At 33.1% G+C, this 72,089-nt stretch overlaps 1 protein-coding gene, 1 long non-coding RNA gene, 2 other non-coding genes and 1 pseudogene across 4 annotated transcripts; 1 reads left to right on the top strand and 4 right to left on the bottom strand.

Moving 5' to 3' along the window:
• LOC18601820 (6-phosphogluconate dehydrogenase, decarboxylating 2-like) overlaps positions 1–1,902 on the bottom strand; it is a 21,097-nt pseudogene extending 19,195 nt beyond the window's left edge.
• A 10,562-nt stretch (positions 1,903–12,464) lies between these two features.
• Positions 12,465–12,571, top strand: LOC148763225 (small nucleolar RNA R71). The gene has a single exon (XR_016026117.1). It is a non-coding gene; the product is annotated as a small nucleolar RNA R71 (small nucleolar RNA).
• Positions 12,572–30,260: 17,689 nt separating this feature from the next.
• LOC148763224 (small nucleolar RNA snoR8a) lies at positions 30,261–30,353 on the bottom strand. Its single transcript, XR_016026083.1, has one exon. It is a non-coding gene; the product is annotated as a small nucleolar RNA snoR8a (small nucleolar RNA).
• A 1,975-nt stretch (positions 30,354–32,328) lies between these two features.
• LOC18601816 (6-phosphogluconate dehydrogenase, decarboxylating 1) lies at positions 32,329–35,425 on the bottom strand. Its single transcript, XM_007032886.3, has 2 exons — positions 35,288–35,425; positions 32,329–34,115 (listed from the first exon to the last, which is right to left on the bottom strand). Exon 2 carries the CDS (start codon positions 34,105–34,107, stop codon positions 32,650–32,652), a length of 1,458 nt encoding a protein of 485 aa, XP_007032948.1. The 5' UTR covers positions 34,108–34,115; positions 35,288–35,425; the 3' UTR covers positions 32,329–32,649.
• An 18,370-nt stretch (positions 35,426–53,795) lies between these two features.
• LOC148763223 (uncharacterized) lies at positions 53,796–57,519 on the bottom strand. The gene is made up of 3 exons (XR_016025725.1): positions 57,440–57,519; positions 56,025–56,077; positions 53,796–53,906 (listed from the first exon to the last, which is right to left on the bottom strand). It is a non-coding gene; the product is annotated as an uncharacterized LOC148763223 (long non-coding RNA).
• Positions 57,520–72,089: the final 14,570 nt, after the last annotated feature.

The following is a 72,089-nucleotide window of genomic DNA, read 5'->3' as shown; positions in this document are numbered from 1 at the left end:
CAAGTATCTAAAAGGTACATTGAACCATGAAATTCACTTCACAAGGTTTCCTAAGTTCAAACTTATAGGGTACTCAGATTGTGATTGGGCTGGCAACATTGATGACTCAAAGAGTACCTCAGGATATGTTTTCACTCTCGGTAATGGAGCTTTCTCATGGAACACTCACAAACAATCTGTTGTGGCTCAGTCATCTACTGAAGCAGAATACATATCTGCTGCTTCTGCTTCAAACCAAGCCATTTGGTTGAGAAAATTGCTTACTGATCTACAATTCCCTCAGAATCATGCTACTGATCTTTTTGTGGACAATAAATTTGCTATTGCCTTCACAAAAAATCCTGTTAATCATGGGAAAATGAAGCACATCCATGTTAAGTTTCACTCCATTAGAGATTTGTGTTCAGTACTATTCTTCTGAATCACAACTTGCTGACATCTTGACCAAGACCTTGATAAAGACCAAGTTCGAGACTCTCAGAAACAAGCTAAATGTTTGGAATGCAAGTGTTAAGGAGGAGTGTTAAGAGTAACACTTGCATGGCTTGTGACACTTGTCCTATTTTAATGTAAATTAAACCAGCTTATAGCAAGCTAAGTGTCTGGTGTACGTGTAAGGCTGCATGTATGTTAATGCTTATCTATATACACTTGGTGATTAAGTTCATACAACTGTTCTTGGTAGCCATATATAAACTCTCATCTTCATGTACTTAGATATAGCAGAATATATAAAATTCTGATAATTTTCTCCAACACTCTATGAAGTTCCTTACTTACCTCTGTTCTTGACCTTTAACAGAGGCTAACGTTCTTGCTTGATATCAATAACAGTCCACACTTTCCTCAGTCAAGACTTCACCAAATCCTCTTGATTTGAAGACTTTAGCAGCTTCAACTCTTTCCTCCTTTAATCCACTAAGGAAACTTGAATCCAAAGAAGCTGTAATTGTGGGAGCTGTAACAGACAAATCAGCTGCTTACTGTACAGTCCATTTACCGGTACCCTTCATGCCAGTTTTGTCCAAGACATTATCAACTAAATCACCATCTCCCTCATCATCCTTAATTCCAAATATATCAGCGGTGATTTCAATCAAGAAGCTCAAAAGCTCCCTTTTGTTCTATTTTGAGAAAACACTTTGTATCTGTTCATTCGATAATTTTCTAGCAGATTTCAGCACATCATAAGCTTCTGCAATCAACTGCCTATCACCATATTCAATTCCATTATGAACTATAACCCGTTGACTTATTGCTTGGTGCATAAACCCCTACCTAAAAAGCAAGATTCGAATCCCTTTTTCCAATTATAAAAAAAAAAAATTCCCTTACGAACCATCTTAACAAAATTACCTGATCCTCCTTCACCAATGTAAGTCACACAAGGGCCATTATCTGGAACTTGAGCTGCAACCTTAAGAAGAATGTCTTCAATGTATTAGTAGGCTTCAAATGACCCTCCAAGCATCAAAGAGGGACCATTTCGTTCATCTTCTTCGCCACCTGAAACTCCCATTCCAAGGTATAACAAACCCAGTTTAGCCATAGCTTTCTCCCGCCTCTCAGTGTTTCCATGCCATTTGTTGCCACCATCTATGATACAATCACCTTTCTCCATGTACTTAGAGAGAGTCTTAATGGTTTGATCAACGGGAGCCCCTTCCTTAACAAGCATGATTATCACTCGAGATTTTTGGACCAACTGAACGAAAGATTCAGGATCATGGAAACCAAATACAGGCATTTCTCTTTCCTATTTAGCTCTTTCAACAGTCTCATCAACTTAGAAGTAGTTCGGTTATAAACAGAAATGGGGAAACCTTTCTCGGCAATGTCAAGCGCAAGATTTAGGCCCATAACAACACAACCAGCAAGTCCTATTCTTGTAGGTGGAGCCATATTTCTTTTGTTCAATTTTGACATCATTAGTGAGTTACCCAACAAAAAAAGAAAAAGATTTGACAAAAAAGAAGGAAATATCTAAAGTGAGAAATAACTTTTAAGATTTGTCGTTTTTTTAATAAACCAGCAATGACTCTAGATGATGTCCTCGAAAACTTAAATATAACCATGTCTGCACAGAATCTTTGAAACCTTCAAGAAAAGGTTAACCAATACAAGGTGAGCCTCACATTGTAAAAACTCTTTTTACCCTTTTTAGCCTGAAGGTTGAGCTATAGATCAAAGGTAGAGCTCCCACTTCCCTGAAGGCAGAAATCAACAGCAGGTCCATGATAAAGCCACCAAAAACTTAAACCAACTAAGCTACTAGGACCTTCTATGAACACTTAAATATAAATTTTTACCAAGTTGGTTCACATTTTAAGATCTCGTACATACAAAGTTGACTGTTTTACAAATAACATGGATTAAACAACACGAAGAAAAATGATTGTGCCTTAGTTACCTTTAAAGTTAAAAGATTCAAAAACTAATAATAATATAATGACATAAAAGGAAAGAAGGGTTCCAGCTGTTTATGAGAGTCAAAGAAAAAACCCAAAAAGACTTCAAGAAGAAAAACAATACTTTCTTATAGCAGATTCAACCAATGTGTCAATGAAAATCAAAGGTATATCATATATAATCCATACCTTCTTTAAGATCAGCAAAATCTTTGTAATCAGAAGCAATCAAATCAAAAGAATTGAAGAAAAAAAATTGACAAAACATTTCATCCAGAATGTAGTCCCATACAGAGACTTCATAAATCATGCATGACATATCCCAAATCTAAACCACTTTTAATAGCAACTCAAACTTTGGATACATGCAAATCTAAAAGACATAGCCATCGGCAATTCTCAATTAAAAGTTAGAAAGAAAACTACTTTGCATAATTAATGACGAAAAACAAAATTTTGAAACTAAATACATACTGAGATCCAACAAACAAATAAAGAGTTTCAAACTTTATTGAAATTCAACATAAAAAACTCAAAATAACTAAACTTGAAAATAAAAAATAATTATATTATTCTTAAGAGAAAAACAAATAATTGATTGGTATTGTCTAAATTAAATAATAAGTTTAAAGTACTATTTATAATGGCCGCCTTTTAATGTTAAAGTAATTCTACTTCTAATTATCTACTACAATTAGAATATATAATAAGAAATTTAAATAAAATAAGTGTTAACTTAAAATTTTAATACGAGTAAAATAAATAAAAGGAAATTCTATTGTAAATAAAATTCCTAAGTATGAAAGTCCCTATTCCGAAGTTTCCTCAATCATCCAGCCTTGCAGCAATTCTTGTGTGCGTTTCGTGTGCACTCCTGTGTGGCCCCATGTAGCTCATGTTTTACAGTTTGGGTTATGTCACTCATCTGGGGGCGTAGCCCATAAGTGCGCTGAGCAATAGAGCTTTATTTTCCTTTTCCAAGTACACCATTTTCAATAATTTTTTTCTTTTTGTTCAACACTTCTTCTTTTTCTCTTTTTTTTTTGTTATCTCAATTCCATACCTCCAAATTTATTTCTTTTTTTATTGTAGGTAGTGGGATGAATTCTAACAATTTTTGAATTTTTTTTTAGCAACTCCACCTATCTACCTTTTTCAACATTTAACTTAATCTCTATTTTTTAAAACAATATACACGATTAGGAGTGAGGGTTGCAAATTGGAATTTTCTTTTAAGGTTAAGGTTATTATCATGTGGTTAAATAAAGAAAGGAAAAATTAGGCTCAAAAGAGTATACTAGGGATAAAAGTTTAACAAAGTTAGCTTCGAGACAGACATTGGCAGCTATTTAGTAACTAACCTAAAGCTGCAGTGGTGCCTATAGTCTGGGAGTTTTATGCAAATGCAATTGAGCATGTTGATGGTGTTGCGTTTATCCGTGGCAAACAAGTCCCCTTTCACAGTCAAGCTATCAACGCATTTTTTAGGACCCCCAATATTGAGAATGATGAATATAGGCAGTACTTAGGCATCAGGATTGCAATGAGATTATATCGACGCTTCGTGTTGAGGGAGCCCAATGGAAGACATCACATGGTGAGCCCGTGTCATTTAAACGAAATGCTTTGAAAAAAGAGCTGAAAGTTTGGTTACACTTTGAAGCGACATGATTACTCCCATCCATTCATATCAGTGATGTCATGAGGGATCGCGCGGTTCTAATTTATGCCATTGTCACACATAAATCCATTGATATTGTTAAGGTTATTTCTCATGCTATCTTACATACAGGGTCGTGCTAAAAGAGATGGTATCGGTTTTCCTTCCTTGATCATTGCATTATGTGCGAGAGTTGGTGTGCACTGGAATGATAAAGAGGAGTTGCAACAATAAAAAATTCCCATCACCATGGGTATTCTTAAGCGATTAGAGGAATCTGCACCGGGAGCTGGTAGTTCTTCGCAAGCTGGCCCCTACCTTCCCAAGTGACTCCCACACACAGTGTTGCTCAATGGATGGAGCGCATAGATTGTAGATTAGACCGACATGAATGGCAAAATCGGACAATTAAACAAATGATGAGAGCCTATGCCAAACACATCGAGATGGATATGACTACTTTTCCTTCGTTGCCTATGGATTCCAACTTTGAGGACAATTTTGGTGGTGACGATGAGGAAGACTTGTAGACTGTAGCTTCCAAGTTAGAAGAGTATTCTTGTCCTTTTTCTTTAATTTTCTTTTATCACATTAAAGATAATGTTTGTTTCAAGTTTGGGGGAGTGCTTAAGAATTTTGTTGGTTTATATTTAGCAACTCCATCTTTCTCATTTTTCAACATTTAGCTCAATCTATATTTCCTAAAACAATATATATGCTTAGAAGTGAGGGTTGCAAAATTGGAATTTTGTTTTAAGGCTAAGGTTATTATCATGTGGTTAAACAAAGAAAGCGAAAATTAGGCTCAAAGGGGTATATTAGGGATAAAAGTTTAACAAGGTTGGCTTGAAAGGATCAAACGGTCCAAATATGGCCTAAATCATGTCCCATCCTAAGTGTTATCTAGAATTTCACTTCAAGAGAGAATCAAGCAAATTATAGAATCCTTGACTTCACTATACTTTTTATCAACATAAACTTTCTCTAAATCACATGATAATTCTAAGTAAAAGAGTATAGTGCTCAAATTATTGGAAGTCACATTCTAAAATAAAGCTAACACAAGAATATCACATAAAATTAAATCATAACTATATGCTTCCCAAAAGCTAAGAATCAAAAGATAATTAAAATATCATCCTAGGATTGGGACAATCATGAATGAGGTGCAACTATCTCAAATGTTTTTTTTTAACACAAATAAAACATGCAAAACATAAATAAAACATGCAAGACATATCTTAAAATAAAGCTAACTAAACATGAAAAAAAAAATGAACCAATAAAATTCTAAAACACTCCCCCAAACTTGGAACAAACATTGTCCTCAATGTGATAAAAAGAAAATTAAAGAAAAAGGACAAGAATTCTCCGCTAACTCTGAAGCTGCAGTCTACAAGTCCTCTTCATCGTCACTATTAAAATCATCCTTAAAGTCGAAATCCGTAGGCAACGAAGGAAAAGTAGTCATATCCATCCCGATGTGTTTGGCATATGTTCTCATCATTTATTCAATTGCCTGATTTTGCCTTTCGTGTCTGTCTAATGTACAATTTATGCGCTTCATCCATTGAGCAACAGTATGTGTGGGAGTTGCCTAGGAAAGTGGGGGGTGGCTTGAGAAGAACTACCAGCTTCAGGTGCAGATTTCTTCAATCGCTTAAGAATACCCATGGTGATGGGAATTTTCGGTTGTTGCAACTCCTTTTTATTGCTCCAGTGCACACCAGTTCTTGCACATAATGCAATGATCAAGAAGGAAAATCGATACCATCTCTTTTAGTATGACTTCTATGTAAGATGGCATGAGAAATAACCTAACCAATATCAATGGATTTATGTGTGATAATGGTATAAATTAGAATCGCGTGATCCCTTGTGACATCGCTGATATGAGTGCATGGGAGTAATCGTGCCATTACAAAGTGTAACCAAACTTTCAGCTCTTTTTTCATAACACTTCATTTAAATGACACGGGGCTTACCATGTGATGTCTTCCATTGGGCTCCCTCAACACAAAGCGTTGATATAATCTCATTGCAATCCTGATGATCATTCAAATACTGCCCATATTCATCATTCTCAATATTGGGGGTCCCAAAAAATGCGTTGATAGCTTGACTGTGAAAAGGGACTTGTTTGCCACGGACAAACGCAACACCATCAACATGCTCAATTGCAATTGAATAAAACTCCCAGACTACAAACACCACTGCAACTTTAGGTTGGTTACTAAATAGCTGCCAATGTTTGTCTCGAAGCATGTCATGAATCTCCTTATAAGGAAAGATAGGGATATCTATCCCTCATTTAGGAATTGGCACTTTGTTGATTAACGATGTATGATATCTCACAGAGGCATTGACAGAGATGAACTTTGATCTATCAAAGGCACCACGAGAGGTTGGTTTGGATTGTTTGAGTGCCATTCCTACAAAAGAAATGCAATTATCAAAACAAATCTAGAGTAAAAGTATGCAAGTAGTGTTGTGTGCACAACCATGAAATATGAAAGATCCACAAGCACTAACTTAATTAATTTCTATCCTATTCAATAATTCGATTTACAATGTCACTCTGCAAGATGCAGCATAAATTCTTTATTCCTCACAACATTCATACAACATTCTCATAATCATAATATTCACCATGCAACAGTCCAAAAAATAAAATAAAATAATTCTATGACAATGAACTCATTCAAAATTTGCAGTTACTGCATGTTGTTACACCAACAATTCCAGAATGTATTCCTACTTGCCCAACCAATCAGCAAAAATGAAACAAACCCAACATTTACTCACATCAACAAACATTAACAATTATGTGTGCAACAAACAAAAAGATAACGAATCCATTCTATGGGCAACAAAAATTTAGCACTAATCATAAAAATTTCCTACACTCCAAACATACACCATGAGAGTGTAGGAAAACCCATTAATAAACCTACATAATGGATTCATTCAATGTGCAAAAATCATAAAGTTTTACAATGATCTTATTGTCACAAAACAATTTTTCTCTCACTACAAAAATCAAATATGTAGTAGAGAGAGAGAAAGAACTCACCTGGAGGGAGGATTGAATACAAGACAATGAAAACAAGTATGGAAAAGATGTAGAAATTGTAAATGAAGAAGAAAAGAAAAAAAATTCAACTAGTTTTTTTTTTTTTTTTATGTATGTGACGAAAAAGAGCGAGCAAAATATTTGAGAGAAGAGAGAAAGAAGGTGGCTGGAGAAGAAGAAGAAGAATGAAGAAGAAACAACAAAAAAAAAACTAAGGGTTTTTATAGGGTTGGGGCTGGGCCTCGATTCAGCGCCACGACTTTCATCTCCTAGCACCCAAAGCGAAACGTTTCGGGTTTTAGTGCCGTGGCGCTCACACATTCTGTTGGAAGCCTTTTTCAGTGCTTGTTCATCCTTATTTCAGGGCTCGGTGCTCAAGTTGAGGGTTGTGGCTTTGACTTCAATTTTTTATTTTTTTTAAATTTTTAATTTTTTTTGAAACCAATTACCTGCAAAAGGAAACATAAAAAAATAAATCAAAAGAATTAAATTGTAACTAAAAAAGTTAAATAAAATAAAGGCTGAAATGAGTAAGGTTTAGGAGCTTGGGTTGCCTCTTAAAAAGTGCTTCATTTATAGCCTTCAGCTAGGCTGACTTGGACTTTAGGCCATGTCAAGTAAGTGTGTTAAGGACTTTTGACGATTAATTTCAACTCCTCAATAATGCTTCAATCTTTGTCCATTGACTTTAAATTTTTGACCATCTGTCCCTCTAACTTTGATTACTCCATATGGGAATACCTCATTAACAATGAAAGGACTGGACCACCTTGATTTGAGCTTTCTTGGAAATAATTTCAAGCGAAAGTTATAGAGCAACACTGATTGTCCCAGTTCAAAGCTTCTTTCCACAATCTTCTTATCATGCCATTGCTTTGTTTTCTCTTTATAGAGTTTAGCATTCTCATAAGCTTGAAGGTGAAATTCATCAAGTTCATTTAATTGCAACAACCTTTGCTCACCTGCTACTTGTAAATCAAAATTTAACTTCTTCACGGCCTAATAAGCATTGTGTTCAAGTTCCATTGGTAAGTGACAAGCTTTGCTAAAGACCAACTTGTATGGAGACATGCCAATTGGGGTCTTGTAAATAGTCTTAGATGCCCACAATGCATCATCCAATCTTCTTGCCTCATCTTTTCTTACGGGACACACTGTTTTTTCCAAAATCCTCTTGATTTCCCTATTTGATACTTCGGCTTGGCCCCTAGTTTGAGGATGGTACGCAATTGCAACCTTGTGTGTTAACTCCATATTTTGCTAAAAGCACATCAAAATACTTGTTGGAAAAGTGACTTCCCTCATCACTAATAATTGCCCTTGGAGTGCCAAATCGAGTGAAAATATTCTTCTTAATGAAATTCATCACCACATTTGAATCATTATTAGGAAAAGCTGCCACTTCAACCTATTTGGAGACATAATCTACGACAAGCAAAATGTATTTGTTGTTGTATGAATATATGAATGGACCCATAAAGTCAATACCCCATACATAAAAAATTTATATCTCTAGGATGTTGGTGAGAGGCATCTCATGTTGCTTTGAGATAGTTCCCATTCTTTGGCACCTGTCACAATACAAAACAAAATTGTGAGCATCTTTAAATAATGTAGTCCAATACAAACCTGATTGGAGGATGTTAGCAGTAGTCTTTGTTCCTCCAAAGTGTCTTCCATAATATGAAGAATGGCAATGGTGAAGCACACTTTGAATTTCTTATTCTGGGACATATTTTCTAAAGATCTGGTCTTTACACTGCTTGAACAAGTAAGGCTCATCCTAAAAATAAAATTTAACATCATGCAAAAATTTCTTTTTCTAATGAAAATTTAAATAAGGGGAATAATATCACTTACCAGATAATTCACGAAATCAGCATACCAAAGAAGTGATTTCTTACCAGTTTGAAGGATTTGTTTATCAGGAAAAGTATCCTTGATTAAGGTTGAATCCTTACCTTGAGCTTCAATCTCTAATCTTGAGAGATGGTCTACCACTTGATTTTCTGCTCTTTTTCTATCATGAATCTCTAAATCAAACTCTTGTAGCAAGAGAATCCACCTTATCAATCTTGGTTTGGCATCCTTCTTCGAAATCAAATATTTGATAGTTGAATGGTTAGTGTACACTATCACCTTTATCCCAACGAGATAGGAGCGAAATTTGTCAAAAGCAAAAACTACAACCAAGAGCTCATTTTTTGTTATGGTATAATTTTTCTAAGCCTCATTCAAAGTCTTGCTAGCATAATAGATGGAATAAAAGATTTTATCCTTCCTTTGTCCCAAAACAGTTCCCACCACATAATCACTCGCATCACACATTAGTTCAAAAGGGGGAGTCCAATCGGGACTGATAATGATAGGTGTAGATATTAATCTTTTCTTCAATTCATCAAAAGCAACAAGACATTCATTATCAAACTTAAATGGCACATCTTTTGCTTATAAATTGCAAAGTGGCTTAAAAATTTTTGAAAAGAATTTAATAAATCTTCTATAAAAACCAGCATGACCAAGAAACTTCTAATACCTTTGACATTTATTGGAGGTGGTAATTTCTCAATTGCTTCAATTTTTGCTTTAATTACCTCAATGCCGCTACTAGAGATCTTGTGCCCAAGGACAATAACTTCTCGCACCATAAAGTGACATTTTTCCCAGTTGAGCACTAAATTTGTTTCTTCACATCTCTTGAGTACCCTAGCAAGATTTAAGAGACAATCATCAAAATTATTTCCAAAGAAAGAAAAATCATCCACAAATACCTCCAAACATTTCTCCACCATGTTTGTGAATATGGCCATCATACATCTCTGAAAGGTGGCAGGTGCATTACATAATCCAAATGACATTCTTCTAAAAGCAAAAGTGCCATAAGGACATGTAAATGTAGTCTTTTCTTGATCTTCAAGAGCAATAGCAATTTGGTTATAACTAGAATAACCATCTAGAAAAAAAATAATATTCCTTACTAGCCAGACGATCCAACTTTTGATCAATTAATAGAAGAGGGAAGTGATCTTTTCTTGTAGCGTTATTGAGCTTGCAGTAGTCCATGTACACTCTCCATCCAGTCATAGTTCTTGTTGGAATGAGCTCATTATTTTCATTAACAACCACAGTCATTCCTTCTTTCTTAGGAACACATTGAATTGGACTTACCCATGAGCTATCAAAAATAGGATAAATTATTCCAACATCCAACCACTTGATGATTTCTTTCTTGACCACTTCTTTCATGATGGGATTCAATCTTCTTTGTTGTTCAATTGTGGCCTTGTGATTTTCCTCAAGGAGAAATTTGTGCATGCAAAAGAAGGGCTAATTCCCTTAATATATGCTATGGTCCACCCTATTGCTTTCTTGAATTCTCTAAGTGTCTTCAATAACTTCTCCTCTTGCATGTTAGTAAAAGAAGCTGAAATAATAATTGGAAGAGTCGAAGATTTTCCAAGAAAAGCATACCTCAAGTGTGCAGGCAAAGGTTTGAGTTCCAAAGTAGGTGGTTCCTTAATGAAAGGCTTAGAAGCTGGCATCAAAGAAGCTGAAACATCTAAAGACTCAAATTGATGATTAGTTCTAAGTCTTGAGTGGGCATTTAACAAATTTAAATATTAAATAAATTCATCATCATCCTTATCAGAATTAACAACTAGACATGCTTAAAGAGGATCATTGGGATATTCTTCTAAGAAAATATCTCGTGTAAAGTCATTTACCACACTCACAAAAAAACAGTCTTTAGATGTCACAGGCAATTTTAAAGCTTTGAAAATATTAAATGTTACTTGTTGATCTTGAACTCTCAAAGTGAGCTCTCCTTTTTCAACATCAATCAAAGCTCTAGTAGTTGCTAATAATGGTCTCCCAAGAATGATTGGAATTTACCAAGAATGATTGGAATTTGCCTATCTTCTTCCATGTCAAGAATTATAAAATCAACTGAAAAAATAAATTTATCGACCTTGACAAGAACATCTTCAATAATTCCCCTTGGGTACACATAAAAACGATTAGCCAGTTGCAAAGTAACAGAAGTGGGTTTGCATTCCCTAAACCAAGTTTCTCAGAAATTGACCAAGGCATTAAATTGATACTTGCACCTAAATCGCTCAAAACTTTTGTAAAAAATAAATTACAAATAGTGCAAGGGATTGTGAAACTACCTGGATCTTTGAGTTTTGGTGGTAGTTTATTTTGAAGAATTGCACTACACTCTTCTATAAGGGAGACAGTTTCAAACTTACTTAGCTTTCTCTTTTTGGAGAGGATGTCCTTTAAGAACTTGACATAATTGGGAGTTTGTTCCAAAGCTTTAGCAAAAGGAATATTTATGTGTAATTTCTTGAAGACGTTGATGAATTTCTGAAATTGCTTTTCAAGCTTTTGTTTTTGGAGCCTTTGGGGAAAAAGTGGTGGAGGATGGATGACTTGAGAAGTTCTTTGATTTTCAGCCTTGTCATATTCTTTCTGTTCAATTTCACTCTCTTTCTTACACATTCTTTCCTTATCAACATGTTCATTCTCAAGTTCAATGACTTTTTCATTCACCCTTTCAATCTCTTTTCCACTCCTTAAAGTGATTGCTTGGCATTGTTCCTTACCTTTAGGATTGATTTGTGTGTCATTGGGTAAGGAACCTTGAGGTCTATTATTGATGGATTTTGCAAGCTATCCCACTTGGGTATTAAGATTTCTCAAGGAGGCTCTTTGACTTTGAATTATAACATCAGTCTTGGATATATATTGCAAAAGAAGTTCTTCCAATTGGGACTTCTTTTTAGGAATTTGTGGTCTAACCTGTTGTTGAAAACCAAAAGGCATGATGGGTTTTGGATTGGAAAGCCCTGCATTGTTGTTCCATGAAACGTTAGGGTGGTTTCTCCAATTAGGATTATAAGTATTGGAATATTGATTATTCTGCTGTCTATTGAAGTTCCCCATGAATTGGATTGATTTAGAATTGTATGGACATTGATCATTTGAATGGCCATCTCCACACATCTCACAAACTATAAATGAATTTTAAACTGCATGGACTCCTAGTATGTCAAACTTCTTAGATAGTGCAGCCACTTGTGCAGCTACTTGAGCAGTTAAGGTGCCAAGTGCATCAATTTCATAAGCTCCAACAGCTTTTCTCGAACCCAACCTTTCTGAAGGCCATTGATAATTATTTGAGGCCATATCTTCTAACAAATTATAAGCATCTGCATCATTCTTACTCATTAATGCTCCACTAATAGCAGCATCAATTGTAGTTTTGATTGACCCAACCAACCCATTGTAGAATGTCTGAACTTGTAACTAATCAAGAATCCCATGATGCAGACATCTTCTAAGTAGTTCTTTAAACTTCTCCCAAGCTTCATACAAGGACTCACCATCATATTATGTGAATGCGGTGATATCGTTCCTCATCTTTGCAATCTTGGCAGTCGAAAAAATTTTGTTAGAAACTTTTGTGCCAAGTCTTCCTATGTAGTGATAGACTCATTGGGCAGTGAATTAGGCTAGCTCTTTGCTTTATCCCTCAGAGAAAACAGAAATAGTCTCAATCTAATAGCATCATCAGTTACTCCATTATCTTTAAAGGTATCACAAATCTCCAAGAAATTTACGAAATGAGAATTAAGATTATCACTAGGTAACCCACCAAACTAGACTGAAGACTGAATCATCTGAATGTAAGCTGGTTTAATTTTGAAATTATTTGCATTGATGGAAGGTCTCTTAATGCTTTGGTGCAAACCTTGCATAAGAGAAACAACATAATCCTACAGTGCTCTATTTGCTTCTGAAATAAAATTAAAGGCATTATTGCTATTGTTATTGTTATCCTCAGCCGTTGTTTGATTTAAATCTGCAACTTGCGAATTCTCCCTTCGACATCTTCTAAAAGTTCTTTCTATCTCAGAATCAAAAAGAACAAGATTCAAGTTGTTTTTTCTTTGCATAGAATGACCAAAGATATCTACAAGTAAACAAAATCTAACATTAAAACAAGAAAAATAAAATTTGAAGTAAGATTAAATTGCTTGGTATTAGTATTAGTATAAATTCTAGAAACAAGTCCTCGGCAACGGCGCCAAAAATTTGTCAGTTAAAATTCTGCTACACAAGTATACATATTGAATAGATAGTATATAAGCAATAGAGTATTAATCTCGCAGAAAATTGATCTAAAATTTTACTAAGTACTAAAATTAAAACAATTTAATCTTATCTAAACAATCAATATCAAATAACTAAATTAACTAACTAAAAATACTTAACCAAAATTTAAACTAAGAAAAATCAAAATAATAATAACTTGAGTAAATATCAAACCTAACAAGTCTAGGATTACAATATCCCTCACACTTCATCTAATCTTACCTCTCTTCCTTAACTTATTTCAATGGGTTTAATTGTTAACCTAAAGTCTTAAATTATTTATAAAGGTCTCTCGACTCATCTTATAAAAATATCTATTTTAACTAAAACACTATATCCTTATGTGAATTGAAATTAAAACAGATTCATTAAGTTCATGCTCTAATTTGGCTGTATATGTCCTATAGGTATATCCCTATCCTGTACGCCAATCAATTAATATGATCATATACTATCCGAATTTTAGTCTACACTAAACTCCCTTTCCCAAGTTTGTTTAGGTTCCTAAATCAATTTAATTGGTGGTCAAGCAAGTAAGAGCATGAAGAACAAATTGGAATAAACAATCAAATCCCATTAAAGGTAAGTAAGAAAGAGATTTAAAATGTAGATTACATGTGAGTTCAGTTGCAATCCTAGAAAAAGAAAATTAGCTACTCATGATTGCAAAAACAAATAACATTATATAAAATTCAACCATTGAAAGTAACAAGAAAAGTAAAAGCTAAGGAAGAAAACAAAACAAATATTTGCAGCTTTGCTCTCCAAGTTTTAGCCTCAACTTCTAGCTTCCTGAATCTCCAAAAGTTGTATAACCTAATGTTCTTAAAAATATCCTATTTATACTAATAAACTTAACCTATAGTTCCCTAAGTTGACCTATGATTTAAATGGGCTTAAAAGTGTAATGAGAGACCCAAAAAATCAATTGTCAGCCTTTAAAAATTTCCATTCCTGCTATAGTACGTCCAACAATTTTCTGACATGATTTTCTCTATCTTCAAAGCAGAACTGGTAAAGTAATCTCATGAAAGTTGTAGCTCTATCTCTTAGCTTTCCAATGGTCCAAAAATCACATCATTTGGAGTTCTGTAGGGCAAGCTATGGCTAAAACATTGAAGCATATGTAAGCAGACTATCGGGTCTTTCAATACCTTACTTTCCAAAATTAAGCCCAATTCTTTTAATTCTTACGAAAAATATAAAAACTAATAAATAAATAATAACCAAATCAAAAGAAATAACATAAAATTAAAATAACTCACTTAAAAATAAACTAATTATAAAAACAACTAAAAATAAGTAAATTATAATTGAAAATTAAGGACTTAGCTAATATTTAATAACAAAATTAGACTAAAATAATTCTATAAAATAGAATTACCATTAGGTTGACTAGTCAAATGATAATGGAAAACTAGTTAGGAAGAACTAGTAAAGTTTAATTATGGAAGTAACATTTGGATTTATATTCACATGAATTAGGTTAGTTGTGATGCTAATTGTGTGTGATAGGTTCCAACGAGACTCCACTTCCACTTGGAGCACTAGTTGAAATTTGGAGTTGAAAAAAAAAAAAGAAATCAACAAAAACAAGTGAGTGAACTTGCATTTAAAATGTTTTGGACAAATGCAAATGTGTTTGAATAAAGGACTTGAATATTCTTATTTGACTCTTTTAAAATATGCATAGGAACAAGCCTTTGATGAGTGATATCCTTATGTTGTAAAATGTATAATGTGATGAATCATGTGTTCGAATTATTATATTGAATTTCTAATTGAATTGTGGTGTGTGATACATTGAGAATCTTGGGATGTTGTAAGTAGTGGTATGATGGTTAATATCGTTTTCCTTGGAAGTTGGATTGTGTAACGATGTATATGACCAAAAATAATGAACTATGTGGAAGGTATTAATATGTAAAATTCTTGTTTGCATATTGTTATGTATGCCATGCTTTAGGAGGTACTGTCAAATGGCATTTATAACCATGTATGTGCGGTGTAGGAGTGCACTTAATGGTAATGGTGGCATACAGTTTGGGTGAGCTCATGACACGACGACCGTGTGCGGTGTGGGAGTGCACATGATGATAATAGCTATGTGCGATGTGAGAGTGCACATGAACTGAGTTAAGGTCGGTGGTTGTATGCATCGAACCATGTTGACTATTTTTGAGAGTGAGCTAGATGTCTTTAATGCATGCTTGAAAATATCTATATATATATATATATATAATATGCACTCATAAATACTTATACACATGTTTGCATATACTATAGAGATGTTGGAGAAATGTAATGTGATTGCATTGAATGTTGAAGGTTGGAATTCCTAAATGTTTTCAAAATGATTTAAAGGACAACATAGCATCGAGTTTGGTTTTGAAATATAAATTGCATTATTCCTAACATAAGTGTATCGTGTTACATAAAACATTTCGTATTGTTTGCTTGTTCCCTTCTTATGTTCACGCACTAGGTTTATGTTCATTCTTTTCAACTTCATGTTTTGGTTTTCAGATTCGGAGGTAGTTGGATCCTAAGTTAAGGTGCTCCCTCATACTCATCTTTTGGTAGGTTTATCATGACACTCAATGATAATGCCCACACCTAGAGTCACTCCGTTGATAGTCAAGGGTCTTTTGCATCTGTACATGGTTGTTTTAATGTGAATTGTGAGATTTGTTGTAAACATTGTATGTTTAATTTGATTAATAATGTTGTCATTGTTGGCAAGTGATAACATTTTTTTGAGGATGGTATATGCTTGGTTGTCATGATTTATTTTAGAAGAAATTATTATTGGAAATTACGAATTATGGATCTCAAAGAAAGAAGGGTGATAGATGGACTAATGAACAAGTTTACATAGAGAGGCTTGCTTAGGCGTAATGGGCTCTGCCTATTGAGCCTATGTGCTGGTCATGGCCCAAGATTAGGATGTGACACCACTGTTGCTCACCTTCACCATCGATGGCACTAAAAACTTTCTCCTTCCTTCTCTTACTATTGAACTCCCCACTCTAAATTGGAACAACCACTTCAACAACACAAACCTTTCTCCCACATCCATGGTTTCACATTTTACTTCCCTTGCATATTTGTAATTTTTGGTTTTTGGTATTTTTTATTTTAGCTATTGTGTCGGTTGGTAGAAGCTAGGATTTTTTTGTTCTAAGGTTTTTTTTTTTAAAAAAAAAGGGACTTCTCAGGTTTTTAAAAAAATCAACTGTTGATTTTTTTTGGGTTCTTTTGAAATCTCACCTTTTATGAAATATGGCCTTCTTCAAAATCTCCGCCCACCCCAACAAATTCAAAAATTTTAAAATTTCTTAAAGAACTCGACTGTCCAAGTTTTTGGACAATCAGAAGATGAAATCATGCTCTTCTAAGCATAATTTCAAAGATGAGGGCCTCCAAATTAAAGAAAATTAACTTAAGGTGACCTCAAATTCGACTGCCCAAGGAGCACTGAATGCTCTGTGTGGGCTGTTTCCTAAAGGTTGACTATAGAGGCATGCGTTGCTCTTTCTTTTTTTTTTTAACAAATTTATTTTATTTATTACTTATTATTATTATTATTTATTTGAGAACCATGAATGTAGGTGTCTACACTTACCATAAATAATCTTAACTTAGTCTATTAGAGAAGGCTGCTGGTCTTTCTAAGGGTTCTTGGGTAAAGCAAAGGCTAGGCCGCACGGGTCAAGAGAAAACCCCCGTGATACTTGGCATTAGAGCGGTAATGAAAAACATAAGAAATGGAGTGATAAGCGAGGGTGTTGCTTCCACCTTTGATGTAAGAAAGGCATGTTCGAGTAGGGTGAAAAAGAAGTGCTTGTTGAAAGACCACTTTTCAGTGATGAAGACTAGGTTGACTCGCCAAAAGAAGGGTGTGGTAGAGTTGGCTGATCATTGCAATGCTGGTTAGGCTCGAATGGACGAGTTTGAAGAACAAGAGTTTGAGCTACGAGAAGAGCTACAGGTTGCCTTCAACTAGACCCTCGAGGCATTAACTTAGCATGATGCTATACGTGAGGCTAAGGCCAAGCAACTAAGGCACGAAATAAGCGAGTAGAGGCAAAAGTTCGAAGCATGCAAGGCACTCTTTGAGGGAGGGTTGTTGACCATGTAGTTGACTAGCAAGGTAGACATTCCCAAATCAAAAAGTTCAAGCGCCAATGGAGTGCCCAAGACATTGACAACTTTCTTTAGGGGATGGAGTAATACTTTTGGCCACCAACATTGCTGATGATCATAAAAAAATCAACATGACTTCAATGTATCTTATTGACTTGGCATGTTTGCCATGGCATAGATGGTGTGACAAGAGGCACGACGGACCTACCATCTTAACATGGGCTGATTTCGTACGGGAGCTGAGGGCCTAGTTCTACCCTGAGTATACCCAAAATAAGGCATACGGGATATTAAGGAGCTTGATGCAACGTGCAGGAGTTTGGAATATGTGAGGGAGTTCATGGAGCTCATGCTGCAAATTAGTGACCTATGCGAGTGGGAGGCTTTGTTTTGCTTCTTTAATGGGCTAAGACAGTGGGAAAAGTAAGAGCTTCAACGTCGCAGGGTCCAAGACATTATTGCTACAATGGCCGCGACAAAGTCCCTAATTAAGTTCCGTAAACCTAAGGTTGAAAAGGACATTGGCAAGGGGAAAACTTTCTACCATTTGTTGCCAATCATGTGCCGAGGAGTAGCACCAGCGGACAGTTTAGCTCGCGGGGTACTAACCAAGGTAGCAAGGCCAAGTAGGACAAAGGGAAAAAGCCTTAAAAGTGTTTTCTGTGTGACGGGGTCACACTAGGTCCGAGATTGCCCCAAGAGGAGCAAACTTTCTACCATCGCACAGAAGGATAGCGATGAACAACTGAGGGGTGAAACCTTGAGGCTGGGAACCATGTTGCTAGTAGCGCTCAAACAACATAAGTCGAGCTACACCAAAGGCTTGATGTGCGTAAACATCATGGTGGCGGGCAAGAAACCAAATGCTTTGGTCGACACTAGTGTGAGTGATCTATTTGCTTTTGTCAACACAGCCAAGATGTTGGGGCTTGACACCATGGTAAGGGCCTCACACATCAAGACTGTGAATAGCACAGAAGTCCCCACCTTGGCCACTGTGAGCAATGTGAGCATGCAGCTAGGTGAATAAGTAGGTAAGGAATTCATTGAGGTAATTCCTGTTAATGATTATGACTTTGTTATTGGCTTGGATTTCCTTGATTGCATTATTGCCTTGGTTGTCCCTTTTTCAGACTACATTGTGATACTTGACTCTTGAAGTCAACGCGTGGTGCCAATGAGGTGCGAGTAGTAACTTGCGACCAAGACACTGAGCACCATACAACTTTATGATGGTGTGTGCAGGGGTGAGGAGACCTACATAGCCACACTGTCCATGAATGAAAGCGAGACGAATCAGGTAGCACTTGTGTCGAGTGAGGTAGTAAGGTTTTTGGACGAGTACATTGATGTGATGCTAGTTAAGTTGCCAAGCTACTTGCCACGCAAGTGGGGAGTAGACCACAAGATCGAACTTGTCCCTGGTGCATAGCCACTAGCAAGGGCACTTTACCACTTGGCACCTTTTGAAGTAGTTGAACTAAGTTGACAGCTCACAAAGTTGATTAAGGTAGGCTTTATTCTGCTAAGCAAAGCACCCTATGGTGCGCCTATCCTCTTCTAATGGAAGCATGATGGCTCCCTATGCCTGTGCATTGATTACTGAGCATTGAATTAGCTAACCATTAAGAATCGCTACCTAATCCCCAACATTTCTTAGTTGTTCGATCAACTAGGTGAGGCCAAGGTTTTTTCCAAACCAATGGCAAGGGACTATAGCTTGAGAGTAAGTAAGCTGGCTTGATGGTGGATGACCAATGTGGGTTGAGACTTAAATTTTCTGCCAAGGTAGCATTGTGGCGCGCAGGCAGTACACGAGAAGCCTAAGCATGGAATTGGAGTGCAGATGGTGCATGACACACAAGAGCATATTAGAGTGCAGCTAGGGTGTGTAGAGAGGCAGCTAGCCCGTAAGTTGTGCAAGAATCACTAGCTAGCCCATAGAGTGTAGGGTAGCTATTACTTGCTGTTAGAGAGGAGCTTGGGGGCACGTTAAACTAGCCCACCTCGGTTCAGATTGCTGCCTAGCCATTAAACACTGCCTTGTAACGGCTTTAATAGGTCTTTGGCCTATATAATCCCCTTGAGCACCTTTATTGGTAACTAATGACTATTGTACTAAGTTCTTATGCAATAAAACTCTCCCCTTGTTCCCAAAGCTCACTTTATTGTTATTGTGCTTAACATAAACAATCCTAACTTAGTCTATATGAAAAGGTTGCGAATCTTTCTAAGGGTTTTTGGGTAAGGCAAAGGCTAGGCCACACGGGTCAAAAAAAAAAAAACCCCTTGTGACACTGGCAGCCACATACAAATTATGTACTTTGTCTCATTAAACTCAAGACTTGACTTTATACTAAGCGTTGAGTTAAGTCACCATGGGTGACTTTCAATTTAAGAGCTTGAGCCTCATCCCCTTTAAGGTCTTATTTACAATATCTCTGGCAAGACTTTTCGTTAAAAGATTCGCCAAGTTTTCACTCGACCTTACTATATACACCATTTTCTATCCAAACATTATATTTGTATGCTATATATATTGTCACTCACGAACCAAATTTCTTCTTAAAACATATGATGCACCCATGAAATGATGATATGATTTTTCAATTTTAAATAATTGTAAACAAAAACCTTGTATTGAAAAAATATTCATAGACCATCTCAATGCTTTTATGAAGTCTATAATTTTTTCCTCACCTAGGGAAGTTCTCGAGATAACTCGTCTCTACAAGCTTTTCAAGAAATTCCCATCATCGAGGTTCTTATACCCATTGGCAAAATAATTCAGTCACGTGTGATGCAAAATCATAAATGATGCAAAATAAATGCATTTATAAATGTAATATTTAATTTCAAACTTTATGGTTATATACTTAATGATTGACTTTAATTGAATACCATTTTTTTTGTGTTCTAACTATATATTTTTCTTTTAAATTGACCTCAACCATTAAACCACCTTTTAATTGAGTAAACAAATTGACTTAAAAAAAGTCTTTTATTTAAAATAAGTACTTGAATATATTGTTGATTACTGTATCAAATAATTAAGAAAAATACCCTTCTAACCCTAAGTTTTAATTGAAAAACCTTGTTTTGAAAAAATATTCATAGCCCATCCACCCCAAAAGTGTACACAGCGTTAACAGAGAAGGATGAAAGGATTAAAATTTGCCTTTTCTTTATTAATTTAAAAAATCATTATTTTATTTTTTTTGAAAAAAACAAAAAAGGGAAGTACTAGCTCCTTAAGAAAGGGGAACACCAATCGGGGGGAGAGAAGGAGAATGCACTAAATCTTGGTGCTCCCTTCCCTTAGGGAACATCGACGATGTTCATTTTTTTAATTAATAAAAATTATATAATAATTTTTAAAATTAATAAAGGGAAAATTTTCATTTCAATATTGTCACGTCATTATACTAATGGAAATACTAATGGTTAACTAATAACTGGGACCTATGTGCCCAGCGAAAGATTTTTTTTTGAGACGGAGTGTCTATTTTGCAAATTAATGGATCTGTTTAGAATTTCGATTAAAACTCAAGGAGCTAAGAGTATTTTACCCTAAATAATTTTATATAAAATATTTAATATTAAATTAATTCTCTTAGATTATTGTTCCCATTAAGATAATTATTTGAATTAACAAAGTGTTGGGATATAAAGTTAAGGTTTACCTTGAGGCTTCAGCAAAAACCCCAACCAAATATTGCATCTAGGAAAATTGTCTCGAAAATGTGACTCTTCGCCTTCTCAGGTGAAGTTCCATCATCTGGTTAACTCAAAATAACCGTCCTATTTTTATGTTTACCTAATGTCTTCATTTTATCATTGCCTTGTTTGGCTATACTTCATTTCAAGAAAACCCATTTCATAAAGTGCTTGATTTGTTTCATATTCTTAATATCTTATTTTTGATCCTTTATTGAGTCATTCTTTGTCATTAATGCACTTTTACTTTTGGAAATATTTTTCTTGTATTACACTTATTTGATTTGTAGTTGAAAAACATTTAGAGCATTTCAAAAATAATCATTTGCTAGCATTTGATTGAGTAGTTTTGTAAAAGATTTACACATGCATCATAACTCTCTTTGAAACTCTTTTTGCGTCCTTTGAAAACGACTCTAGTAATCAATGGTCAACTATAAAACTAGTATAGTCGACTACAAGGTTTTCAAATTGCTTTAAAACAAGTTCTTCACAAGCATAGTCTACTAGAAACTTTTTATAGTCGACTACAATAGTGTTTTCTAGTTTCTCAAGTTCAAAACATTTTTTTAAATCCAATTCGCTCCTTCTTTAATATTTTCATTGAGCTAACTTTTCTAGCAACATCTATTAATGTTTGCACTCGATACTTAAAAGCATCACAATCTTCAATTGGATCTCCAGTAGCTTCGCCATGATAATCACATCTCGTGTTTAGATTGTACGACTTCAGGTATGGAGGTCGTAAGGGTTCCAAAGGTACAACGGCAATGAGATGATCATGAATCAATTGGTGAAATAGTTCTCTGTAGGTAACTGGAATGTGGTCAAACTATTTTTTCTTATTGGATTGTTTTTTTGTGATGCCCTAACTAGAAGTAGTGGCAGTTGACGATGGTGCGCATAGCTAGGTTTGAGGAGCTTGTTGAAAAAGCAATTGAAAGGTGCTTGGGCAGGGCTACAAACATGGATGCAAACCAATGTTCATGGGTTGAAAAGTTGATCAAAAAGTGGTAGATTTAAGGTATGTGCTTGATTGCCAATCACTATTAGGAGGTTAAGCAAGACCCAAGGAACCCATCTTGGTCATGAAGCTTTTTAGTTCAATCATTTATGTATTTAACTCATCCATCCCTCTCATGACTTTTTCCAAACCTTGATTTCTACTTGGCCCACTAAGTAAAGTGTTGGACTTATCAACGACAAATAGGCTTTCATTCATGGTTGCTTGAGGAATGGTTTAGTCTGAGGTGATGGGAATTATTAAGGATGAATTCCATTGGCTTTATTGAGATGTTCAACCATTTCCATCAATTTGACAAAATGTCCCCTCATCTTTCTAAAGTTGGGTGCAAATTCTTCCTAATTGCATTCTAGTGCACTTATCCTTACTTTCAACTGATGTTCCATATCTTTCAATCCTTTTGGCCCAAACCAAAATAAATTAGGAAAGAAAATCAAGACTTTACAAAAATTTGAATTTTTTTTCAAAAAATGGATTTATTCCCTTTCCTACAAAGCTAACAACACTATAGGTTTCTTCTATATTAGAATTAACATGAGAGGATTTCATGTAGATGAAAATGATATATATATATATATATATATATATATATATATATTATGCATGAAATGCTATGGTGCCTTGATGTATGGATGATATGAAGTGAAATGGAAGACCACATTACTGAAAATCATGTATAATGAGAAGTAGAAAATTTTATTTAAAACTAAAATCCCTCTCTTTTTGTTGTTTTTGAAGAAAATGGAAGAAATAAAAAAAAATTATTTTCTCTTTTCCTGTTGCCTAAATGAAAACCCTTTTTCTTCTTTTTCTTTTTGTTTCTTTTCAAAGAAAGGAAGGGACACAAGAAACATCATTTTCTCTTTTTTCTTCCTCATTTATTTTTTATAAGAGAGAAAGTATTTCTCTCTTTTTACTCTCATTTTTATTGACAAAAGGAACTAAAGACTTTTTTTTTCTTTTTTTGAAAAGACCTCACTCGAAGAAAAGACCGTTCTTTTTTTGTTTGCCTTTCTCTATATTTTTTTTGTTTTTTTCTTTCACGAAAGAAAGAAAAGAATTATCTCTCTTTTTCATGTTTATCTTTTTTTTAGAAGAACAAAGAGAAAACTATTCTTTTGAAATTTTGAAAGTAAAAGTAAAGAGAAAAATCTTCAAAAATCTTGTTCCTCTCCCTTTTTTTAATAAGACAGAAAAAGAAAGAAAAGAAAATACATTTTTTTGTTTTGTTTCTTTTCAAAAAAGTCACTTTGACATGTGTTATTTTTTTTTTAATCAAAAAAGAGATTTCTAGGATAAAATTGTTCCTTCATTTGTCCTAAATTAAGGTGTACTCTTCATGCCAAGGTTGGTATGGCTTTACCTATGGGATGGCTCCTTATGGCTTTCTATATGCTGAGTTCAATTTCACTCAAACCTAAAGGTTCCCAAATTGTTCTTCACTGTCATCCCACTTGGACTAGCAAGGCACCTTGGTCCTCACCCATTATAGGCTTCAAACGAACTAGATTCAATCTAAGTGAGAGTGTTTCACTAACCCATGTAGTGGTGATCACCTCACGAGAGCATAACTACTTAACCCCCTCTTAATGAGGATAGAGCCCAAGTAGAAAGCTTATACATGAATGCAATGTGCCATGTGTGTGAAGGAATGGACCAACTTTTAATCACTCATCTCATGCCCTTTTATCCTAAATATCCCATATTTATTAAAACAAATAAATCAATAAATGACAACAAATAAACAACATGTAATCATAAAAAGTGAATAAAGTAATGCTATATAAGGTTAATGAAATAAAATATCATTAATTAATGAAGGTTTAGGATAACTTATGATTATTAACTGGCTCGACTTCCAAAGTTCCCAATGGACTGGCCAATCTATCACTTCGTGTGACGTGAAAATTTTAAGAGTCGTCACCAATCTTTTTTATAAGGTGAGATCAACCACTTATTAGATTTGTTCTATTCGCCAAAGTCCTAAATTGATTTTAGGTTCGTCTAAAAAACAACCTAGTGTACGATTATTTTAAAGTTAAATTTAAGAGTACAGTTATGCACGGGGAAGGATTAGCACCCCCATGACATCCATTCCACGAATGGTACCATTTAATTATACGTTATCTTAACTTTAACTTTTAATTTTATTCTTATGTTCCCTTAATCATTATTCATTATTTTGTTCTTAATTTTACATGTCTTATTTTTCCCTATCCTTCTTTTTTTTTCTAATTTATTTTCATTATTTATTTATTTCATTCATTCATTCATTCATTCATTCATTCATTCATTATTATTATTATTATTATTATTTCAGTGCGTGAATGAAATTTTCATCTTGGAGAAATTTTCTAAGACTATCCCAACTCTTTGATGAAGTTTAAGAGTTTCTTTTCACCTAGGGAATTTCTTAAGGAAGCCTATCTCTACAAGGTCCCCAAGAAGATCCCATCATCGGAGATTATTACCCACAAACCAAATTTCTTCTTAATGCATATGATGCACTCATGAAATGATGATATGATTTTCCAATTTTAAATAATGGGAAACAAAAACCTTGTATAAAAAAAAATCATTTATAGACTATCCCAACGCTTTGGTGAAGTCTAAAAATTTTTCCTTACTTAGGGAAGTTCCCGAGATAACTCGTTTCTATTGGTGAAGTCTAAAACGTTTTCCTTACTTAGGGAAGTTCCCGAGATAACTCGTTTCTACAAGCTTCTCGAAAAAATCCCATCATTGGGGTTTTTATACCCATTGGCAAAATAATCCAATCGCGTGTAATGAAAAATCATAAATGATGCAAAATAAATTTAATATTTAATTTCAAACCTTGTGGTTATATACTAAATATTTGACTTAAATTGAATACCTCCTTTTTTTTTGTTCTAACTATATATTTTCTTTTAAATTGACCTCAACCATTAAAGTGCCTTTTAATTCAGTAAACAAATTGGCAAAAAAAAAAGTCTCTTATTTAAAATAAGTACTTGAATTAATTGTTGGTTACCATATTAATTAATTTCATATAAAATATTTAATAAATTAATTCTCTTAAATTATTGTTTCCATTAAGATAATTATTTGAATTAACAAAGTATTGGAATATAAAGTTGAGGGGTTTATCTTGACGTTTCAGTGAAAACCCTAACCAAATTCTGCACCTAGAAAAATTGTCTAAAAAATGTGACTCTTCGCCTTCTCGGATGAAGTTCCATCATCGAGTCAACTCAAAATAACCATCCTATTTTTATGTTTACCTAAGCATATGCTATATAACTAAAACATTTTATTTTTGCTAATTTTTTTATGTCTACCTAAGCATATTTTATATAACTAAATATACTATTTCTTTTATTTTTGTATGTCTTCCTTTTCCCTAATTTACTATTTCCATCTTCCTAAGATCTAATATATAAAAATAACTATTTTTATCTTCTATCCTATCATATTTCATAAAGTTTATATTTCTATATTTCTAAGAAAATCATACAAAAATCCACAAAAATTTCAACAACACAAATCCATAACAACAACTCAAAAAAAAAAAAAAAAAAGCCCATACCTTGCTTGGGCCCTGATTGGCCAAAGAAAACCAAGCCGTGAGGAAACACATGAAGAGTCTTGCTTCAGTGGCCTGCAATCCCTTCAGTAGAATTGTACCATTTTGTGCATAAGAGGAGGGGGTCTCAGTGCCTCTTAGTATCGCAAGTGGTGAAACGGTGCCATTTTTGGCACTCGATTGGTACCCAAACCTCTCAACCTTAAGTATTTAAACCTCTCTTTTTCTTTCTCTTCATTTCTCTCCCTCACTTTTTCTCCCTACCCAAATGACCCTTTCTTCTTCTGTCCAAACCGAAAACCTTACTCCCTCAAGCCACGGTTGCTCTACCGCTCCAACACCGTTACATGGCCAAGCTCCTTCCTTTTCTTTCCCGTTTCTCACCCTTAAACCAATGCAAAATCCTTCGAAACCCTGGAAACTAAAAAAAATAATATTAAAATATGCACTAAGTCATTGTACTCATGCATTTTGATCAATTTAGTCCATATACTCAAAATCAAAGCAATTTTGTCCCTTGATTTTGAAATTGCTTCAATTTAGTCCCTCACCCTAACGGTATCCAACTTTACCTTTAAAAAAAATGATGTGGCACATTTTAGTCACATGGCATCGACATGTGGCGTTAACGTGATGATGTGGTAATGTCACATGGCATTGATATTGTAACACCCGACCTTAAATTATTTGTGATATATCATTCACATGCTTTGGATAGCATGTTTGTATATTGAATTGCCCCGAAAAACAAGTTAAATGACTATATTACTCCTAATGGTACGGTTTAGTCAAATAAGTCTTGAACTAGTTTAAACAGAGAATCGAGGATGAATTTGAGAAAACTAAAACCCATTGGTTGATTTAAAATGAAGATTCAGAGTTTGAGGTCCGATATGGAGTTAATCCGAACTTTAAGTATTCTAGGGGCAAAATGGTAATTTGCCACATGAGGACGAATATGAAAATTTTTAATCCCGTTTGATTAAGATTGATTATATTAAACTTATTGGAGTTTAATTTGAGGGTTTGGTAGTGAAAAAGTTTAATTCCGGTGATTTCTGGAGTGTAGGGGCAAAATCGTAATTTTTCCACCCACGGACAAAATTTGAGATTTTGAGAGAATTTAGATCAAATTTGACAAATTGGAGAATGGTATGAGTATAAGGGATGAAAAATATGTCTATGGGCAATTTTTCAGTTTTTGGGGCAAAAATGTAATTTTTGACTTTTACGGGGGTAAAAGTGTAAATTTTAAAAATTACTCCACCAAGATTTTGGATAAGTCTGAGAATTTTATCTAAGCTATGGATATGTGGGACAAGTGTATGGTGAAAATTTGGAAACAAATGGATGGCTAGAATTTAAGAAATTAATAAAACAAAAAAAAATAATATTATATTATTTTAGCCTTTAAAAAGGTCAAAATTTCCAGAATTCTCATCTTCTTCAAGCTGTCCAAACCAGGAGAAAAAAGGGGAAAAAGAAATAAGAACCCTAGCTGAAAAATTTGGAGAAAATCAAGAGAAATCAAGAAATCAAGCATTAAAAAGGTAAATTTCATTGATTTTCCTTGTGATTTTCACTACCCATGCATTTTTTTCTCATTTCCATGCAAAATTAGAAAGTGGGTATGGACACCCATGCTGGCCAAACCTCCATGGATGAGTTTTGAACTTGAGTTTTGGTTGATTTTAATTGAATTAAGTGATTTTAGTTAGGTTATATTGAAATATAGCAAAAATAAGCTAGAGAAATAATTTTCTCCCATTGAAACCCATTATGCTGAATTTTCTAGGGGAATATTGGCTGCTGATCTTGATGTTTATTTGAGGAATTATGATGAATAATGATGAATTATGAGCCTAGAAAAATAATGGGAATTTTCGAAGCAAAAATACAAATTTTTACCCACTAGGGGTATTTTCGTAATTTGCTATCGGGACTGATAATTTGCACCACACTAAGGAATATTAAGTCAATTTGGGTGCAATTGAGGTATAGAAATTGAAAAAGAATTAATTTGGAGTTTAAACGGACGCGTATATCGATTTATCGGGTAAAAGATCGAAATAGGCTAACATCTCGTTTAGGCAAAATTTAGACATTTTGCACTTCATATCATGCATTAGTAGTATAAATTAGTTTATTTTGGTTTAGTACCAAAGTAGTAAACCTCTTAATTGTACAATTTGTCAAGGTGGCGAATCCTTTGGCAAGGGCAAAGAAATCGCACTCGAGGAGTAATAGTTGGAGTGCCCGAATTTAGTTTTCAGAAATTGTGAGTAAACTTATTATCGTCTTAATTATCTAGAGTAGTTTTATACAATTGTGTGATTTTATGGAAAATGCGTTTAAATGGTAAATTGCTATATTTTAAGAGAAATTGTGATTTTATAAAATGATTTTATAAATTTTCTGGAAAATCGAATACTGGTTTTGAAAATAGAGTAATCGAAAACTGCCTGCTTGTGTTGTAAATTTATGGTTTTAAATTGAATGGCTTATGACAATAAATAAGCATGAATGGCTAAACTGATTTTGGTGTTAGAATTATTTGTACTGTGTATTTAGCCTTGAGAGGCTAGGTTGCGATAAATTGTCATGTCATGCAAAAAAAGATTTTATAAATCAGGTGGTAGATAAAAGATTAGCTATTGCAGTGGTGGGGGGTTCCGTAGGTCAGCCTATTAGAGGGGCACAGTAAACTCCTTTATATTCTCACCTCGGTTGTAGAGGCGCATAGGGTATCTCCTGAGGTGGGCTTTTTTAGTGCACTTCACGTGGACCACCGCGTGAGAGTGAGACTCAGCCAACGCCAAGGAACGGCTATCTTTCAAAATAAAAATATGATTTATGCGAAATATGAATTTTTAACAGCCTTGGCGGGCTCGGTTAGATACCCCTGGTCCAGGTGTCACCGAGTACAGGATTTGGCATGAGCCAAGTTTTGAGTAATTCACGAGCCATATTGATTAGTTGGTTGAAATGAATATCAATGATGTGAAAATTTTGTTGAAATGAATTATTTTTAATTGTCTCTCTTTACTCGCCTTTAGATAGTTTAGATGGTGTCTGTTTACTCACTGGGATTTTATAATCTCACCACCCTCAATTCCCCACATTTCAGGTTCGGGATAGTCGGTAGATAGCTGATTGCATCAAGGACTTCAGTTAGCCTTGCATTGTCAAAATTATAGATTCACAAACTCGCATCTTATTGGTTAGTTGGGGGCCCACGTGTCATTGTAAAAGTAATTTTATACTTTAGTTATCTGATTTAAAATATGTATGAACATATTTAGCTTTTACACCATATTTTTAGTGAGTTTCAGTATTATCGAAGAAAAATGACGAAAATGCCCCTGTGAGCTAGAAAATAATATTTTATAATTTTGATTTGGAAACGACTTATGATTTCTTGAAATGCAAGATTTAATAACTGTCGCTCACCGGGGAGATGTGAAAGCTGATGCTAAGCCTTGCGGGGTTCCGATCGGCATTCGGGGTAATGAGTGCCCATCGAGATGTCGCGGCGGTTGTCACGGGCCCGATGGGAGTTCCGGGTCGTGACAAATATGATAATGTTACAATGCTGATGTGGCATTGACATGCTAATGTGTCGATGCCACATGGCAGATCAAGAAAAAAATTTATCAAAAAAAATTTGTGCCATGTTATAGAGATTAAATTGAACAAAAATTTATAGTATAGAGACTAAATTGAACAAAATTGAGGTGTTAAGGAACTAAATTCAAAAAAATATTTGAAAAATATAAATTTTTAAGTAGATGATGCATATGTTTATTAATAAGTCAAATATTTGAGTGTAAAAGATGTATGATGTTAATATATATATATATATATATATATTTTTTTTTTTTTCTTACTTGATTATTTGATTCCAGAATATGTATATTAATTTATCTTCTTTGCAAAAATTAAATTTGAATTCCCCTTATATAAAAAAAACTCTAAAAGCTAAATTTAGAGGAATAACTTGCATTATGTTGGAATAAAATAATATAAAAAGGCAAAATAAATTTTTTTTCTATTTATAATAGTATAAAAATTTGAAATTTATCCTTTTTAAAAAAATTGAAATTTATATTCTAAATTTGACTTAGTTTTTAACTTGAGCTGAACTCAACTTAGCAAATATAGGTTGCTTTAGTTACAACTTTCACAATTTACAAATACTCATTCTTTCAGAATTATTCAACCCTTAACTAATTTACCTTTTATTTAAATTTACTCAAAGTATCTTATTAAATGATTTTATTTAAGTTCAAAAACCACAATATAAATTTTATTAAAATTAAATTTAAATTATTAATTTGGATCTACAAAAAAAATTTAAAAACAAAATAAAATGGTACAAAAATTTACAATTATATTTAACTTTATGAGTCATAAATGCAGTCTTTAATCTAAAAAATTTCAACCTAAAAATATAACCTGAAATATTAAACAAAATAAAAACATAAAAAAAAAATTGAAAAGGTGGAGTAGCTCAAATTCTATGGGTGTAATAAGAGGTCTGTCATATCCAAATTGACCAAGTTAGAACAAGAAATTTTTTTTATAATCATCGTTAACTCCATATCTCCCTTTTTTATTTTTTTTAAAGAAAAACAAAAAAAAAAAACGAAAATCAAGAGCAATGAGACTCAGACACATACCAATTTTCTCATTAAGGAGCTGTTTGGTCTTTAAATTAAAAGAATTTAAGAAAAAATCCAAATTAGCATCCAAAAATGTAAATTTGTCATCATTGCCCTAAGTTCGTAGCAATTAATCTATTAATTAAACAATTAATGAGAAAAACAAAGAACAAAGAGGAAGACTGAGGGGTGGCCAAGGAGAAAAGTAGCTATTGCCTTTTATAATTGCGAAAATGAAACCCTATTTCTAAGCGTTTTTAAGGTTTTTGTAAATGACGATGTTGTCCTTCTATAAGTATATATTCAAGATAAAATATTAAATTTTTTTTATAAATGGGGAATTCAAACTTAATTTTAGTAAAATAGATAAATTAATGTACCTCTTATGGAATCAAATGATCTAGTAAAAAAAATTTATATATATTTATTAACATCATAAACCTTTTATACTTAAATATTTGACTTATTAATAAGTATACGTATTATCTACTTAAAGATTTATATTTTTCAAATATTTTTTTTAATTTAATCCCTCAAAAGCTCAATGTTGTTTAATTTAGTTCCTGTAATATACATTTTTATTCAATTTAGTCCCTATTACGTAACACAAATTTTTTTTTAAATTTTTTTCTTGATTTGTCACTTCAATATTGCCACGTGGCACCGACATGTCAGCATGTTGCTACCACGTGGCACTATCACGTCATCACATTGATGCCATATGGCATTACCATGTCATCATGCTAGTACCATGTCATAAAAATATTTCACGTCAACACTGACCCCATCTTTTTTAACGGTAAAATTAAATACCGTTAAGTGGAAGAACTAAATTGAAACAATTCTCAAAATTAAAACACTAAATTGTTTCAATTTTAAGTACAATGATTAAATCAAATAAAATAAGTATAGAGACTTGATGGGTATTATGACCAAAAAATAATCTCATCCATCTTCCATAACTCTATTTGTTCTTCTTTCATTTTTTTTCTTTTTCCTTTCGTTTTTTTTTTGTTTATTTAATGATTTTTGGATATAATATTGGTTGGTCGAAAAAACTAGGTTTTTTTTTTTGTTAGGGTTTCTTAATTTTTTTTTTCTAGGGTTTCAGCTTCTCCAAAATGCCCTTTTTGTTTTGGAGATCATGGGCTTTTACACCCACGATTGGCTCTGCCTCATGGTAGAGAGGAGCGGGGTGTGGAGCCGTACAGCCACCTCACCTTGCTGATTCACCCGACCAAGCATGAGAATATCGTGCTTGGCAGGGTATCCGAGCGCACTGATAGTTGCGCAAGGCTAGCTGGACATGGCTTTGTTGCCATGCAAAGCTAGCCACTGTTCATTTGTTTTTTATTCTTCTTTTTCTCTAATTATTTGTTTCCTTTTATTTTTCCATATTGTTCTTCCGTTGAGTTTGTCTTAATCTTGTTTTAGCTGTGTTTGTGCTTTGATCCTTTTTAGTCCTAATTATCTTTGATAAACTTGTTTACGGCTTGAGCATTGGACTTTCCTTTGTTTACTGAACTATAAGGCCCAAAGTGCTCTTAAAGACTAAGCCTTAAGTTGGACCGGACACATACCAATGCCTAGATAAATACTAAAAATAAAAATGACAATAAAATATGACTAATTTATAAAATGGTGTCTGCAGCAAGTAAACTGGTATACTAAGATTAGATGAGACAAAATGCCCATTGCACCATGCGAATAGTTTAGTATGGAATGGTTTGACTGTTTCATTTACTGAAACTTTTGATTTTAAGTTTCAGAAGATATTTGATAGCTGGAGAGTTCGAGAATGAAACTATGCAATATTCTGCATAAGTAATGACCCTGTGCCTTAACCCAAGGATGCATTGATATCCGACAGTAAAATTAGACAAATCAATAAAGAAAACAGAACAAAAGTCAATCAAGAAAAACAAAAATTAACCTTCTCTTATAACTTTAGGTTCGGACATCTGATTACCAACAGTGACTCACATTGGGTGAAATATCACATTAAAGCCAAAAATGGGGCCACAGACTTGATTCATACCCACATCGAAAGACAAACTAAAAGCAGCAGCACTCTAACACAGAAAGACAGTCTAAATTCGCAGCTGGATTCGAGAAATGAGGTTTAAGATAAATTTCAAAGAAATAATCATGGTGTAGCTCTGTCTAGCATAGAGGCCAGAGCAGACGTTATTATACTTATTGGGAGTCCTGAAGAGTACAAGCTGGAGTAGACTCAATTTTTTAGCTGTTTGGCAATCTTGAACCATTCAGTGTGGAAAGAACCCTCCATATCAATCCTTTCATAAGTATGGGCACCAAAATAATCTCGTTGAGCTTGAACCATATTAGCTGGTACTCGTTCCCTCCTATAGGTGTCAAAATAAGCAAGACTGGATGACATGCCAGGAGTGCTAATACCTGAGTTTATAGCAAGGCAAACAACTCTTCTCCAAGCAGATTGTCTGTCAATGATTTCCTTTGCAAACTCTGGATCAACAAGAAGGTTTGCAAGGTCAGGGTTTCTATCATAAGCCTTCTTGATTCTGTCCAGAAAAATAGCTCGGATGATACAACCTCCCTTCCATATCCTAGCCAGTTCCCCCAATTTCAAGTCCCAACCCTTCTCAATGCTTTTTTCACGAATGAGATTCATGCCCTGAGCATAACTGCAAATCTTGGATGCATAGAGAGCTTGCCTTACATCATCAATTAATCTTGCCTTGTCCACAGTTTGCTCAGTCAAGACATCACCAAGTCCTCCTGATTTGAAGACTTTAGCAGCTTCAACTCTTTCCTCCTTCAATCCACTAAGGAACCTTGAATCCAAAGAAGCTGCAATTGTGGGAGCTGCAACAGACAAATCAGCTGCTTGCTGTACAGTCCATTTACCAGTACCCTTCATGCCAGTTTTGTCCAAAACCTTATCAACTAAATAACCATCTCCCTTGTCATCCTTAATTCCAAATATATCAGCAGTGATTTCAATCAAGAAGCTCAAAAGCTCCCCCTTATTCCATTCTGAGAAAACACAGTGTAGTTCTTTGTTCGATAATTTTCCAACAGATTTCAGCACATCATAAGCCTCTGCAATCAGCTGCATATCACCATATTCAATTCCATTATGAACCATCTTGACAAAATTACCAGATCCTCCTTTGCCAATGTAAGTCACACAGGGGCCACTATCTGGAACTTGAGCTGCAACCTTAAGAAGAATGTCTTCGATGTATTTGTAAGCTTCAAATGACCCTCCAGGCATCAAAGAGGGACCATTTCGTGCACCTTCTTCACCACCTGAAACTCCCATTCCAAGGTATAACAAACCCAGTTCAGCCATAGCTTTTGCCCGCCTCTCAGTGTTTTCATACCACTCGTTGCCACCATCTATGATACAATCACCTTTCTCCATGTACTTAGAGAGAGTCTTAATGGTTTGATCAACGGGAGCCCCTGCCTTAACAAGCATGATTATCACTCGAGGTTTTTGGATCGACTGAACAAAAGATTCAGGATCATGGAAACCAAATACAGGCAAATCTCCTTCCTGTTTAGCTCTTTCAACAGTCTCATCAACTTTAGAAGTAGTTCGGTTATAAACAGAAATGGGGAAGCCTTTCTCGGCAATGTTAAGTGCAAGATTTTGGCCCATAACAGCCAAACCAGCAAGTCCTATTCTTGTAGGTGGAGCCATATTTCTCCCTGTTCAATTTTGACATCATTAGTGAGTTAGCCCAAAAAAAAAAGGAAAAAGATTTGACAACAACGAAAGAAATATCTAAGGTGAGAAAATAACTTTTAAGATTTTTCTTTTTTTAATAAGCCAGCAATGACTCTGGATGATGTCCTCGAAAACTTAAATATAACCATATCTGCACAGAATCTTTGAAACCTTCAAGATAAGGTTAACCAATAAAACGTGAGCCTCACATTATAAAAACTCCTTTTATCTTTTTTGGTCCAAAGGTTGAGCTACAGATCAAAGGTAGACCTCCCAATTCTCATAATTCCCCATCCCTTCTTAAGGCAGAAATCAACAGCAGGTCCATGATAAAATCACCAAAAACTTAACCAACTAAGCTACTGGGATCTTCTACGAACACTTATATATAAAATTTTACCAACTTGGTTAACATTTTAAGATCTCGTACATACAAAGTTGACTGTTTTACAAATAACACGGATTAAACAACCAAAAAAAAAATGATTGTGTCATAGTTACCTCTAAAGTTAACAGATTCAAAAACTAATAATTATATTGACATAAAAGGAAAGGTAGGTTCCGGCAATTTATAAGAGTCAAAAGAAAAAGCCCAAAAAGACTTTAAGAAGAAAAACTATACTCTCTTATAGCAGATTCAACAAATGGATCAACGAAAATCTCCTTGGATAATCAAAGGTATATCATATGCTATCCCTAACTTCTCTAAGATCACCAGATTATTTGCAATTAGAAACAGTCCAACCAAAAGAATTGAAGAAAAAATTTGACAAAACATTTCATCCAGAATAGGGTTCCATTTTTTGCAAACTCAGACTACAAAATATTGAAACAGAGACTTCTTAAATCATACATGCCTATCCCAAATCTAAACCACTTTTAATAGCAACTCAAACTTTGGATTCACACAAATCTAAAGCACAAACTAATAAAAACTACAACTAATTAACAATAGAAAAAAAAATCAATCAACCAGGAAGATAGCCACCAAACCCAGATCAGCAATTCTGAAGTAAAATACAGAAAGACAACTACTTTTCATAATTAACAACAAAAAACCAATATTTTGAAAATAAATACATGCTGGGATGCAACAAACAAATAAATATTTTCAAACTTTATTGAAATTCAACATAAGAAAAAGAACCCAAACCTCAAAAAGTCACTTTTTTCTATGATTCTGCTAAAAAAAGACACCGAAAAAACCCAGCAATGAAATCAAAGATCTGGGTTTTTGAAGAAAATAGACAAATGGGTACTTGGGGTTTTAACAAATATATATATATATATATATATATATATATATATATATATATATATATATAGCGAAGGGTCCTAAATTTAAGAGCGTCAGTCTCCCAAGCGGTCAAATTTGGCCACTCTCTCGGTGTTGGGTAGGTGGAAGAGCCTACATAGTGACAGCTTACCTTTCTGATTTTTACCATGTCAGATGGACCCTACTTTTTGCTTACGTGGCAACATCAGTTGGTGTGTCATTTTTTTTAATGTATATACATAATTGTTTGGTCTAATTTCCAGATTTGAGTCAAAATAGATAAACTTTGTGCTTAACAAATTTGGGACATTTACTACATTTACTTCTATTATTATTATTAAAAAAAAGGAACTTTATATATATATATATATATATATATATATAGATATACACACATATAATCCAGTCATAAAAACATTGTAGTTGATAGTTGGAATGAGAAACGGCAAATTGGGTTTGCTGCAGAATTCATTGAACAGAATCTTCATGTTCAGATAGTGGTAGCCGGTAAAGCAACAAGGAAAGAAAGCGTGTTTGATTATTATTTCATTGAATTTTGTATTTCCTGGACCCTTAGACATCAAAAGTATGATGCTTTGAAAACTGGAAGCTGACCATGAATTTTAGAAAGTCTTCTTAGAAATTTTCCATTGTCAAACCTTCCCCTACGTAATGTGATTCTAGTTCATTTTATTATTTTGGTTTTTCACCATAAATTTTACAGTGTTTACAATACATACAGAGAAAATTTTGAGAAAAATTATTAAAATATAATGCAAGTAATTAAGTATCAGGGTAATTTAAAGATTGCTTAAATGGTAGTTTGATCAGCATTATCAACTAACTTCTTACCCAAGACTAACTGATGAATGAGAATACTTCATTTTGTTAGGTAACCAACCACCTTTTTTGCGCCCCCTTCCCTTCTCTTTTTGAGAATATTCTCTTTTCTATTTGAATTAGTTAATCTAGACATGTTATGGATATTCGATATTAGGTTCGGGACAAGAGGAATTTCTATGTGAGTATTCCATAATGACATAAAAGAATCCAGTGCACCACATATCTATGTATATATATATATATATATAGTGCTTTTAAAGGATGGTTGGTGTGCCCTTTTTGATCCTAAACACTCAATGAAATTTCTCTATGTCGTTTAATTATTTTAAAAGGTTAAAGAACAATAATGCATTTTTATCTATCTATCTATATATATATATAGTCCTTTTGAAGGGTGGTTGGTGTGCCCTCATTGATCCTAAAGCCTCACTGGAATTTCTCTATAGTGTTTAATTACTTTAAAAAGTTAAAGAACAATAATGTATTTTTATTTATCTATCTATCTATCTATATATATATATAGCTTTTGAAGGGTGGTTGGTCTTTTGATCCTTAAACCGTAATGGAATTTCTCTATATTGTTTAATTACTTTAAAAGGTTAAAGAACAATAATGTATAATATATATATATATTACTTTTGAAGGGTGGTTGGTGTGCCCTCTTTGATTTTAATGGAATTTCTTTGTATTGTTTAATTACTTTTTTTTTAAAAGTGATATTTTATTGAGATCACATAAGTTAGTATGCCATCATAAGTCTTGAATCATGATGTTGAAAGACTTCCAGTGGCATAAAAACACTAGTTTTGGAGTATAAGAGTCCTCAACAATTACAAAAGTTATCAACTGCTCAAAAAGTAGTTAACAGCAAAATAGCATATAGCAAATTCATTGAAGAAACTAAGTAGGCTTAAACGAGAGTATCACAAAATACAGGTTCATGGTAAAGTAAAGAGCACTCACGGTTTACAAGCCCATAAGGAACTATTGTCTGCATTTACCTTCCCCCTTCACTTATCTAGATTACTCATTAGCATTCCTAATCCTCTCCTTCTACTATCTCCTTTTTCATTACCTCTCCTCCTTCACTCCTACCTCTTTATTTCCTTTGTACTCGATCATCTCTCATTTCTCCCTTCCTTTAACTTCACCATTCTCCCCTTCCCAATCACATTATTGTTAATCCCCCTCTCACCCCCTTACTCCCCACATCATTTATGATCCTACTCCTGGTTACTCAGTGAGTCTCTTTTGGTTCTGCTGTTTACCCCATTCTTCAACAGCTTCTAACTTAATCAATTTTTTGATCACATCCTCCTTTTTCTGAAAAGATAACCCCAATGTCTTTATCAACTCTCATATTTCCTCTATTTCTTTTCTCAAAACTAAGTTTCTCTTTTAGATGTCGGCACCTAATCTTGAGTTAGACTCGCAAAATTTCATTTTGTCTTTCCCATTTTTATTCCATCTTTGCATTTGCCTTTATTGCTCGACATGCTCCTTACCTCTGGTTAGTATCTCTTCTTCAATTTTTTCTCTTTCTTGCTTTTCCGCAACTCACCAATCTCCCAACTTTCTTCTACCTTTCTTCCATTCGTACCCATTTCATCCTCCACTCTGACATCTTTCTTTCTTCACTACTATGTCTATAACCAACGCTACTAATGCTATTTTCCACTTCAAGGTTTTCCTTCTTTTCTTCCATCACTAGTTCTTTTCCACCTCCACTCTTTCTTTAGTTCTTGACCTCCATTTTTTGAGTCTGCTCCTTTTCTCGCCCAATTTCCTAAGCTATTCTTTTTTCTAGCCTTATCCCATTTTCATTCTTCGTCCATATAACTTAATGGGTTGCCTTATTTCCACTCTTGATTTTACTCTTAGTTGGACTTATTACATCTAATGACCCAAAATCTCTCTCAAACCTTTTCAATTTTCCTTTCTTGGTGCCATAGACACTTTCTACACTTGGGTTTGCATTAATCTCTCTATAACTCTCTATTGAATTATGAGAGACGACCTATTCTTTTCTTACCTTGTTTGTGCCAAACCAACTTGGCCACTATCAAACCATTTTGTTGATGGACCAATTCTATTTTGTTCTCCAAGTGCTTCGCCTTTTTTTCCTTTTCACTTTTGCATTGTTGCTCATTTTTCCTAATTCTGAACCTATCTTAACTTTTCCTTCTGATCCATATTTTTCCTTTTTACTAGTCAACTTGTCAACCCTACTTTTAGCTTTCTCCCCCTAACTGGACTCTATCAAACTGTAAACAATCTCCTTTGAAAAACCTTGGTATAATCCTAGATTTTCTTTTCCTTATATTACATCCATTCTGCCCTTTTCTTTTGAGTTAAATTCAAATTCTTCTACTTTGTCAGCTTTCCCATCATCCTTCTCACATCTTCCCATGTTGCTCGTTGCATCAACTCCCACTTGCTTCAACTCCATCATCTTTTTTCTCTCTTCGCCATTGTTTTCGCCATGATAGCCCATGCTTTGCCAAGCCTTTATCTTGAATTGAATTTGTTCCCTTCCCTTGTTGTAGCTTTCAAGACCACATTCTTTCTCAGTTCTAACTATGCTCACATAAACGTTTGCCATCTTGCCTTATACTTTAATGCATATTCTATTTGGAATGTTAGCCCTGTTGTTGACTCTTACAAGGACATGGGCTTGATCAAACTTTTCTCTCTTAAAGGTACTCTTGTCAATAGCCAAAAAATCACCCTCAGCATTTGCTGATGGCTTTAAACGTTTTGACATGCCACATTTGAATTAGAACCTTTGATAGTCTCACCCATAATCTGACATCTCTCTTTTGGTTTGTTATTGATAGTGGTAAGATCGAGTCAAACCATACTTCAAAGATGCCCGCATACCCTTCCAGCATAACATTCATCTTTTCTATATCTTTAAAGCTAAGAAGAATTGATCTACCCTCAATAACCCACTTGTTGTTCAACTTTCTACCCATGTAAGTATATGTATCGCAAAGATAATATAGAGATGAGTAAATGTCAATCCCACAAAAAATTGAATTAATATTTACTATTAATTACTAAAATTAGCACACCTTAATTTATCTAAACAATTAAATTAAAAAAATTGAAACTAATAAACTAATAATTAAAACTAATATATCAGCAAAATTACTTCTAATGATTACCAGACCAAAGATTATGATATCCCTCAATACGTTATCTAAATATTGTCTTTCTTTCTTAACTCAATTTAGTGGATTAAGTTGCTAACCTAGAGTCCTAAATTATTTCCAAGTCTCTGTTGAGTTTCTCATAAAAATACCTCTCCCAATTAATTTACTATATGTCTATGCAAATTATATTGAAGAAAGATTCATTAAGTTTGTGCTCTAATTTTGGCTATATATGGCTTATAGATGTATGTCTACCCTATATGTAAATCAAACCACCTAATCAACTAAGTATATTCGATCATACGCTATTCTATTCAAGGTTTACCTAAGTCTCCTTTATCAAGATTTAACTTAGGTTTTCAATTTAATCTAATTGGTAGCCAGTCAATTAGAAGCATTAAGAACATAATAAAATAAACAACTTAAATCCATCAAACATAAGTAAAAGAGAGATAAATAATTCATATTACATATTGAGTTCAATCATAATCTAGATTAATAAATTAGTTCCCCATTAAGTCACACATCATCATTGAATAAAGTTTAAACATTAAAAACAAAACCAAGAGAATAAGAGAATAACAAAAATATAGAAAAAACCAAGGATTGTATTCTTGATCTCCAAATCTCCTTGGATCCTTCAAATTCTTCTTCGCTTCAATGACTTTGTAGCTTGACTCTCATATGTCAATTTGGTGTTTCGTTCTCCTCCAAAAGTCCTCCAAAAGGTTGTTTTTATAAGGCTTTGAAGTTAGGCCAAGTTGGGTGAAGAAAGAAGTCAATTTCAGCTAGGATTTCCTCACCAGACTACGTGGGTCGCAGCCTTACTCAATTAATTAACAAAAATCATAATTGCTTTAGGACTGCTATAGTGTGTCAACTTCAACAAGAGTTTAACCACCTTCTAGACCTGAACTGGGTGAAGTGGTAAACACGAAAGTTGTATATTCTTCTCTTATCTTTCTAATAGTCTAAGAATTGCTTCATTTGGAGCTCTGTAAAAAGAGTTATAGCTAAAATACCGAAACATGTGCAATGTAAGTTTACACCTTGAAATTGCTCTTCTTTTTTCATTAAAATTCTTTTTTCATCAAATACCTACAAAAGCACAAATAAATCAATAACAACATATCTTAACCACAATAACACCAAATTAAGTATAAAATTAATTAAGATTAGATTGACTCACCTAAATTAACTAATTTAAAATAATTAAATAAAACATACTAATTTCTATGTATTACTACAAGAACTAAGCTAAATTACTATCAAAATTAAGTCCAAATAGCTCTATAACAAAGAGTTATGACCACACTTGGACATCAATCCCTTCACTGAACAGACTTGTTTTAACAATTTCACATGTTATCCCCAATTTGAGCTTCCCAACTGCACTGATCTTAATCCATGTCATCTCTTTTTCAGGAGTAATGGTGTTGACCGTTATTACACCACTACCATTCTAATATATTCCTTCCTTCTTTCCTTTCTCCATCATCTATTCCTCCACCAATCTGCCACTCTTTATCTCTCTCGTTAGTTGCTCCAACGACCTTATTCACTTCACTACTATCTTAAACTACACCTTTCTCTCTTCTAATCATATGTCCCTTCCCCAAAACAATGCCCTTAAAGAACACCCGATCGCCCTTTCTATCTTTGTTTTCCACTACACATGCCTTATTTTTTTCCTGCACTATCTTCTTTATTAGCTCTACCCTTCTAACCATTATTTTTTTCCCATTCAGCCATTGATGGTTGCCCCATTTTAGTGCTTTTTCCATCTCGAACCTTTCTTGATACCTTACAAAGGTAAAGCCTATGGTTATTTCCATATCTTGGTAACTCTTCCTTATAAAGAAAACATCCACCACTCTGTCATACTCTTCGAAAGTGCCTTTGATAGCTGACCATGTCACCTTCTTGTTGAAGTTGTGAACAAACACAGAGTACATGCTATCTAACCACTTTCGCTCTCCCATCGCTTGTAAACGAAAAACTTTGACTAGCTCTGTTGGCTTCCTACATCATTCTGTCATGTTGCGTAGGTTGGACCGTTGAATCAAAACAAGAAGATGTAGTGAAACTCTGTGTGTTTAAGTACTTTAAAAGGTTAAAGAACAATAATGTATTTTTTTATTTAAAAAGTCAATTGTTAGTTCAATTATGATCTTATTTTTTTATGATACATGTGTCAATCTAATAGACATGTTTATTAAATAGAGAAAAATTCTTATTTATAAACTCAAGACTCATTCTATCTTTTATTGATATGGAATTTGTAACATTCTCTCTCATCCAATTTTGCAATGCTTTTGTTGTACCGACTTTCCCATAGATGAGGGAGACCCACCTTAGTTTCGGCCTACCTTAATCTTAGTATTTCTCATGAGGGGTTTCATATCAATAAAGAGTTGAGTCCATTCCACTTGTTACGAACTCATATTTCTAACTTAATAAATGTGCTTCTTAAACAGAGGAAGACTCTTATTTATAAGTTCAAAACTCATTCCATCTCTTACTGATGTGAATCTCTAGCACATGACTTAATATGTTTTTCTTAGTTCGAATTTTACATTATATTTTAGGAGTGCAAGGACATTGGTAAGAATTGAAAGTAGATTCCAAAGAAATTTGGTTTTTTTTTTGTTTTTGACACTTATGAACAAGTCCAAAATAGAAGAAAATTTCTACATTTGGATGCATGAGTTATTGATTGGAAAAGATATCTTTCAACCTTTGTTGCCCTAATTTATCAAACTTTGTTTAAATGGCTTGCAAACTAAACAAAAAAATTCCCTTATGTAATTTTACAAAAGATAAAAACGTTAAAGTTCAAGGGAAGGACCAAATTAATATACTAAGCCATTCACAAAAAATAAAAAATAAAAAAAGAATGAGTAATGGGAAAGAGGTCAAGAGCATTAACCAAATTGCTTCATACTTTTTGTTTATTTGAATGGAAGATCCTATATTAGTATATTTTCCCATGTGTGTGTGTTTGGCTTTATTTACCTTTGACGGTAGATAAGTCACATGGAAATTTGCCTTTAAATAGCAAGAAAGAACGACCAAATAACAAACATAAAATACAAGCATTATAACTTTTCTTGGCCTCTTATTTTCTACAGTTTTCCTTGTAAGTACAACAATTTGGTCCAAGTCTGTGTTTATATTTGGATTTTGACATTCATTAACCTACATTATATTAAAACATCAATTGTCTTCAAGACTTCCTTATTAAAATTTGAAGATTAATTCTACCATAAATAAAGCAGAGCTAGAGCATTTTAAAAGGTGTCAAACAGAAAGAGACGCTTAACAGTCAACAAGAACTATATATATCATCCAATGACTTTAGAAAATTACCTCTTACAAGTAATGCACAAGAGCACAACTCATATAAAAAATGGAATGGAGTTAGATAATTGATAACTCTATTATATAAAGTTATCTTGCCATATTTTGAGTGATAAAATGGCTAAGTCTTTGTGTTTAGGCAAAGTTTTAAGTAGTTTTCTTTATTTTTCTTTAATTAGTTAATGCATGATTGAGCTAGTTTACTTCAAGTTATTTTAGTTCATTTGTATGGTAAAAATGCTTATTTTTAGTGATGGCTAATTTAGTTCTTATGTTTTTAAGGTCCTCAAAAGAAAAGGGGTCAAGTGGCAAGGAATTGTTCAAGTTGGTCAAGTGTAGACTTTGCCGAATATGCTATGGTATTTTAGACATTAATCAAGCTACAAAAGTCCAATCAAAGTGATTCTTAGACCGTTGAAAAGCTTAGCAGAAGAGGTACAACTTTCATGTTTATCACTTCTCCCAGTTCTAATAAAAACATGATCAAAATCATGTTAGAAGTAGTTAAATTGTAGTAGCTCTGTACTAGGCAGCTTGAAGAGCCCAGAGGACATGTCCCCTACACAAAACAGATAGCTAACCGCCACAGTGCCAGCCACCTAATGTTGTGGCGCCAACACGGGTTTTTTAAAATATGCCATTCTTGATTTTTGACTCTAGGGCTTCAAAGGAGGTATATATAGGCCATTTCAAGTGGGTTTTCAACAGAGGGGAGTTTAAAGCAGTTTTGAGAGGAAAGAAAAATCATAAACAAAGGAAGAAAGGAGGAGAAAGAAAGGAAGATCAAGGCTCATAAACGCTACAGAAATTTGTTTCTCTCTTTAGATTTATTCTTCTTTCACTTTCTTTTGTTGTGTTTATGGTTTCTTTCTTGTGAATGATGTTTGCTGAAAATATGATGAACTAAATAACTTTTTCTAGGATTGTGGTTGAGCTCTTCATATAGTTTGGATATTTTAACTCTCTTTTACTTATTATTAATGGTTATTGTGTTGTTTACTTCAAATATATACTTATTGCTTCTAATTGCTTAATCAACAATTAGATTGATTTGGATCTCTAAATGTGACTTGACAAAGAGAATTTAGAATAGAACAAAGGTTTGAATAACATGTGTTCGCTTCACTTCTAGCTTAAGTGGTTTAATTAGTATTTGGGATAGAAATATACCTAAATACTATGTGCAGCCAAATTTAGAGCATAAGCTTAGTGAACTTACTTTAATTAATATACATAGACATATAAAAAATTAATTAATATAGATAGGTTTGCAATATCTCGATAGAGAATTGTATATAAATTTTGACTCTAAGTTAGCAACCAATCCCTTAATATAAGTATAAAGAGAGAGATTAAATTCAAATGAAAGGTGGAGTAATTCCACAATCTTAGGTCTTACTTCAATAGTCCTTTAGATATTTTTAGCATTAATTCATTAGTTTAGCTTTGTTACTTTAATTTCAGTTTTAATTAATTTCAAATTACATTTACTTGGATAAGTTTAGGGTGTCAAATTTTAGTAATTAGCAACAATTTAGATACAATTCCTTGTGAAGACATATCTTACATACTATTGTATTACTTGTGCAACACATGCACTTGCGTGTGTATAAAACTAGCAACAATAATTTACTTCTTGTTTTCTTGATGGCCGAACAGAATTATGGACAGAGTTTCTCTCTCACTCTTTGCACACAAGAGTGGAAAAGAAAGTAACTTTTCAAACTCAAATGAAATGTTTTCTTACTTGTGTGTTCTACAAGAAATAGATAGCTTTCTAAGAAAGCTCTCTTCTTATTTTCTTATTTGTCTCTTCAATTGCTAAACAGTATTGTGACACCCGGTACCCTCGTATTGTGAAACCTTGACCTTCATAGACCCGTAACTAGAAGTAGGCGCAATAACATGAACAAAGGGTAATTTCGTTATTTCTCATGGTGAGCTCCTGAAAGTAGTTTTCTAATGTTATTACGGTCTAAGTAAGCCTAAGGAATAAATGAATGATGGTAAAATAAATGAAGAAGATAGAAACACTAATAATTTTCATAGTAGGGGTAAAATGGTCATTTTACATCTCAAGTCTAAATTTTTACGTTTTCGTGAACCCGAGTATTTTTAGACTATTATGGAATTTGTCTCGATATCAAAAGAGTAAAAAGGTTACACAAAGGATGGGAGGAAGACAAAGTGACCTTGTTAAAGGCATTTTGGTAATTTATATGAGGAATTGGATAAACTTTAGATATAAATATCTAAGTTCCATCAACTTCCAGCAACTTCTTCTTCCATCCATCTCTTCTCTCCATTTCACGTTTTCTTTGCCCTCCATGGGAAGAAACCCTTGAATCCTCCATAAATCTCTTATAAAAAGTCCATGTTTCATGCTTTTGCCCACTCCTTCATAGGGTTTTTCATGCTCTTCCACTTTTACACCTCAACAGCCTTCAAAAGTTTTTCTTTAGTACATTCACTCACTAGCTGGACGTGTAGAGAGAAAGAGAGTGAGTGATTTCCCTTATTAGCTTGAAGAATTTTGAAAGAGAATTCAACTACAAAGACCATCAAGGTAAGTATGAGTTAGGGTTTATCTCTTTAGTTGTTGATAATGTCTAGTAATTAGATTTGTGAGTGTTTTATTGTTGAGGTTGTTTATTCATTTTTAGTGTGACTAGAGTACTGCAAATAATAGCCATGTAGTAGTAGTTGGAAGTTAGTTAGGGATGACTAGTAGAACTTGATTTAGGAAATAACTTTCAGAATGGTATTAATGCCTAGCTGGGTTGATGGCGATGTTGTTGTGTGTGATAGGTTCCAACGAAACCCCACACCTTCACTCAAAACATTAATCGAAGTTAGAGCCCACCAAAACATCAACAAAGACTGGTGAGTGAACTTGCATTTAAAATATTTTGGAAAATGTATTGGTATTTGGATGAAGCATGTGAATGATTTTTTTTTTAATTTTTCCTGAAAGATTATGCATGGGAACAAGCCTTTATTAGAACATTTTATGTGGTGAGTGTGCAATATGATGAATCCTTGTGCTCCTATAGGATGCTGATATATATATGTTGTGTATTGATAGTTAATATTGTGTAATAAATATAACCGTGCGTGTGCGCGACGTGGGGGATGCACATGCCGGTGATGACGGGTGCGGTAATATGGATGATGATATTGCCTATGCGCGATGTGGGGGATGCACACGACAGTATTAGTTGTGCACGATGTGGGGGATGCACATAATGACTCCAACTATGTGCACAATGTGGGGGTTGCACATGAGCTGGGTGAGGCGGTGGTCGTATTGGTGTTATATATGTGTGTGTGTATATATATATATATATATATACATATATATATATATATTTATGCAATAAAAAGTTCATGAATATGGTATATGGTTGTAATGTATGTGAAATCTTGCATGTTGAACCTTGAAAATTGCTAAGTATTTTCAAGTTGATTTTGTCATTGCAGTAGAATGGTCTTTCCTTGATATAATGAGAACTTTCTTCTTGGTGTTATGTTTCTCGTTGCAGCGAGAAACTCTCGGGTTGGGAGGCTGGCTACAGTCTTGTAACTCGCTGCAGCAAGAATACATTTTCGCTGCCGCAAGATGTCTACAGGTGGTTTTGCTGCAGCGAGAAACCTTTTGTCGTGCTTGCTACCTTGTTTGGTTTCTACCATATTTTCCAATTCTTTAACATCATAGTTGATCATGGACTTCCAACATCAATGAATTAATAGTTAAGTTTGAAATGAGGGGTTTTAGTGAGAAACCTTCGGCCAGCTGATGATTTAAGCCCAAATTTCGCTGCAGCGAGAATGCCTTTCCACTGCAACGAGGATCAGTCATTTCGCTTGACTTGCTTGAATGCTACTAAAGTTTTCACTCTTCAAATTCTTTATTGTGCATGGATCCTTCATAATCAAGTGATTAACCAATTAAGGGTTTAATGAGGGGTTTTAATAAGAACTAAACTAAATTGCATTATTTTTGAAAATAAGTGCATCATGATTTCTCTAAACTTTTCTTATCGTTTGTTTGTTCCCTTCCTTTGTTCACTCACTGGGTTTATACTCACTATTTTTAACTTTATGTTTTTAGATCAAGAGACAGTCGGTAACTACATCGAGGTGTCTTCGTAGATTCGTCTCCTTGGTAGGTATCTCGGCATTCAATAGCTGTACTTTTGCTCAGGTCTCTCCGCTGGAAGTCGAGTATCCCTTTTGTTGCGTATAGACAAACCCGATGTAAATTATTAAGATGTATGTTTTAGACAATAAATATATATATATATATATATATATATATATATATATTGATTGGTAATACCACTATGAGTTGACAATGGTTAGCATTATTTTGAATCGGAATTATGAAATGTGACTTTAGGAACTTTTGATGGAATGATGAACAGGTCATATAAATAGGGTTGCTTGGGCTTAGTGGGCGATGCCCATTGGGCCCATGCGCCGGTCATGGTCTGAAAATTGGGTCGTGACAAGCATATTAGGTTATTAGGTTAGACTGTTGAAATATAACATGTTATGATAAACTTATATTTATATTAAGACTTAGTCCCTGTTTGACTTGATTTTTTTTAACTTATCGATCTCTTAAAAATAAAAATTAGGCCAAATAAGGATTTTGAGAAACTCTTTAAAAAAGTAGTTTTTTTTAAAGAATATTTAAAAAAAAAAAGAGCTTCAAGAGAAGTGCTAGAAATGAGCTTTCTTTTTATCTTCCTTTAAAAACATGTTAGTTTTTTAGGAAAATTTTACTTCTTGTTTCAAAAATGTTCATATCTATTAAAAATAATTCTAATATTATCTATTTTATTTTTATATAATTTATTATTAATTATAAAATTTATGTTATATAAAAATACTTTTTATATTTTCAAAATTTTATTTTAAATAAATAAAAAATAAAATTAACTTTTTTCCATTGTGAATAAAACAATTCGTGGTTAATAGAAAGTTATTTATTAAATACCTTTTATGATAATTTTAATCAAAATTAGAGTGTTTATAAGTTGTTTTGTCAAACAACTTATCTATAAAAAAGAGCTTATAAAAATGAATTTTTCAAACATATTTAACTTAATTTTAAAATCTATTATTTTCATAAGAGTTTTATAATAATTTTTAGGCTAAAAAAAAAAATTAAGCCAAACAGGCTCTTAATGGGTTTAGATTAGTAGACTCACTCTTATTTTTTTCAAACTGATAATATTAGCATATTGAGTTAGAATTTATATATTAAGCTTAGCTAGGTAGTATAAATTTCACAATATTTTAAGCCAATCTAATTAAGAAAATAAAAATAATACTAATTACATGTAAAACTAAAATATATGGGGGCCTCCCGTTTGTTATCAAGAGAAGCCGCCCCTGACCATAGATAATTTAATCATGTTATATGTGATTCCTTTTTAATAACATCAGAAATATGATTAATTATGCAGCAAAAATTCAAAATCCCTCCCCCAATTTCCTTTTAACCGTTAAAACAAAATCAATGAATTTTTTCTGCTTTGAAGACTGTACCAATATCTTCCTTGATATACAGTTATAGATGAATCAAATACTCATATATTTGATTTAATGAAACATATATAAATGTATTTTTTTATTGAACTGTCGAGTTTAAGTCCCCATTTTCATCTTATAATAAGATAATTAAAAAGATGGGGTAGATGAATTCGTTACGAAAAAAACAATCCGCAAAAACTCTAATAAATAGTTGAGACTTCAAATTCGACGTTGGCTGTTTTTTTTAACCTCATATTCTGGACATTATTCATCAACAGAATACAATTGAAAGGTTTGAAAGGGATACGTAGGAAATGAAAAGAGAGCAGTAGAGGGAAAATATTGACCAATCTGAACAAAACTTGCAATTCTTCATGCAACCAATTGAAATAAAGACCCCCAAATCAGGTCCATGGTCTAACATGCAAAATTCTATCTGTTTTGCTATTTTCTTCAAAAAAGAGTTTTGACCCTTGGGATAATCTTTGACAGTCCTTTATCTTATTTGCTAAAATTATTTTAATTATGTTCAGCAGTATTCCCTCTAAGAACTCATTCAGAAGATAAACATGGGAAAAAACAAAATGGCCTGAACAATACAGACAATCAAGAAAATAAGTTCCATGATATAAATTTAGCATAACGTTCAAATAAGCTCATAAATTATTTAAGAAAATTTAAATAATTTTTATTTTTTTATTATATTTAATTAAATCCTGTATTTTTTTTTTGAGTCAAATAAGTCTTTATAATTAATGATTGACTAATTACTATTAGTTACAATGCCTCTTATTATTTTATATCTACGTAGTGCTGACACGGTATTGATGTAAATGGTAAAAACAATCACATGATTATATTATTATATCAAATTAATAAGTCACATTATCATCAGTTATGATATATTAATATACTATATCATTATCAATTATGATATTTTAACATATCAAGTCAGTATCATGTGGTATAAAATAACAAATAACATTTTAATTAAGTCAATTATTAGTTATTTGACATAAAATAAAAGTATAAGGATGTATTTGACTAAAAATAAAAATACAAAAATTTATTTGGCTCAAAATAAAAAGCTAAGTGCTTGATTGAATGTAATAAAAATATAAAAAATTATTTAAATTTTTTTAAATAGTTTAGGGACTTTTTGGATATTATGTCTATAAATTTTTTCTTCTGTTCTTACTTTTGCTAAATATATATTAATCATTTCCTTTAATTCTTTGTAACTCAAATATTCTTTTGTGGCCACAAATTCAATACTACCGTTACATCTCCTGCATAAAATTCATTCATGCGTTGATAAAAAAACAAACTCAGAGTAAGTAAACGAATTCAGCTTTTTTTACCAAGTATGGTATTTTCTTCAGTCAACTTTTTGTGACTATGTCCTAAATAATTCCTCTTTTAAGAATGATAGCCTATTGTTTGGTGGGAAGATTTTAAGCACCCGTGGCTAGCTTACATGGTAATAAAAAAGATAAAGGATTTTGGATTCAACCCATCATTGATTTAGCTTTTAGGCAATATTCACTGAACTTCTAGAGTTCACTGCGAGCTTGCGGCCAAGAGGGCATACCAATTTAGATAGTGATCTTAAATTTTAGACTAAATGTTCAATTTGGGGTCAAAACTTTTGAGTTTTTGTCAATTTAAGATCAAACTTTCAATTGTAACAATTAAGTACCAAATGTTTTTGGTTGCTTACAATTAAGGACAAAGATGAGAAGTGTCTAACACATATAAAACACGTACATGATGTGGGCGTTAATTTGGGAGGGTAGTTTTGTTAGAAAAAAATTTTTTTTGTCAAGTTAACGTGACGTATAATAACTTTTTCATCATAGCATGTAACAACTACATTTTTTAGTATGACATATAACAACTAAAGTTTTAACATGACATGTAATAACTACATTTTTAACACGATTTTTGTCGCCTATGATATACTCTCTATCTACTTGTTAACTTAGCCCTTAATTGTAAGGAGTCGAAAACATTTAGCGCTTAATTGTTACAATTAAAATGTTTGACTCTTAATTGAAAAAGTGTCCAAAAGTTTAACCTCAATTTGAGCATTTAACCTAAATTTTATAATTCATTTTCTCTTGTGAATAAGAGGAAAGAGGCATAACTCCATATAATCCGTTTTATAAACTATTAGAAGCTTTGGAAGCCAACCTCATCTAACTTTAAGATGACTCTAAATTGATTTTCTAAGATATCTCTCTAGATCAATACATACAATTTTAGACGAACAAAAACCCAAAATCTATGATCAGCCCATACTTGTTATGACAATAGAAGCCTATATTTTTGTAAGAATAATGCTATTTTATTTGATTTTTGATTCTTTGAATTACTCATAGATAATATATATTATAATAAATAACACCTTCATGAATATTTATTATTATTCGTAGTAAAATTGTCAAAGATTTTGACATTTTATTTTAGTTTTTGTAATGTTATATTCTTGTAATTGGAAGTGGAATTATCGTTATGTTCTTGAAGGTTAAAGCACCACTAGATTGTTCATAGCCTAAATTAACTTTTGGCTAACAGGGTTTGAATAATGAATACGATTTGATTAAACTTCTCTAACAATTTTATCCAAAGATTGATGGAAGAAAAATGGAGCAATTGAAGAATGTTGGGATAATTGAAGAACAATGAAGAATCTGTTGTTTGATCTTTAATTATATTTTAGTTGTAACAGTCTAACAGATGTGTTAGAGTAGCACGTGACTATCATGCGACTCATTCAAGTTAATGGATACTGTAGAGATCTTTGTTTCATTTGTACCTTTAGTTAGTTAACTTTTCTTTTGATCGATGTTAACTTGTAACTAACGAAAAGGTAGTTACTCCTTTCTGTAATCTCACATGTATATAAACCCTTTTTGGGATTAATCAATTCAGTTGAGTAATTTCTCAATTATTGATCTCATTTACTAACATGATAGCAGAGCATGTTAGGGTTATGGCTTGAGATTTGTTCTCAAATTTTCAATAATTTATTGTATTTTTTTTATTAATTTGCTGCAATTTCTCATAAAATTGCAAAATTGATCTTTATTTTTTTTTAATCAATTTCATCGATAGGAAATCTTGAATTTCTTGAATCAAAATCTTGACAAGATGTCAAATTCTTAAGACTCAAAATTGCCGATTTCAATTCTTAAAGACCTTTATTCACCCTTTTATCTTCATCACACTGATCATCATGGATCAGTCGTCATAACCCCAAAAATTACCTTAAGCAATACGTTTCATGGAGTAGATCCTTCATGCAAGCTATCACCATAAGGAATAAAGCTAGTTTTATAAAAGGATCCATCATTGCGTCGAAACATTTGATGAACGCTTCATAGCTTGAAATTGATGCAATAACATGATCGTTGCTTGGCTTTTAGAGTCAATTTCTCAACCAATTGCCTCGACAGTCATTTTTATGAATTCTACCTCACAGATATGGGAAACCTTTAAGAAGAGATTTTCTCAATCAGATGATGCACACATTAGTAACCTCTTATTTTTCCCTTTGCAATGTCAATTAAGGTACTAGGTCAATCAATTCATGCTTGACTAAGTTGAATAGTATCTAGGAAGAACTGAGGAATTACCATTTATTGCCTCATTGCAAGTGTGGAACTTGCAACAAGGATTGCTTTCAAGATTATATGGAATAGAATAAGAAAGATAATGTATTCAGGCTTCTTAATGGGCTTAATGATTTCTATTATGCACTTAAATCTCAAATTATTATAATGAAGCCATTTCCAAACATTGGATAAGGCTTATAGCTTAGCCTTGAGAAAAGAATCACAAAGAAACTTTGTTCTTGCAAGTACAGCCCCTAGTTGAATCATCTACTATGATGACTATGAATGAAGGAAAGAAAAAGAACAATAATGTTTTGGTTTGTAGTCACTATGGCAAGAAAAGGCATATTAAAGAAAAGTGTTACAAATCAATTGACTTTCATAAGGATTTCACGTTCACAAAAAAAGAAAGGTTAATGCCAGGAAAAGGGGATCTTCCATTAGTAGCTCATTTGTCAATAGTGTCACTAATCACAATCAAATAAAGCATAAAGAAGAAGTAGTCACTAACCTTATGTCTCAATTGTCACTCATTAAGAATCAAATTCAAAAACTAAGGGTACTTGTCAATGACAATGGTTTAAAAAGTAAAGGTAGTGGCATTTTATCAAGCACTTAATAACCAAAGCAAATCCTAGTGAATTCTACTTTGACAGGTATCATTTGTCACTCTACGTATTATAACACTTCAGAAAGATCATTTTGCTTTAATTGTACCAAGTAAATCATAATGCTAAATAGTGGACCAAAGTGCATCAAATCACATTTCATGTTTTGTATAAAGTCCTTCATTTCATCAAGAATAGTAAGTAAAATGTTTGTCTAGTTTCCAAATAAACTAAGGTAGTAATCATACACATTACTATTGTGAAACTAAGTCATTCATTAACCTTGACCAATATCGTCTATATGCCCTTATTTCATTTCAATCTAATATTTGTAAGTCAACTCACAAAGTCAAAGCATCAATATCTTATGTTTACTGACAATTATTGCATTATTTAGGACCTCATACATGGAAAATACCTAGGATTGCTAAAGTTTCATGAAGGTTGTACTTCATGTGACACAACGAAGATGCATAGTTCCTTAAACCATTTAGTTTTGAAAAAATTGTTAAATTTCCTTCATTTACTTTTGTTAACGTTTGTAATTCAGCTTTAAAAACATTTGATTTGTAGCACTATAGGTTAGACCATATTCCTTTAAAAAGAATAAAGGTAATATGACATAATTGTTTTGATGTTTCTTGCGAAGGTAAATTTCCTTGTGAGGTTTGTCTTTTAACAAAGCAAAGAAAATTGCCATTTCTTATTTATGTCAAAAGTACTCATTCTGTTTTTGAGTTAAAACATGTAGATATATAGGGCCCATAATCAATTGTTACTGCAAATGGTCACCATTATTTCCTTACAATTGTTGATGACTATAGTAGATTTACTTTGACCTTTTTAATGAGAACTCTTATGTTTTGACTATTATACCTTCTTTTTATAATTTGATTTTGAATTAATTCAACATTTCCATCAAGCAAGGTTTGACAACTTGCTTGATTTCTATTCATCAAAAGGAATAGTGCATCAATTGTCTTGTGTATGTTCACCACATGTCACGACCCAAATTCTGGACCATGACCAGTATATGGGCCTAATGGACGTAGTCCACTAAGCCCAAGCAAGCCTATTAATCTAACGTGTTCATCATTCCATCATAAACTGCTAAGTCATATTTCATAACTTAGAATCAAAATATTATTAAACATTGCCATCTCATACTGGCATACCAAACAAGTGCATATACATTATCTACAACATGTATCTTAATAATTACATTAGGTTTGTCTATACACAACAAAAGAATACTTGACTTCCAGCGGAGGGACTCGGACGAATGTACAGCTACTAAATGCCGAGACACCTACCAAAAGATGGATACAAGTCTACAAGGACACCTCGTCCTAGTTACCGGCTGCCTCGTGATCTGAAAACAAGACGTTGAAAACGGTGAGTATAAACCTAGTGAGTGAACAAGAATGGGAACAAACATACCATAAGGAATATTTAACGAAATCATGATGCATTCTTTTTCAAAACAATGCAATTTGTTTTTGATCTTATTAAACCCCTCATGTAAACCCCACATGAGAAAAATCACTTATTGGAAAAAAGTCCATGCTCAACAAAAGATTTAGAGAGCGAAAACTTTAATAGCATTCATGCAAATCAAGTTAATTAGACGACGGGTCTTCGCTAGCGGAAAGGCATTCTCGCTGCAGCTATGTTACAGCGAGAATGAATTTTTACTGTAACGACACTTGATTTCAATTATCAACTAACCAAGGGTTTCTTGACTAGTCGAGGGTTTCTCACCAAACCTCCTCATATTAAGCTTGATTCACTTATTCCTTAATGTTGGAAATCCATGCTCAAATATGGTAGCAAAAAAGTGGAAAATAGGGCAACAATTGATCAAAATGAGGTGAAAAACAGAAAGTTTTTCCCTACCGAGAGATTTTGGTCATAAAATAGAAATTTTCTCGCTGCAGCGAGAAGCTACAGTACCTTTCTCGCTGTAGCCAGTTTTCGGCCAGCTTACCTTTTCAAAACCTGAGTGTTTCTCACTGAAGCGAGAATCAAAACATCAAGAAAAAGGTTTCCTTTTCCCTTAAAACAAAGCCATCCTGCTCAATAACAAAAGTAACATGTAACACATGCAAACTCCCAAATTTCAACAAATCAAATGCTCACATTTTTGCATTACAACCATATACCATATATGTATATATATATATATATCAATTATCATGTACACCCTCCCATCATCATCATCTCATATGCAACGGCTTATGCGCACTCCCACTCGCACATAGCCGGGTCAACAATGGCTTATGTGCACTCCTACTCGTACATAGCCGAGTCCACATCAACATACAAATAAGCACCTAATGCATATCATGCATATTATCATATTTTGATTACACATAACCCATTGTATAGCACATTTTCACAATATAAATTTACTTCATCAAAGGCTTGTTCCCAAGGTACATTTTCAAAGACAAGTTGGACAAAATCATTCATATTCCCCAAAACAAGTTTGAAATGCAAGTCCACTCACCGGTATATTGTTGAGCCTTTCACTGACTCTAATTTTCCCTAATTGTCCAAATGGGATGATGGGGCTTCCTTGGAATCTACCATCACATTAACATCACCATTATGTTAATTCACATACTATAAACCCTAAAAGCTATCTTTTAACTAGCTTTCAATTGTCACTTTAAATGGCTATCTATGTTCACTATCTTAATCACTATAAAATGAATGAACATCCTCAACAATAAAATAGCTCATAATCTGAATTACTAGCCATTATTCACAGCTAAAAATCAAGCTTAGTTCATCACTTACCCTAGGGCTCCTTTATAGTCGAATTCTCTTCTAATAGCTTCCAAATCAATGGGGTAATTCTCTCTTTCTCTCTCTAGAACGCCCAACTAGTAAGAGAAAGTATGGAAATAAGATTTATCAAGGGTTTTGAAGTGAGAGAGTGAAAGAATACAAGGGTTCTAGTCAAAAGGGCTCAAAGGTATGAAAACTAGAGCTAGAGAAAGAAAATTATATAAGCTCCATATCAAGCTTCCTTGGAGGTTGGAAGCAACGTGAGATGGAAGAAGAAGAAGAAGACAAGTTGTTAGAAATTTAAGAAGTTGCTGGAAGGAGAAAATATTTATAGCCCAAGCTTATCCATTCCCTTGAAATTTGTCACAACCCAATTTCCCGAGCCATGACCGGCGCATGAGCTCAATGAGCATAGCTCACTAAGCCCAAGCAAGCCTATCCATTTACCTTTGCTCAACAAATTTATCATATCATGCATACACACACACACACACCTTTTCTCGGGTGTGAACATAGCCAAAACACAATGGCATTATCGATAATAATATACATGCACTATACTAGTCATGTATTTAGCAATTTACATTGCATACACATATTCACATTGTTAGATTGTATTCACAATACAAAAGGACCCATGACTTCCAGCGGAAACATTTACAATAAAATGGATTACTATCGAATGCCAGACACATACCCAGGAGATGCACTACGGGGACTCCTCGATCTAAGGTCCAACAGTCACCTGATCTGAAAACATGAATTTATAAAACGTGAGTACAATACTCAGTGAGTGAACAAGAAGGGAACAAGCATACCATAAGGAATGTTTATCGAAATCATGATGCATTCATTTTCTCAAAACCATACAATTGTTTTAGCTCCTTTAAACCCCTCATGTAAACCCCACATGAGTAAATCACTTTACAAAAATCCATACTCAACTATGGTACCAAAGAAATGGGAAATATGGCAAAAACTCATAAGTTAGCAAAATGGACAGAAAGTTTCTCGCTGTAGCGAACTTCATTCTCGCTGCAACGAGAACCAAAACATCAAGGAAAAAGTCTCATTTTTCCCTTAAAACAAGTCATCATGCTAAAATAACAATAGCAACATGTAACACATGTAAACTTCCAAATTTCAACAAAACAAATGCTTACATATTTGCATTTACAACCATATACCCATCATCAACATGCACACCATCCCATCATCATCATCATGCACATCATCCCATCATCATCATCATGCACATCATCCCATCATCATCATCTCATATGCAACTGCTTATACTATTGTCACTAGGGGGTGGGAGATCAAGAAGCATCCCCCCCTTCACTCGGGAAGAGGTGCACTTCACTCCGGATCACGAAGCAACGGAGCAGTCCCTTCCCTCCTCTTCCAAGCTTTCCCCCCCTTCACTCGGCAAGAGGTGACTTCACTCCGGATCACGAAGCAACGGAGCAGTCCCTTCCCTCCTCTTCCAAGCTCCTGGGCGAAGAGTCATACTTCGTCACAGATCATACCTATCCCTTCACTCGACAAGAGGTGCACTTCACTCTGGATCATGAAGCAACGGAGCAGTCCCTTCCCTTCTCTTCCAAGCTTCCCCCCCTTCACTCGACAAAAGGTGCACTTCACTCCGGATCACGAAGCAACAGAGCAGTCCCTTCCCTCCTCTTCCAAGCTCTTGGGCGGAGGGGTGGGAGATCACGAAACATCCCCCTCTTCACTACGGAGGCAACAACGGCTTATGTGCACTCCCACTCACACATAGCCGGGTCAGCAACGACTTATGTGCACTCCTACTCGCATATAGTCGGGTCAACAACGGCTTATGTGCACTCCTACTCGCACATAGCCGGGTCAGCAACGACTTATGTGCACTCCTACTCGCACATAGCTGGGTTCAAATCAACATGTAAAGAAGCATCCAATGCATATCATGCATTTTATCATATTGTGATAACACATAAACCATTGTATAACACATTTTCACAATATAAAATCATTTTACTAAAAGCTTGTTCCCAAGGTACATTTTCTAAGACAAGTTGGATAGAATCTTTCATATTCCCCAAAACAAGTTTGAAATGCGAGTCCACTCACCAGTATTAGGAGTAGAAATATTCCTATTTTCAGTCCGCGAGTACAGTCCTTTACTCGTATCCAATGGCTCACGACCTAGCCATAATCCATGATACATATTCCAATTAAATTGTGTCGAACAGTCATAAGCTATTTCAGGCTCGATATATATATGATATGAAATGAAAAATGCACAGGTAGCCATCTAGACCCGGTATTGGCCTAAGTCGATTTTTCATTCGATAAATTGGCCAATGTGTCCAATTTCACTCCAAATTAATCCATTTCTCCTCTAATACCTTAATTTACCACATACCATTTAAATAAAGCCAAATTCAGCATTAGAACCCTCACAGTTCCTTATAGAAAAATTCGGTCATTTGGTGCACTAGCACCGAAAATTTTTCTACATAATCGTTTCACCTTAATTCATCATTTTCCAAGCCATTTTCCTTGAAACAAAAACAAGCCCCTATTGATATTCAGCCCTCATGGTTCGACCAACAAGGAACCCTAGAGAAATTGAATATTTCTTTTGTGTTTTTGTTCATAACCATGCTTAACTATCCCTAAACACTAACATAGTCTAAAATTAAATTATTCCAACAACAATTCCTCTTCCATACCCATTTTTCAGAATTGAATTCATTATGATAACTCAATATTCAACCATGAAAATCAAGAACAAAAGCATGGGTAAGCTAGGTATCAAGGAGAATTAAAGAAATTTTAACTTACCTAGCTTGTTTCCTTGAATTCCAACATTTTCTCTTTGATTTTTCCCACCTAGGGCTTGTTCTTCCTTGGTTTCTCTTCTCTTCTGGTTTGGCTGATCACTATGGGAGAAATGGGCTGATTTTTATGCCTTTTATAAAGAAAATAATGAATGGATAAGATTTTGACACATGTCACCATTCCATTGGTCCATGTGTCATACTTAGCCATTAAGCAATCTCTCTCCACCACACATTTCTCATGCTTATCCATTTACAGGATGAATAAAATCCCTTGACCTTGACAAGTGCTGGGGCAAAAAATTTACCGATTTGCCCCCGAGGCAAAAAAATTACGATTTTACCCCTATACTCCGAAATGTACCGGAATCAAATTATTTCTACTTTTCAACCTCAAATAACACTAACATTGATCAATATTAACCAAATGGGGCAAAAAACTCGTTTTATAAAAATTCTTGTTTAGTCCTCTAGTGGCAAAATTACCATTTTGCCCTTGTGCTCCAAAAATACCAGGAATCATAATTTTTTTCACTGCTAAACATCATTTTATACTCCAATAATCATAATTATATTTCAGATAATTACTCTTGGTCAAATGTGATCAAATCTTGGCTAAAAATCTCTATTTTATCATCAAATGGTAAAATGACCGTTTTGTCCCTAATCGGTCAATTTTCCTGATGGACTCCAAACTGGACCTTGAACTCCGAATCACTATTCTAAGCCATTCTGTGGGTTTCAAAATTTTCAATTTCCTCTTAGAATTTCTATTTGAATTAGTTCAAGACTCGATTTAACTTAGTTGTACCACTCGGTACAATACCGTCTTTTAATCGAGCTTGACAAGGTCTCACAAAATTACTAAATTGCCCCTCTACAAATTAGCTTATTCTCCTCTAATCTTTTATACAATCTTTTTACTCCTTTGACACTGGGACAAGGTCCATAATGGTCTACACATACTCGGGTTCATGAAAACTTAAAATTTTAACCCGAGGTGAAAAATAGCCATTTTGCCCCTATCGTGAAAATCATCAAAATTTTGGTTTCTTTTCCATTTTACCCCTAATTTCACCATCCATTTATGCCTTAGGCCTACTTAGGCCATAATATTATTTAAAAATCTTACTTTTATGAGCTTACTAAGGAAATGACGAAATTACCCCTGATCAGGGATATCGTGTATACTTCCCTTTACGAGTCTATAAAGGTCAAGGTCTGACACCACAACAAATTGATGTAGTGGAAAGAAAACACTAACATTTATTGATAGGCTCTAGAGTTTTTGCTATTCTAATCTTCCTTATCAATCAATCTTTACGGTGATGCTATACTTACTACAACTCACACAATAAATGGAACTCTTACTCTCATTCTTGACAACAAAACACCATTTGAAATTTTATATCCAAAACCAACATCATATCTGGTTGTTTTTGTTTCTTTATCAAAGGCCTAAAAGAAGCCAAAGAAGAAGAAAGCCCAAAAAGGGAAAAAGATAGAATCCCAAGATGCAAAGGCAATGAACCTTAAGGTAGGTGTCAAAAAGGACAAGCGGATTTGCCATCACTGCGACAAACTTAGGCATTAAAGGAGAAATTATAAGGAGTATTTAGCTACTGTGAGTAAGAAAAAGAAACTTGTAGAAGTTTCTAATTAAGGTACTAATTGCTAAGCTATTCTACTTTGTATTATAAAGGCATATGATACCTTGAAATTGATTCTAATATATATGACATATTGCAAGGACCAAGGACAAAGATGAGTAAGATCTTGGCTAAGGAAGTGACCATATGGATGGACTATACAAAGCATTGGATGTTGCATATGTATGGTTACACTTCTATTTATTTTGACTTGTTGGATAATTTAATAACATGTTTTTGAAACATTTATTTTGTTATTGCCATATGGATGATTGATGAAAATTTTATATTTAGCATTTAGATGTTAAAACTTTTAAGTTTTATTTTTGAATAATAATGTGGAATAATTATATCATATTTAATTATCCACATTTCATATTTGTCCTTGCAATGATGTTTGATCAATTATGAATTGCAATTAATATCAAATAAGTTTGATTAAGATTCACATTAATCGACTAACTGAGTGACATTACTTAGATGAGATCTTAGTAAAAGATCACATGAATTTATAATTAATTGATCAAAAAAATGAATATTGATTAATGTAAAGATGAAACTTTTTAGAATAATACATGAAGATGTTTATTCAAAAGAAGAAAACAAATTCATAAAGTGATATGATTTGGTCCATACCTCTCCTATACATAAAGCCCCTTATAACTTTCCAAAACAAAATGATTTCAAGCAAGCATTGAGATGAAGAAAATGTAACTTCATGGAATGCTCAAAATATTTTGAACATTACTCTCACAAAAGATCTTAGATTTAGTGGGAGCATGATGACACTAAGAAAAGAGTTTCTTTAGTATTGCTTTGTTACATTGAAATCTAACATTAGAGATTTTGCATAAAGATGCATAATCAATATACTTTGAATGTATGAGAACTCTATGAGTTTAGTAAGATTCATTGAGAAGTATTATTCATATTAAATTAATCTACCAAATGAGAATTTGTCGGAGTTTTAAACTTTGTTTTAATAAAAGAGATCCAAAAAGTTAGATTTAAGAGAATGTACAAGTATACTTATCTCATATACATGAAGAGGTTAGTTGGAGTGAACACAAATCTTTGGTGATACAATCGCATAGGATGCAATGTGTGTACAAAGAATTATAAAATTTTAAAGGGCAATGGCACAATCGAAAGTGACAAATGCATGTGATGCATACAATATAGTCCAGTAGGAATGGTTCCAAAGAAAGAAAGGCATTACAAATGTATATAAACAAAGTCATATACATCCTATTGAATGGCTCAAATAAGAGGATATTTAGATCATTAATTCATGCAATTAATAAAGGGATTCTAAACATTGTTAATGTAACAATGGAGTCATATTTATAAAACTCGGGTCTCATTGGATCTAATTATAGAAATATGACAAGATGTTGTGACATCATAGAGATAAAAGCAATTAACCATATTCAAGGGTATAAGCAAGTCCACATAAAAACACAATTTTTAGATGAATTGGTTTCACATACGATGAGGTAGCAATTGGCTTTGTACTAGTGAAAGATTGTTGGAATAGGCTTTGTAACCAATTAAGATTGGTCAAGGCTTAGTTCTAATCATACAAGAATATCATTCACATTGAATGATTAGAGGTTTTCCTTCATCAATAAGACATCAATTATAATAAGTTATAAGTGTAATTAGATGGAGTCCATGAGGTTAATACGCCTTGCAAGGGAATTACAATAGGTTGCAATTATGAGATGCCTATTCATCAAAGCATAATCTTTGAATGTTCCTAGTCGATGTATCATTGAGATTGGACATCAATGATGCCTAGAAACTAGTACATTCTATGTTCCTTACTTGGAAAGTATCAACCGATCTCATAAGTTGAAGTATAGAGATACTTGGAACTAGAATGTAGGTGCTTGCCATAGGAAAGCAAGTTCATTGAAAATGACCCACCATAGGAAAGCAAGTTCATTGAAAATGACCCAACATGAGAAGTGTACTTGGTATCTCATTCTAGTGTTTATGAAATACTTCTCTTGTGTTAGTCATTTAAATACTTCTTAGACTTGAGACGTCAAGTTGTCTTATATACAAAGTGCTATATATTTGATTATATCCCTACGAGTCTTACCAAGGATGCCAAAATAAGATATAGTTGGTTGTAGTATAAAGCATGTGAAGGCCAATGAGTGTTCAAAATAGGAATCATCACCCCAAGTGCTTAAAAAGACATATCTTAACAGTTCTCGATTGATATTAGCTTATTTAAGTCCTTAGCCAAGGCGACTTGTGTTGTCGATTTTGTACACGCAAGTATACATATCGAACAAGTAATATAGTGATGAAGTAGAGTATCATTCCCACGGAGATTTGTTTCTAAAGTTTCACTAAGTACTAAATTATAAAACAAATTAATTTTAATTAAGTAATTTGAAAATTGAAGAAAAACTAATTAAAAACAATTAAAAATGAACACTAAATAAACTAACAAACTAAATAAGTTAAGAAAAGCAATATATTAAAGACCTAGGATTATGGGTTCATTCAACATTTCATCTGACACCAGCTTTTCTTATTATTTATTTTTCTTGGATGGTTTTACTAAACTAGAATCGAAAATTATGGACAAGTCTCTGTTGAGTTGCTTGTGCAAATACCTAACTTAATTAGTTCACTATATGTCTATAGGAATCAATTAAATTAAGTTCATTAAGCAAGTGTCCTAATGTGGCTATGTATGGCAATTGACGTATGTCTACCTAAATCGCAAATCAAATCACCTAAGTGATGTGAACATATATTATTCAAACCTTAGTCCAATCTAAAATCTCTCTGTCGAGTCTCAATTAGATTAACAAATCAGTTAATTGTTGGCTAATAATCAAAAGCATTAGAAACATATTTGAATAAGCAAAACTATACCTATTCATGATAAATAAAAGAGAAACTAATATTCAAATTGCATGTTGAAATCTACCACAATCCTAGAAAGATAATTTAGTTCATAATAACTAATAAAAATAACATCCAAAGAAATTTAGCCATGAATCCAAGTCAAAGAAAATAAAAGAAACACAAAAGTAGAGAAAGAAACTAATTATTGAAGCTTTGCAATCTCAATTTTCTCTCAAATTCTCTTGTTTTCTTACTTTGTTCTTCACTCCCAATCTCTAGAATAGTTGTTTGCTGCCTCTTTCTTAAAATCTCTAAAAAAGGTCCCTTAAATAGGCTCTAAGTAACCTAATCTCCAAAATCCTATCAATTTTTATTTTTGGAAATTCACCTAGCGCTGCGGTGCTACTTCTTTAGTGCTGCGACACTGAGCTCTCAGGAAAATGTGTTGTGTGCTTCCTTTCACCAACGTTGCAGCCCTATTATCCCAGTGTTGCAATGGTCTATCAATTTCGAACATGATTTTCACCTAGATCTGTTCCGAACTGGACAAAGTAGTAAACATGAAAGTTTAGCTCTATCTCTTAGCTTTCTAATGGATTAAGAATCACATCAATTGGACTTCGGGATTGAAATATATGCTTCAAACACCGCATCATGTTCAGTCCATGCATACTGCTGCAGTGCTCCCACTTCGACAAATATTTTGACCATGATCCAATCTGAACTGAGAAAAGTGATAAACATAAAAGTTGTAGGTCTTCCTTTTATCGTTTTATTGGTTTAAGGATCACTTCATTTGGAGTTCTGTATAGAGAGATATGGTTAAAATACCAAAATATATACAAATAAAGCTATCACCATACTTGCATAGATTTTCATCAAATAAGCCTTTTTCATCAAATTTCTTACAAAAGCAATAAGAGAAATTAGCAATACTACTCTTAAAGTAATTTAAAACAAAAAAATAAAATTAAACTAAAATAATTTAAATTAACCACTTAAGAAGTAATCAAACTTAAACTAGAAAAACACTTAAAATGCTACAATCTGAATCTAAAATCTCAAAGATCTAGCTACTTAAGCCCCCAACATGTGTCAAAATAACTCTATCTAATAGAGTTATCAACTTGGAGATTATGAAAAGAGTTTCATAAGTCTCTATGGAGCTAATGATTTAACTTCAGGAACGATATGGAGATCTATGAGAGTAAACCCTGCATCATGCTTTTATCATCTCTAGGATATATGATGACGGAATAAATTAACTAAGAGACTGATCACTGAAAAGTTGAGTCAAACCATCTTGACTCTTCAAACATTTGGGTAGCCATGATGCATTATTAGATGCCAATCTTGGTCTGTGGAATTAAATTAATTAATTAAGATTATAATTTAATTCCATTGCCAACATGTTAAAAGCCTAATGAGTCACACACAAAAGATAATGATTGAAATTAAATTGGAAAAGGTGATTAAGTTGGACTTAAAAAAAATTAGAAGTTATGAACTTTAATTGAACTTAATTAAATGATTTAATTAGGTATAAGGACCAACTAGCAACTTAATTGAATAGTTTAATTAAGTGTAAAGACTAATTAGCAAATTACATGAAAAATAATGTAAAAGCTAACTAGAGATGAAGATGGATCAAAGTATAAATATCTTACTATAACCACTCTTAAAAATATAGGAAAAAGCAAACCTAGCCACTTGTGTACTGCCTCTAGGTGTGTGCAAGAAAGAAAAATAGTTTTCTTCTCCGACACTTTGGCAAAGGTGATTCTAAGAGACAAGTGTTATGAACGCTCCTTTGCTAGCACATTGAACGGCTTAGCAATCCCACCCTAACGTAAGGATTCTAAAATCATCATGTGGACAATCATTAAAGGCTGTGCATTTGGACAACTTTGGTTTATGACTACCAAACTCGGTGAGAAGACTTTCCAAAGGCTGATCGGTGTTATTAGGACAAGAAATCCAACTTTCCTTTGTCTCTAAGGTAATGATCAAATCATACCTTCAAAAATTATATTGTAAATCATCCAAAATTCAATGAAAGTGACCTTGGGAATAGAGTCGATTTCTAGTTTCAATTCTGCTGCATTCTTATATTCATGTTTATTTTATTTTTGTTTCAACTGTTGATATGGCATGATTTAACCCCTTTCCCAACAAGTATATCTATTGCAAAATGCACCACAAAAGCCACAAAGGTTAGCATGACCTCCAACATCCATGGCCAATGGTGTAATACCTAGTTCAAAATAAAAACATCCACCCCTATATAAACTCCCCACTCACATTTATATTCACAAAAGAAGAACCCTGTACAACATATACTCCCCAATCTGCACACAAAAATCACATTCAGAACATCCTTATCAACAATTCACATTATCAAAATCATCACAACCATACCAGCACCAAAGCTCATTTACTTGGCATTGCAAACGCTTTTCATTCCCTTGCACAAAACTTAAGAGATCAAGATATAAGTATCAACAAAAAGATTCCTTCCAAACCCCAAAACCAAAAACATTATCATGACTCCATAGCATTAATCATCATCAATAGCTTCACTTATACCCCATATATTGTGCCAACGTATGTTGAAGACTAATTTCCAGATTGTTGATATTTTTATCAAGGCATTGCAACCAAGAAAATTCCAGATTTTGTTAAGCAAGTTGAGCATCTTGAATATATACACACACACACACTCAACTTAAGGGAGAGTATCAAAAGATTGATGGAAGAAAAATGGAGAAATGTTATTATGGAAATAAGCTGAAGAGTGTTGGGATGATTGAGGAGCAATGAAGAACTTGCTGTTTGATTTGGTGTTTAGGGTAACAGTTGTGTTAGAATAGCATGTGACTACCATGTGAGTCACTTAAGTTAACAGATATTGTAGAAATTTTTGTTTCGTTTTTGCCTTTAAGGTGTGTTTGGTTCGCAGGAAGGAATAGAGTGAAAATGGAATAATCATTTAGTAGGAGTAGAATAAGAGATAAATAGCTATTATGTAGTTTGGAACATTTAACTGGAATAGGATAAGAATTGCTGTTATGAATTACTCTAATGTTTAGTTGGCAAGAATAGTTTTAGGAATAACTAAGGAATAAGTGATAAATGAAAAAAAATACCATTTATTATAATAGTTAATTTTTAAATTAAAATATTTATTATTCTAATAATTTATTAAAAATATTAGTAAATTATTATTTAAATGTTAATATGATTATTTATTTTAATTTACAAAATATTAATAATTTATATTTCATTTAAAATATTAATAATTTATGATTAAAATATTTGTTTTATTTTTTAAAAAAAATTAAAATATAAAAAATTTATAATTAAAATTTAATTTAATTTTTCAGTTCTAATATTAACTTTTATAATTTATAATTATTTTGTAAGTTAGTGCAACAATGAACAACTAAATACTTAAGTTAATAATGCCCTACAACATCACATGGGTACACAAGCTTGTTGAAATCTACAAAATTTTTCCTTGGGGTCTCAATTCCTTTGGCAAGCTCTCAAAATTACCAGCATTTACATATGATTGTAGCATAGGTGTTTTCCCTATTTTCCAAACAATGACCTTTGCTAGGTGCTCCTTATTTGGTGTCAGCATTACAAAATTTGGATCAGTTCGTTCATAATTGGCTTTTCTTATATTTTCTACACATAGGCGAAATTCATAAGCTATAGTTCCAGAATTGTGATCTCTTGTTGTTGAAATGCATTATACTAATATTTCAAATTCACATATTGATATCATTGTACTTTAATGTATAATAGAAATGTCATATGCCCACAACTTAAAGTTTTTTTATTTCCACAAGCACCATTGTGCCATTCTTATACAATAGAAATCCCATGTCAAGTACTTTAAATATGTGATGAGCAAAGAGCAAACTATTCTTTCGCCTTTTATAATTTATCACTAAAACTTAAATCTTTTAATTTTTAATTTTTTTTAATTTTTTTTACTTTTAATTTTAAATTTATTTTAATTTAATGAGAGAAGGAAGGAGGCAATTAGATAGAGTGAAAGAAATTTTAAAAATGAATAAAGTACCTTTTTATATAGTATGGTAATTTTTAAAATTAATTAAAGACATTTTTGTCCATTAATTTTTTTTTTACTTTATTCCTTGCCTCTTGAAATAACCAATAACAAAAGACCTTAGTATTGGCTATTTCCTCATCTCCCTGAATGACTATTCCATTTCCAACCAAATAAAGTGTTAAACAAAGATTAAGAATAAAAGAGGAATGATTATTCCATTCTCTCAACCAAACATGCTATTAGTTATCTAGCTTTTCTTTTTGAATGATGTTGACTTGTAACTAACAAAAAGCTGCACTCGAACATTTGGCTGATTGGAGAGTAAGGTTTGAATCCCTTTCCGTCAATTACAAAAAAAGACAAACAAAGAGCTAATTACTTCTTTCTGAATCTCGCTTGTATATAAACCCTTTTTGAGGTTAATCAATTCAATTGAGCAATTTTTGAATTATCGATCTCTTTTGATCTCTTTTATATTCCTCTTTCTCACTTGCACTGATAGTGTTCCCTTTTGTTAGAAAAAAAAATAAAAGCATTTCAGTCAAAAAATATCAAGATATTACAAATAGAAGGCAATTGCATATTGGAAACCATAGATTCCCTGGCTTATACATTGTAGCCAATGCTTTATATTTATTAGTAATAGCCTACAGTACCAAGCACTCATCTGTATCAAATTCTTCCAGGGCCATGAAGGGTTTCTCAATCTCTATCCCTTTTTTTTTATTATTTTTCTCCTCTTTTTTTGGTGATTTTTCAATCTCATTCTTTGGTTCATTTATCAAACTTGAGTGATTTGATGCTCTTAACTAATAATAATAGGCCTTCCTTATGTAATTACTATTTTCTTCTCTAATTAGTTGTCTTTTCATTAAAAAAAAATATCAATTGTTCTAAGTATGTAATTACTATTTAATTTATTATAATTATTATTCTAACTAATTATCCAGTGACATACTAAACCAACTAATGTCCATCAATGTTGCAGAAAGTACTAAGTGAATGATGGTGGAAGCAAAAACTTCTGAAAAGAAGCTAGGCCTGATTGCCGTCTTATACAATGCCAAACTGTATGCAAGAACATATATGGACCTGAGGCAATTGGTAAATGCTAAACATTTTTTTGTTTTTTTTATAATTAAGATAACTGAAATATTTTTGATTTAGATATCTTATAGAGCAAAGTAATTAAACAGAACAATAGACTAAACAAATATTAAATGTTTACATATGAGAAAGCATATTAACAGTTTCTAGGTGCAGTAGCATAATCCAAGCAAAACTTCACAGTGACAATTTGTCTCTTAAGCTTTTGGATCTTTAATGTTTTCTCCTCATGCTGTTTCTACAATGTTTCCAACTCTGATAGTGGTTTGGCTAAGCTAAAGGGTTGTAGGAGCTGCCACTACCACTTTCCATGATGTTTATAAATTCCTCCTTCACAAGCTACAATCCTACCTTCAACCTTGATAGGAAGAACGTCATTGATTAACTCCATTGGAGATTTCTATTGGTATATGTTGTGGATTTTGCGCACTCAAGTATACGTATTGAACAAGTGATATAGATAGTAAGTCCAGAATCGTATCCCACAGGGATTTGCTCCTAATTCTTCACTAAATACTAAAATTATGACAAATTAATCTTATTCAAGCAACTTGATGTTTTTGAAAATTAATTAAAACTAAATGAAAGCAACCAATAAATTAATTAACAAAAACTAAAAATTCACTTGAGAAAGGCAATATATTAAAATCTAGGATTATGGGTTCATTCAACACTTCATTTGTAACAGCTTTTCTTATTATTTATCTTTCCTGGTGGTTTTACTAACCTAGAATCCAAAGCTATGGACAAGTCTCCATTGAGTTGTTTGTGCAAATACCTAACTTAATTAGTTCAGTATATATCTATAGGAATCAATTAAATTAAGTTCATTAAGTAAGTGTCCTAATGTGGCTATGGATGGCAATTGGCATAGGTCTACTTGAATCGCGAATTAGATCACCTAAGTAACGTGAACATACACTATTCAAACCTTAGTCCAATCTAAAATCTCTTTGTCGAGTCTCAATTAGATTCACAAATTAGTTAATTGTTGGCCAAGCAATCAAAAGCATTAAGAATAGATTTGAATAAGCAAAACTATACCCGTTCATGATAAATAAAAAAAGAAACTAATATTCAAACTACATGTTGAAATCCATCACAATTCTAGAAAGATAATTTAGCTCATAATAACAAATAGAAATAACATCCAAAGAAATTTAGCCATGAATCCAAGTCAAAGAAAATAAGAAAGACACAAAAGTAAGAAAAAAACTAATTATTGAAGCTTTATGATCTCCATTCTGTCTTAAATTTTCTTATTTTCTTGCTTTGTTCTTGGCTCCAAATCTTTGGAATAGTTGCTTGCTACCTCTTCCTTAAAATCTCTGAAAAAGGTCCCTTAAATAGGCTCTAAGTAACCTAATTTCCAAAATCTCGTCAACTTTTTTATTTTTTTTAAATCGCCCAATGCAGTGCTACTTATTCAATGCTGCAGCATTGAGCTTTCAGGAAAATGTGGTGTGCTTCCTTTCACCAGTGTTGCAGCCTTGTTCTCCTAGCACTACGGTAGTCTATCAATTTCAAATGTGATTTTCACCCTGATCTACTCCGAAATGGGCAAAGTGATAAACATGAAAGTTTTATCCCTGTATCTTAACTTTCCAATTGCTCAAGAATCACATCAATTGGACTTCGAGATTGAAAGATGAGCTCCAAATACTGCATCATGTTTAGTACATGCATACTGCTGCAGTGCTCCAACTTAGACAAATATTTTGACCATGATCCGATCCGAAATATGAAAAGTGGTCAACAATAAAATTGTAGTCCTTTTTCTTATCGTTCCAGTGGTTCAAGAATCACTTCATTTGAAGTTTGTTACAAAGAGATATGGTCAAAATACCACAATATATACGAATAAAACTATCACCATACTTGAACAAATTTTCGTCAAATGAGCCTTTTTCATCAAATTTCCTACAAAAGCAATAAAAGAAACCAGCAATAACTACTCTTAAAGTAATTTAAAACAAAATAATATAAAATTTAACTAAAATATCTTAAATTAACTACTCAAAATGTAATCAAACTTAGACTAGAAAAACACCTGAAATGCTATAATTGGAACCTAAAATCTCAAAGATTTAGCTACTTAAGCCTCCAAAATGTGTCAAAATAACTCTATATAATAGAGTTATTAGTATATGCCCTTGAGCAAATTGATTGGTCAAGAAATATATATTGTTATTTAATGCATACTTAATCATATAAATATATGTGATAGAAGTTTTCTTTCATGTTAGTGTAATAATAAGGAGTTATTAAGTACTAATTAGATGAAGCCCATGAAACATAAAGGCCTTTCAAGAAAATTGTAAAGTTGTTACAATTATGAGATCATTATGCATCAAAGCCATGTTCCTAAAATTGTTCCTAGTCATTGTATTCTCAAGACATGGCATTGATAATGCTCAAAGACTGGTACATATTAAGCCTTATTACTTGGGAAGTAAATAATTGATCTCATAGTTTGAAGTATATGGGACACTTGACGATAACATGTAGGTGCTTGTTAAAGAACAAGTTCACTGAACATGACCTGTTAGGAGAACTCCATTTGGTATTTCACTCAAGTATCTATGGAATATGTTTCCATGTGATAGTCGTGCAACTAGTCATTGGACTTGAGACACTAGGTTATCTAGTATGGAGAACGACATACTTTTATTTCAACCCTACAAGTCTTGAGGCGACCAGATGTTTAAACAGGGTGTTTTTGGGTATGCCATAAAGCATGCAAAGGTGAATGAGTGGTCAAGAAATGATTCATCACCCCAAGCGATATAAGGGGATGTATCTCACTTGTTCTCAATTCTTGATTAGCTTGTATAAAGTTTTTGGGCAAAGCATGATGAATTTGAGGAAAACTAGTTTCCTAAATTCATAAAGTTAGTCATGAATTATGAGAACTAATATGGAATGTTATAAGTAGACACTGAGCCATGCTTTATAACATATCCGGGATATTTGATGAAAGGATTCGTATTGCACTAAGAGGCTTATCACTGAAGGGCTTTGTCAAATTCTTTAATTGACTCTCTAACATTTGGGTTCTCATGATGTATTGCTAGATGTTGCTCATGATTTATAGATATGAATCAATTATCAAATTAAAATTTGATTAGGATTTATATTTATTGCCAACATGTTAGAAGCCTAATGGGTCACACACATTAAGTGACATGTTGAGATTAAATAAGGATAATCAATTAAGTTGGACTTAATTGGAATATATCAAAATAAAGTAAGAAATTAATTAAGTTTACAAGTACTTAATTGAAGTAAAATGCAACTGTTGTATCTAGGGTTACAACTTAATTTGGTTATATAAATTTGTTATGTTCGCAAACTAAAACTCAAACAAAAAAAAAAATCCTTCAGCCACTTCTCAATTGTTTCATAAAATAAGAAAAGAAAAATAGTTTTTTTTGTCTGACAAAAGATAAGATTTGGCAAGAATTTTTGAGTTTTTTTTTTTGTTTTCGAAACAAAACTTGCTAGTACAAGTAAAATCCTACCTTTGAGAATGTCTTATTCGGTCACTCTGTAGATTATTATTAGAGGCTAAACACTCTGCTGGTTGAAGATTTGATAAATCCTAAAGGTGAAGAAGTAAAGATTTTGGTTGTAGGATTTTAGACCATCTTATACTCTTTTCGGGGTTTCTTGCTTCATCACAAGCGTTTTTTATTTAATTAACTCTTAATTATGATATCTAGAGTAAGGTATGTAACTCTTAAACTTACGAATGTTCATAATTAATTTGAAAATTACATGAAAAGCAAAAAAATTAATCTTATAAGATTCGACTGTTTCTTTGATTAAATGCTAATTTATTATTCATATTTTTAATTTCTTGATTATTTTCATATTTAAGCATGAGGTCGAATCCTAGTAGTTTTTTGCTCATATCCGGCAACCTCCAATTACTTATGAAGTTCTTGGCCTACAGTATCATTTTCAGCCTGTTTAGCAGCCTTAACAAGAGCAGCACTCATAAGCTTAGGTTGGTCGGTGAAATTCGCCGATTCCCTAGTGGGATTAGCAAGGGGTTCTGGGTAATTTGGGTTGCTATTGTACTTTCCCTTGTTAATTCTTGCTTTTTTTTTTTCTTTACTTTATCCAAATAAGAAAGGATGTGAGTCTCTTAATAATAAAAGTTGCATCAGATTATAGTTACAAACATTGCATTTTGTTCAAAATAATTAAAGGCTAATAATATTTCT

The sequence above is a fragment of the Theobroma cacao genome, chromosome 4 (assembly GCF_053813885.1).
Source record: "Theobroma cacao isolate CCN51 chromosome 4, ASM5381388v1, whole genome shotgun sequence".
In the NCBI taxonomy this organism is placed as follows: Eukaryota; Viridiplantae; Streptophyta; class Magnoliopsida; order Malvales; family Malvaceae; genus Theobroma; species Theobroma cacao.
The sequence above is the reverse complement of the archived record's forward strand: the minus strand, read 5'-3'. Positions and strand labels throughout refer to the sequence as shown.

Excerpts from the sequence above, each read along its gene's own strand:
- LOC18601816 (XM_007032886.3), bottom strand. The coding sequence starts at position 34,107 with ATGGCTCCACCTACAAGAATAGGACTTGCTGGTTTGGCTGTTATGGGC.